The sequence below is a fragment of the Bubalus bubalis genome, chromosome 4 (assembly GCF_019923935.1).
Source record: "Bubalus bubalis isolate 160015118507 breed Murrah chromosome 4, NDDB_SH_1, whole genome shotgun sequence".
Lineage (NCBI taxonomy): Eukaryota > Metazoa > Chordata > Mammalia > Artiodactyla > Bovidae > Bubalus > Bubalus bubalis.
The window spans coordinates 63,668,290-63,732,743 of record NC_059160.1 but is presented as its reverse complement, the minus strand read 5'-3'; the positions used below and the strand labels follow the sequence as shown (position 1 = coordinate 63,732,743).

At 40.4% G+C, this 64,454-nt stretch overlaps 1 protein-coding gene and 1 non-coding gene across 2 annotated transcripts; one reads left to right on the top strand and one right to left on the bottom strand.

Moving 5' to 3' along the window:
- Positions 1-41,162: 41,162 nt before the first annotated feature.
- LOC102407967 (17-beta-hydroxysteroid dehydrogenase type 6) lies at positions 41,163-63,079 on the bottom strand. The gene is made up of 5 exons (XM_025283764.3): positions 62,927-63,079; positions 52,397-52,723; positions 49,536-49,794; positions 45,660-45,823; positions 41,163-41,924 (listed from the first exon to the last, which is right to left on the bottom strand). Exons 2-5 carry the CDS (start codon positions 52,707-52,709, stop codon positions 41,707-41,709), a joined length of 954 nt encoding a protein of 317 aa, XP_025139549.3. The 5' UTR covers positions 52,710-52,723; positions 62,927-63,079; the 3' UTR covers positions 41,163-41,706.
- Positions 59,229-59,302, top strand: TRNAG-CCC. Its single transcript has one exon. It is a non-coding gene; the product is annotated as a tRNA-Gly (tRNA).
- Positions 63,080-64,454: the final 1,375 nt, after the last annotated feature.

Sequence of the window (64,454 nt, the reverse complement as noted above, 5' to 3'; positions counted from 1 at the left end):
AAAGAGTAAACCTTTAACGTTCTCATGACAAGAGAAACAAATTCTGTAACTGTGTATGGGGATGGATGTTAACCAGATTTATCGTGGTGATCATGTCACAATATAAACAAATATGAAATCGTTACATTGTACACCTAAAACTAATCTAATGTATAATATATACATTATAATGTATAATCTAAGATATAATGTCAATTATATCTCAATTTTTAAAAAAGAATAACAAGTATAAAATGAGTTCTGCTGAAATATGGACATGGAGGTATTTTTAATCCTTCCCTAAGAATCATTTAAATTTATATAATTTTTATTAAAATAATATAAAAAATGAGTAGCAAGGTTAAGATTACCACAATATAAAAGAGTAACGTGAGGGGCAGTTAACAAAAAGACTTCATAAGAGTTGAGGTGACTGACTGAGAAATGCTGAGTGTGGTGAGAGTTCAGGAAGGATTCTACTGACATGTACAAATGCTATTTTTAAAATGGATAACCAACAGGGACCTATTGTATACCACAGAAACTCTGCTCGATATCCTGTAATAACCTAAATGGGAAAGTAATTTGAAAAAGAATAGATGCATGTATACGTATAAGTGAATCATTTTGTTGTACACCTGAAACTAACACAACATTGTTAATCAACACTACTCCAATATAAAAGTTAAAAAAAAAATTTACTTTCAGTGAGAATGGATTTTAGTAATACATGAGCATTAGGGAAAACAGGGTATGGGATAAAAACGTTATTTATTGCTCAAGCCAGGACAAACCTCCACCCTTGATCCTTAAGTTTTCTTACTGGTAAAATAGGAGTGTTATAGGTGCAAGGAATAATGAGGCCTTGAGCCTTGTAACAGCAGCAGCAGAGCCTTGTAATCTTCTATTATGAACTTTATGCCTTGAAGGCTTTCTTTACTGACAGGGAATTGATTAATTCTGGGAAGAGGTTTTGAGAGACCTATTTGAATTTTGATGGGAGATGCGCTGTAAATTTTGCCAACATCATTTGGAGATTTTACCTATAAGGATGGTAGTTGATTCAATAGAGACAAATGATGGATGTTTCCAGAATCAGCTCCAGTACTACCAGAAATAGAACAAGTAAAAGATGTCAAAATATCATTTAATTCACCTAATGGTTTACTTTGATGACTACTGTCAAATTCTAGAATTATTTCCTCCTTTTGGGAGAAAGAAATTCTGGTGTAATACTTCTAAGAAGTCTCAAATACAGAATGAATATCGGAATGGACAGGGACAGAGTTCCTAAGGAAAAAAAGGTGTGTCTCTCTCAAAGGGTCTAAACCAAGGTCTAAACCTATTCAGTTCAGAGACAGGCCCTCTTGAGGTTCATTAAAGATCTCCACTATTTGAACTGTTTTAGTTCTCTGTGGCAGTGGCTGCTTTACAGTAGTGGGACTGAGCATCAAGAATGTGGCTACAGTGTCAGTTAGGACTGTAAGAAATTCATCCCCAATCTGGAGAAATGTTTCTCAAAGAGCACCTGTAGTTCCTTGGAGCCCCATCCTTAAGAATTGGGAGGAAGTTGGAAAGTGCTTAAATTTGGAACAGCCTCTTTCCCAATATCCTGGATCTTTGCAAAAATAGCAGAAAATAGGAGGGTTTTGATTTCATTTAGGAGCCTTCATTTTCCAGAGTTGAAGATTAAGAATTTTGGCGGTCTTCCTTAGAGACAACTCATCTAGAGAGTGTAAGAGAGCTGCTTTACCAGATTAATGAAATCTGGAGTGGACATAGTTTCTGATTCCAAAGGGAAAGCTCCTGGTTTACCCCTTAATAAATATAGAATTAAAAACTACCTTGGAAAAAAGACCAGAATTTTCTTTAAAAACAATCTGAAGTTGATTAAAGTCGTGATGAACACGTTCATCAGTTTTTTGTGTGGAAGCCTGAATTTGGTTCCAATCAACAAGCTTTGGAAAAGCCCTGGGCTCAAGGCCTCAGACAAAAGCTGTCTGCATTGAAAAATAAACAAATGGAATCTGCGTGTGTGCATGCTGACACTTCAGTTGTGTCTGACTCTTTTCCACCCTGTGGACTGTAGCTCACCAGGCTCCTCTGTCCATGGGATTTTCCAGGCAAGAATACTGGAGTGGGTTGCCATGCCCTCATCCAGAGGATCTTCCCTACCCAGGGATCAAACCTGCATCTCTCCTGCAATGGCAGGTGGGTTTTTTTACCACTAACTCCACCTGGGAAGCCCCAAATAGAACCTAATTAGACTTAAAAAATTTGCACAGCAAAGAAAACATGAACAAAATGAAAAGACAACCTACTGAATGGGAGAAAATATTTCTTGATTATATGACCAATAAGAGGTTAACATCCAAAATATATAAACAGTTCATACAACTTAGCATCAAAAAAAGCCCAACCTGATTAAAAAATGAGAAAACCTGAATAGACAAAAAGCATACAGGTGACCAGCAAACACATGAGAAGATGGTCAACATCATTAATCATCAGAGAAAGACAAATTAAACCACAATGAGATATTACCTCACACCTGACAGAATGGCTCTTATCAAAAAAGACACAAGTAACAAATACTGGCAAGGATATGGAAAAAAGAGAACTCTTGTGCACTGATTATGGAAATACAAATCGGTGTAGCCACTGTGGAAAACAGAACAAACAAGTGGTTATCACTGAGGAGAGAAGTATATGCCTGCTCAGTCACTCAGTCATGTCTGACTCTTTGTGACGCTATGGACTGTAGCCTGCCAGGTTCCTCTGTCCATGGAATTCTACAGGCAAGAATACTGGAGTGGGTTGTCATTTCCTCCTCCTTGCATCAGGGAATCTTCCTGACTCAAGGATGGAACCTGCATCTCCTGCATTGCAGACAGATTCTTTGCCACTGAGCCACAGACTGAGGAAGCCCAGAGGGGAATATTTGTTAATGTTGTTCAGTTGCTAAGCATGTCTGACTCTGCTGCCCCATGAACTGCAGCACGCCAGGCTTCCTTGTCCTTCACTATCACCTGGAGTTTGCTCAAATTCATGTCCACTGGGTTGGTGATGCTATCTAACCAGCTCATCCTCTGTCACTTCCTTCTCCTCCTACCCTCAATCTTTCCCAACACCAGGGTCTTTTCTAATGAGTTGGCTCTTTGCATCAGGTAGCCAAAGTATTGGAACTTCAGCTTCAGCATCAGTCCTTTCAATGAATATTTCAGGGTTAATTTCCTTTAGGATTGACTGGTTTGGCCTCCTTGCAGTCCAAGGGACTCTCAAGAGTCCTCTCCAGTGGGAGAAGAAGAGGGTGGGATGATTTGAGAGAATAGCATTGAAACATATGCATTGCCACATGTGAAACAGATAACCGGTGTGAGTTTGATGTATGATGCAGGACACACAAAGCCGGTACTCTGTGACAACCTGGAGGGATAAGGTGCAGAGGTGGGAGGGAGGTGATACATGTATACCTATGGCCGATTCATACTGATGTATGGCAAAAACCATCACAATATTGTAAAGTAATTATCCTCCAATTAAAATAAAATAAATAAAAAATTTTTAAAAAAGTCTCCTCCAGCACCACAATTCAAAAGCATCAATTTTTGGTGCTCAGCTTTCTTTATGGTCCAACTCTCATATCCGTACATGACTACTGGAAAAACCATAGTTTTGACTATAAGGACCTTTTTCAGCAAAGTGACGTCTCTGTTTTTTAATACGCTGTCTAGGTTTGTCATAGCTTTCCTTACAAGAAGCAAGTGTCTTTCAATTTCATGGCAGCAGTTACCATCCACAGTGATTTTGGAATCCAAGGGAATAAAATCTTTCACTGCTTCCACTTTTTCCCCTTCTATTTGCCATGAAATGATGGAACCATATGCCATAATCTTAGCTTTTTGAATGTTGAGTTTTAAGCCAGCCTTTTCACTCTCATTTTTTCACTCTAATCAAGAGGTTCTTTAGTTCTTTAGAAAGGAATATAGCCAATATTTTATAATAACTATAAATGGACTATAACCTTTAAAAATTGTGAATTTAAAAAATTTTGCTATACTGTAACTTATATCAACTATACTATACATCAACTATATCTCAATAAAAAAAAGAAATTTATAAAAAATAAACTGTCTGCATTTTAAGGACCAAAGTAAGGTGGTCACCAGGCCTAGACTAGAACTATGAGGTCACTAAGGGTCATGGAGCACACACACAGACATGCGTGCGCACACACATACACACCTCGAATCAGGAAAGACCCTCTTCCTCCTATAATGTCCCTCCAACACCCTCTACTGGCCTCTACTGGCAATGCATAATTGCCAGTCCAGGTTCGATGCACGATACTGGATGCTTGGGGCTGGTGCACTGGGACGACCCAGAGGGATGGTATGGGGAAGGGAGGAGGGAGGAGGGTTCAGGGTGGGGAACACATGTATACCTGTGGCAGATTCATTTTGATATTTGGCAAAACTAATACAATTATGTAAAGTTTAAAAATAAAATAAAATTTAAAAAATTAAAAAAAAAAAGAAACTGCTTGTTGAACAGTCCAGTCCAAAGTCACAGAGCAGTTTCTGAAGAATGAATTTGGAGTTCAGCGACAATAAATTGGTAGTTGGTACAGACAATGTATTGTTCCAATACCAGTTAGTGAATATTCATTCTTTTCTAAGTTATTTAAAACATTATCCTTACATTTTCATATATTCATGGTTTTGTTCAGGGATTCTGTATCCTACAAAGCTATTTGCAAATCTCTGTATTAGTACCACACAATTGTTTTGTTTTTTTCTCTCCTTCTTCCCACTTTGGACAGTATTTTTCTAACAGTTCCAATGCCACCTTCTCCCTTTTGCGTGCCTTTATTACAGATTTCTGGATCACAGAATAAACTTTCCCAGAGTCTCAGGTCTTTACTGGCCTATATGGTCTTTTCTTCTATTTTCCCAGGAAGGAGAGGCTTAGGAAACAAGGCCAAACTGGCAAGAACAAGATGAAGCTAGAACATGATATTCTGTACCCCACACTTCTAGCCAGCACTATCTATGACCTTTGGAGAAATCTTTGTTTTTTTCCAGCTGCTCTGGGTCTTCATTGCAGCTTGCAAGCTTCTCTACTTGCTGAGCACAGGTCCTAGAGCACTGGCTAATAACACAGGTATAGTTGCCACAAGGCAGGTGGGATCTTAGTATGCTGACCAGGGATCAAACCCAAGTCTCCTGCATTAGAAGGCAGGTTCTTAACCTCTGGACCACCAGGGAAGTCTCAGTACCACATGGATTTATCACTATAGAAAAACGAGTTTTGACACTTGTTGAGGCAAATTTCCCCTCATTGTTGCTTTTCAATTATTTTTGTAATATTCCCAAGCATTTTTTCCAGGTGTTCTTTATTATCAACTTGCCAAATCCAGTTGGTTTACATTAAATTCACTTATTAACATGGATAGATTTACAATATCAGCCTTCCTAAATACTTAAAAATAAAATTCCTTCAAAAAAATTAGCCACTGTGGAAAACAGTATGGCTTAAAAAATTAAACAAAATTACCATATGATCCAGCAATTCCACTTCTAGGTATGTAGCCAAAAGAATTGAAATTCAGGGCTCAAACAGCTATTTGTACACTCATGTTCATAGCAACAAAGCGACCTAAATATTTACAGGTGGATGAAAGGATAAATAAATGTGATATATATATACAATTGAATATATTCAATCTTTAAGAAGGGATGAAACTCTGATATATGCTATAACATGGATAAACCTCAAAGACACTGTGTTTAAGTGAAATGAGCCAGTCACAAAAGGACAAAAATCATATGACTGCACTTACATGAGGTACCTAAAATATGCAAATTCATAGGGACAGAAAATAGAAAAGTGGTTACCAGGGTATGGAGGAAGGGGAAATGGGAAGTTCATACTTAACAGGTACAGAGTTTCAGGTGGGAAAAATGAAAAAGTTCTGGTGACAGATGGTAGTAATGGTTGCACAACAATATGAATGCAAAAGTTATGACCAACCTAGACAGCATATTAAAAAGCAGAGACATTACTTTGTCAACAAAGGTCCGTCTAGTCAAGGCTATGGTTTTTCCAGTGGTCATGTATGGATGTGACTATAAAGACTATAAAGAAAGCTGAGCGCCAAAGAATTGATGCTTTTGAACTGTGGTGTTGGAGAAGACTCTCGAGAGTCCCTTGGACTCCAAGGAGATCCAACCAGTCCATCCTAAAGGAGATCAGTCCTGGGTGTTCATTGGAAGGACTGATGCTGAAGCTGAAACTCCAATACTTTGGCCACCTAATGTGAAGAGCTGACTCATTGAAAAAGACCCTGATGCTGGGAAAGATTGAGGACAGGAGGAGAAGGGGACAACAGAGGATGAGATGGTTGGATGGCATCACTGACTCAATGGACATGGGTTTGTGTGGACTCTGGGAGTTGGTGATGGACAGGGAGGCCTGGTGTGCTGCGGTTCATAGGGTTGCAAAGAGTTGGACACGACTGAACAACTGAACTGAACTGAACTGAATGCTACTGAACTGTACATTTTCAATGATTCAAATGGTAGACCTTATGTTATATATATTTTACTACAATAATAATAAAATGTGCACTTTTTATTAATTATAAAATGATACACATGCAATATGAAAATATAGAAAACATGAAAAAAGCTATCCATAGTCCTATCAATTAGAGATGATATTTAAATTACTGATGTGTTTCCTTCTAGTTTTTAAATAATGTTTATACATACATGGTTGAGATTATGCTTACTATGCAGCTTTGTATCCTGCCTTTTTAACTGAAGCACTTTCCTTATGAATTAAACTTCTTCAAAATATCATTATAAGGAGTTCCAAAATGGTGGAACGAAGGAGTAGGTGGTCATGGAGTGCATCTCTCTCCACAGATGCATCAGGAATCTATCTACAGACACAACAGTTCTCACAGAACACTGGCTAATATTAGCCAGGGTCCTTGACCACCGGAAAGGGCCATATGGATCCATGCATAACTAGGTAGGACGAAAGTTAGAAGGGAGTAGAAGAGCAAGCAGGAAAGAACCTGAACCCCAGGGTCAGGTAGCTGAAGCAGAGAATGGATTATTGCATCTGGGGAAATCAGCTGGGACAGAAGGGAAGCATTTGAGGCTATTGGAGAAGGATGAAGCAGCTGATCTGTGACAGTCTGGATAGAGTAAGAACCACACAGACAATCTGTACCCCACAAACTGTACATACCCTGGGCTGGAACACATGTATACTAGTGTGCACAGGGGCGAAGCTAGAGCATGGGGATTGGAGAGCAAGCCTGGGGCAAGGACTGCTGTTGGCTGTAAGGAGATGACCCAAGGAAACAGGATGGAGGAAATCTGCAACAAGAAATGCCTTTGGAGGAAAACCGAACTGTCATGAAAGCAGGGCACTACTACTGAGTTATGTGCAAGGGTTGGAGCCCAAGAAGGACCAGCCAGGGCTGTCTCTTGTGTGCCTGCTGCCAGAGGCTAAAAAAGGCTCCTTGTAGAGCCACATCTCTTGCACCATGATCACCAGCTTCCCTGCACACCTGGCACCATTGGGCCCCCCACGATTCAAGCAGCCATGCCACTTCCATGCCCTATCCTCATTGGGGCAGACCCAAGTCCTTCAGGGCAGCCTCAGGAGCAGAGTCTTGTGGGTGGCCTACATTCAGGGGTGGGGCTAAAACCACAACTGAGTTCCAGCAGTGGAGTAGCTAAGGAAGAGGATTGAAAAGTTTTCCATCACCTGCACAAATTGAAGATTAAATCCACATGATTAACTAGGTACACTCTGTGTCTATGGAAAATGGGAAAGGACAGTGAGTGTTCCCACAGAGAAAACACTCTAGCTCTGGCAGCTGTGGACATTGGAGGCAAGCACACACAAGAGTATGACCAAATTAATGTCCAAGCTGTCCCCACAGGTCCCACAGTAGATCCAGAAACCAGCTCTCCCCAGCAATGGAAGGGCTCCAAGCAAGGCAGAGGTGGGCTGTGGCTCATGGTGGGGCAAGGACACTGACAGTTGGAACCCTAAGAAAACATTTATTATTATTATTATTATTATGATGATGTTTTGATTCATGCTGTTGTTGATTCTGGGTTTTTTCCCCCTGTTGTGGTGGTTACTTTTATTACTATTATTTCTGTTTAAGTTTACAGGATTTTTTCATCATACTTTTTATTATTTTATGTATTTCTACTTTTACTTTGGCTTTCTGCTGTTCTGTGTTTTTGTTATTGTTGTTGTTTTGATTCTTTTTGTTGTTGTAGTTGTTTAATACATATAGATCTTTTTTATATATAATTCTATTTTAACTTTGTCTTTCTGTTCTTTCTTTTTTAAATCATTTTTGTCTGTTTTGTTTTCTTGGCTTTATTTCTCAGTTGGCATTCTGCTTTGGTTTTGTTTTCCATTTGTGTTTTAGTTAGTTTTCTTTTTAATTGGCCAATTTCATTTTTGGTTTCTCTCTTTCATCTGGTTGCTCTTTTGTACTTTGTTTCCTTTGGTTCAGTTTTGGTTCTTGTGTGTGTGTGTGTGTGTGTGTGTGTTCCTTTGTCTTTGTTTCTGTTTATTTCTATTTGTCTCCTTTTTCTTTTACCATGTGCCTGGGTTTCATTTTTTCTTTTTTTGTTTTTTTTGTGTATTTGCTTTTGTGTATTTTTAAATCTCCTTTATTACCATGACAAAGAGCTTGTGGGGTCTTGGTTTGGTAACCAAAAGTTGGGCCTGAGCCTCTGGGGTGGGAGCACCGAGTCCAGGACACTAGACCACCAAAGATTCCTGGCCCCAGAGAATATTAATCAGTGAGAACTCCCACAAAGGCCTCCTTCCAAATCCAAGACCTGGTTCCATTAAACTGCCTGTAGCACCCAGCGCTGAATACCTCACCCAAACAATAAACAAGACAGGAACACAAACCCAGCAATCAGCAGACAGATTGGCTAAAGTCATACTAAGCCCACAAACACCCCAAACACATCACCTGACATGGCCCTGACATGTCACATGACATCACCTGACATGGAGGAAAAAAGTTACCTTCATCTACCAGGACACAGATGCAAATCCCCACCACCATGAACCCTACACAAGCCCCTGGACCAACCTCACCCACCAGGGACAGAGAACAGAAGCAAGAACTACAACCCAGTAGCCTGAGGACAGGAGACATCAAACACAGTAAATTAAACAAAATGTAAAGACAGAGAAATATCATACAGGTGAAGGATCAAGGTAAAAACCCATAAGACCAAATAAGTGGAGAGGAAATAGGCAAACTACCTGAAAAGAAATACAGAACAGTAGTAGTAAAGATCCAAAATCTTGAAGATAGATTGGAGAAGATGAAATAAACATCTAAAAAGGATCTAGAAGAAATGAAGAATAAACAAACAGTGATGAACAACATAATTACTGAAAGTAAAAAATACTTTATAAGGAATAAATAGCAGAATAACTGAGGTAGAAGAACAGATAAAAGAGTTGGAAGATAGAATGGTGGAAATAAATGCTGAAAAACCAAATAAAGAAAAAAGAATGAATAGAATTAAGGACAGTCTCAGAGACCTCTGGGACAATATTAAATGCACCAACATTCTAACTATAGGGGTCCCAGAAAAAGAAGAGAAAGAGAAAGGGTCTGAGAAAATATTTGGAGAGATTATAATCAAAAACTTCCCTAACATGGAAAAGGAAACAATCAATTACGTCCAGGAAGCACAAAGTTCCATACAGGATAAACCCAAGGAGAAACATGCCAAGACACATATTAATCAACCTAACAAAAATTAAGCACAAAGAAAAATATTAAAAGCAGCAAGGGAAAAAAGACAAATAACATACAAGGGAACCTCCATAAGGTTAACAGCTGATCTTTCAGCAGAAACTCTGCAAGTCAGAAGGGAGTGGCAGGATATATTCAAAGTAATGCAAGGGAAAAACCTACAACCAAGATTACTCTACCAGCAAGGATCTCATTCAGATTTGATGGAGAACTCAAAAGCTTTACAGACAGGCAAAAGTTAAGAGAACTCAGCATCACCAAACCAGCTTTACAACAAATGCTAAAGGAAGTTATTTAGGCAGGAAAAACAAGAGAAGAAAAAGATCTACAAAAACAAATGCAAAAAATTTAAGAAAATATTAATAGGAGCATATATATCAATAATTACTTTAAGTATAAATGGATTAAATGCACCAACCAAAAGACACAGATTGACTGAGTGGATACAAAAATAAGACCTGTATATATACTGTCTACAAGAGATCCACTTCAGGGGCTTCCCTGGTGGCTCAGTGGTTAAGAACCCACCTTGCAATGCAGTGGAGGTGGGTTTGATCCCTGGTCAGGGAACTAAAAATCCCACATGCCACACAGCAATTAAGCCCATGTGCTGTAACTACTGAGCTCATGTGCTCCAGAGCCCATGCACCACAACTAAAGAGTCCATGTGTTGCGATGGAAGATCCCACATTATGCAACAAAGATCTTGCACGCTGCAACTAAGAGCCAACACAGTCAAATAAATAAGTATTTTAAAAAGAGAGAGAGACCCACTTCAGACCTAAGGACACATATAGACTGAAAGTGAGGGGATGGACAAAGGTATTCCATGCAAATGGAAATCAAAAGAAAATTGGAGTAGCAATACTCATATCAGACAAAATAGATTTTAAAATAAAGACAATTACAAGAGACATGAGAGTCCCCTGGACAGCAAGGAGAACAAACCAGTCAATCTTAAAGAACATCAAACCTGAATATTCATTGGAAGGACTTATACTGAAGCTGAAGCTCCAGTACTTTGGCCACCTGATGCCAAGAGCAAACTCATTGGAAAAGACCTTAAAGCTGGGAAGGATTGAGGGCAGGAGGAGAAGGGGGCAACAGAGGATGAGATGGTTGGATGGCAAACTCAATGGAGATGAGTTTGAGCAAATTCTGGGAGATAGTGAAGGACAAGGAAGCCTGGTGTGCTGTAGTCCATGGAATCACAAAGAGACACAACTGTGTGACTGAACAACAACAACAACAAGAAACAATGAAGGACACTACATAATGATCAAGGGATCAATCTAAGAATGTGTGTGTGTGCTTAATTGCTCAGTCATATCTAACTCTTTGCAACCCCATGGATTGCAGCCCACCAGGATTCTCTGTCCCTGAGGAATATCCCTGGTTGCCATATCCTCCTCCAAGGGATCTTCCCAACCTAGGGATCAAATCCAGGTCTCCCATACTACAGGCAATTCTCTACCAACTGACACATCAAGGAAGCCCCAATTTAAGAATAAAATGTAACAATTATAAATATTTATGCACCCAACACAAAAGCACCTCAATATATAAGACAAATGCTAACATATATAAAAGGGGAAATCAACAGTAACACAATAATAGTGTGGGACTTTACCACCCCATTTACACCAATAGACAGATTATCCAAATAGAAAATTAATAAGGAAATGCAAGCCTTAAATCACACATTATACCAGATGGACCTAACTGATATTTATAGGACATTCCATTGAAAAGCAGCAGAATACACTTTTTTTTTTTTTAGTACATGGAACATTCTCAAGGACAGATCACATCTTGGGTCACAAATCAAGCCTCAGTAAATTTAAGAAAATTTAAATCACATTAAGCACCTTTTCTGATCACATCACCATGAGATTAGACATCAATTATAGTGGAAAAACTGTAAAAAACACAAACACATGGACACTAAATAATATACTTCTAAATAACCAAGTGATCACTGAAGAAGTCAAAGAGAAAATAAGAAAAAAGAACATAGAAACAAATGACAATGAAAACATGACAATCAAAAACCTATCATTTTGATATTTGGCAAAACTAATACAATTATGTAAAGTTTAAAAATAAAATAAAATTAAAAAAAAAAAAACCTATCAGTTCAGTCGCTCAGTTGTGTCCGACTTTTTGTGACCCCATGAATCGCAGCACATCAGGCTTCCCTGTCCATCACCAACTCCAGAAGTTCATTCAGACTCATGTCCATTGAGTCGGTGATGCCATCCAGCCATCTCATCCTCTGTCGTCCCCTTCTCCTCCTGCCCCCAATCCCTCCCAGCATCAGAGACTTTTCCAATGAGTCAACTCTTTGCATGAGGTGGCCAAAGTACTGGAGTTTCAGCTTTAGCATCATTCCTTCCAAAGAAATCCCAGGGCTGATCTCCTTCACAATGGACTGGTTGGATCTCCATGCAGTCCAAGGGACTCTCAAGAGTTCTCCAATACCACATTTCAAAAGCATCCATTCTTCGGCGCTCAGCTTTCTTCACAGTCCAACTGTCACATCCGTACATGACCACTGGAAAAACCATAGCCTTGACTAGACGGACCTTTGTTGGCAAAGTAATGTCTCTGCTCTTGAATATGCTATCTAGGTTGGTCATAACTTTCCTTCCAAGGAGTAAGCGTCTTTTAATTTCATGGCTGCAATCACCATCTGCAGTGATCTTGGAGCCCAGAAAAATAAAGTCTGACACTGTTTCCACTGTTTCCCCATCTATTTCCCATGAAGTGATGGGACCAGATGCCATGATCTTCGTTTTTCTAGATGTTGAGCTTTAAGCCAACTTTTTCACTTTCCTCTTTCACTTTCATCAAGAGGCTTTTTAGTTCCTCTTCACTTTCTGCCATAAGGGTGGTGTCACCTACATATCTGAGGTTATTGATATTTCTCCTGGCAATCTTGATTCCAGCTTGTGCTTCTTCCAGCCCAGCATTTCTCATGATGTACTCTGCATAGAAGTTAAATAAGCAGGGTGACAATATACAGCCTTGACATACTCTTTTTCCTATTTGGAACCAGTCTGTTGTTCCATGTCCAGTTCTAACTGTTGCTTCCTGACCTGCATAGAGGTTTCTCAAGAGGCAGGTCAGGTGATCTGGTATTCCCATCTCTTTCAGAATTGTCCACAGTTTATTGTGATCCACACAAAGGCTTTGGCATAGTCAATAAAGCAGAAATAGATGTTTTTCTGGAACTCTCTTGCTTTTTTGATGATCCAGCGGATGTTGGCAATTTGATCTCTGGTTCCTCTGCCTTTTCTAAAACCATCTAAATGTTTTCTAAAAACATCTGAATGTTCACGGTTCACATATTACTGAAGCCTGGCTTGGAGAATTTTGAGCATTACTTTACTAGCATATGAGATGAGTGCAATTGTGTGGTAGTTTGAGCATTCTTTGTCATTATCTTTCTTTGGGATTGGACTGAAAACTGACCTTTTCCAGTCCTGTGGCCACTGCTGAGTTTTCCAAATTTGCTGGCATTTTGAGTGCAGCACTTTCACAGCATCATCTTTCAGGATTTGAAATAGCTCAACTGAAATTCCATCACCTCCACTAGCTTTGTTCGTAGTGATGTTTCCTACGGCCCACTTGACTTCACATTCCAGGATATCTGGCTCTAGGTGAGTGATCATACCATCGTGATTATCTGGGTCGTGAAGATCTTTTTTGTACAGTTCTTCTGTGTATTCTTGCCACCTCTTCTTAATATCTTCTGCTTCTGTTAGATCCATACCATTCCTGTGCTTTATCAAGCCCATCTTTGTATGAAATGTTCCCTTGGTATCTCTCATTTTCTTGAAGAGATCTCTAGTCTTTCCCATTCTGTTGTTTTCCTCTATTTCTTTGCATTGATCGCTGAGGGAGGCTTTCTTATCTCTTCTTGCTATTCTTTGGAACTCTGCATTCAGATGCTTATATCTTTCCTTTTCTCCTTTGGTTTTTGCTTCTAATCTCTTCACAGCTATTTGTAAGGCCTCATCAGACAGTCATTTTGCTTTTTTGCATTTCTTTTCCATGGGATGGTCTTGATCCCTATCTTTTGTACAATGTCATGAACCTCCATCCATAGGTCATTAGGCACTCTATCAGATCTAGGCCCTTAAATCTATTTCTCACTTCCACTGTATAATCATAAGGGATTTGATTTATGTCATACCTGAATGGTCTAGTGGTTTTCCTACTTTCTTCAATTTCAGTCTGAATTTGGCAATAAGGAGTTCATGATCTGAGCCACAGTCAGCTCCCAGTCTTGTTTTTGCTGACTGTATAGAGCTTCTCCATCTTTGGCTGCAAAGAATATAATCAATCTGATTTTGGTGTTGACCATCTGGTGATGTCCATGTGTAGAGTCTTCTCTTGTGTTGTTGGAAGATGGTGTTTGCTATGACCAGTGCGTTCTCTTGGCAAAACTCTATTAGTCTTTGCCCTGCTTCATTCTGTATTCCAAGGCCAAATTTGCCTGTTACTCCAGGTGTTCCTTGACTTCCTACTTTTGCATTGCAGTCCCCTATAATGAAAAGGACATCTTTTTTGGGTGTTAGTTCTAAAAGCTCTTGTAGGTCTTCATAGAACCATTCAACTTCAGCTTCTGCATTACTAACTCAATGAAACTAAGCATTACTGGTTGGGGCATAAGCTTGGATTACTGTGATATTGAATGCTTTGCCTTGGAAATGAACAGAGATGATTCTGTCATTTTTGAGATTGCATCCAAGTACTGCATTTCAGACTCTTTGTTGACCATGATGGCTACTCCTTTTCTTCTGAGGGATTCCTGCCTGCAGTAGTAGATATAATGGTCATCTGAGTTAAATTTACCCATTCCAGTCCATTTTAGTTCGCTGATTCCTAGAATGTTGACGTTCACTCTTGCCATCTCCTGTTTGACCACTTCCAATTTGCCTTGATTCATGGACTTGACATTCCAGGTTCCTATGTAATATTGCTCTTTACAGCATTGGACCTTGTTTCTAACACCAGTCACATCCACAGCTGGGTATTGTTTTTGCTTTGGCTCCATCCCTTCATTCTTTCTGGAGTTATGTCTCCACTGATCTCCAGTAGCATATTGGGCACCTACTGACCTGGGGAGTTCCTCCTTCAGTATCCTATCATTTTGCCTTTTCATACTGTTCATGGAGTTCTCAAGGCAAGAATACTGAAGTGGTTTGCCATTCCCTTCTCCAGTGGACCACATTCTGTCAGACCTCTCCACCATGACCTGCCCATCTTGGGTGGCCCCACAGGGCATGGCTTAGTTTCATTGAGTTAGACAAGGCTATGGTCCCAGTGTGATTAGATTGACTAGTTTTCTGTGAGTATGGTTTCAGTGTGTCTGCCCTCTGATGCCCTCTTGCAACACCTACCATCTTACTTGGGTTTCTCTTACCTTGGACTTGGGGTATCTCTTCACGGCTGCTCCAGAAAAGCACAGCCGCTGCTTTTCAAAGCAAAACAAAACCTATGGGATGCAGCAAAATTAGTTCAAAGAGGGAAGTTCACAGCAATACAATCCTACATCAAGAAACAAGAAAAACATCAAATAAACAACCTAATTTTACACCAAAAACAGCTAGAAAAAGAAGAATAAAAAAACACAAAATTAGTCAAATAATAAATCATAAAGATCAGAGCAGAAATATATGAAAAATAAATGAAGAAAACAATAGCAAAGATCAATAAAACTAAAAGCTGGTTCTTTGAGAAGATAACATTGATAAACCATTAACCAGACCCATCAAAAAAAGGGGAGGGGGAGACTCAAATCAATAAAGTTAGACATAAAAAGGAGAAGTTACAACAGACATCACAGAAATACAAAGGATCATAAGAGACTACTACAAGAAATTATGCCAATAAAATGGACAACCAGGAAGAAATGGACAAATTCTTAGAAAATTTCACCAGTCCAAGACTGAAGACTGCCTGCAATGTGGGAGACCCAGGTTCTAAACCTGTGTCAGGAAGACCCCCCTGGAGAAGTAAATGGCAACCCACCCCAGTATTCTTGCTTGGCAGAGGATCCTGGCAGGCTATAGTCCATGTGGTCACAAGAGTTGAACATGACTTAGCTACTAAACCACCACCACCACCAAGACTGAACCAGGAAGAAGTCAAAAATGTGAACAGACCAATCGCAAACACTGAAATCAAAACTGATCAAAAATCTTCCAACAAACAAAAGTCCAGGGCCAGATGGTTTCATGGGCTAATTCTATCAAATGTTTAGAGAAGAACTAACACCTATTCTTCTCAAACTCTTCCAAAAAATTGCAGAGGGAGGAATACTTCCAAACTCATTCTACAAGGTCACCATTACCCTGATACCAAAATGAGACAAAAATATTACCAAAAAAAAGACAATTTCAGGCCAATATCACTGATGAACACAGATGCAAACATCCTCAACAAAACACTACAACAGAATTCAACAACACACCAAAAGAATCATACACCATGATCAAGTGGGGTTTATCCCAAGCATGCAAAAATTCTTCAATATATGCAAATCAATCAATGTGAGACACCATATTAACAAATTGAAAAATAAAAAGCATATGATAATCTCGATAGATGAAAAAAATTTTTTTGACAAAATTCAACACTCATTCATGATTTAAAAAAACCTCTCCAGAAAGTGGGCATAGAAAGAACCTACCTCAACAAAATAAAGGCCATATACAACAAGCTGACACCAAACATTATTCTCAACGGTGAAAAACTGAAAGCATTTCCTCTAACAAGACAAGGGTGCCCACTCTTGTCACTCATCAAAACATAGTTTTGGAAGTCCTAGCCACAACAATCAGAAAAGAAAAAGTAATAAAAGAATCTGGACTGGAAAAGAAGAAGTAAAACTGTCACTGTTTGCAGATAGCATGATACATGTGTGTGTGCATGCTCAGTCACTCAGTCATGTCTGACTCTTTACAATCCCCTGGTCTGTAGCCCACCAGGCTTCACTGTCCATGGGCTGTTCCAGGCAAGAATACTAGAGTGGGTTGCCCTTCCATTCTCTAGGGGATCTTCCCGACCCAGGGATTGAACCTGTGTCTCCTGCCACTCCTGCATTGGCAGGTGGAGTCTTTACCCCGAGCCACCTGGGAAGCCTGTACTATACGTGGAAAATACTAAAGATTTAGGATTTAGCCACCAGAAGATTACTAGTATTAATCAATGAATTTACTAAAATCGCAGGATAAAAAATTAATACACAGAAATCCCTAGCATTCCCATACACTAACAACCAAAATTCAGAAAGAGAAATGAAGGAAACAAGCCTATTCACCATTGCAAGAAAAAGAGTAAGTACCTAGGAATAAGCCTACTTAAGGATATAAAAGACCTATGTACAGAAAACTATAAGGCACTGATGAAAGAAATCAAAGATGGCACAAACAGATGGAGAGATAGGCTATATTCTTGGATTGGAAGAATCAATATTGTGAAAATGACTATACTACCCAAAGTAATCTAGATTCAATGCAATCCCTATCAAATTACCAATAGCATTTTTCACAGAACTAGAACAAAAAATTTTACAAATTTTTTAGAAACACAAAAGACCCAGAATAGCCAAAGCAATCTTGAAAAAGAAAAACAGAGCTGGAGGAATCGGCCTCCCTGACTTCAGACTATATTAAAAAGCTACAATCATCAAGGCAGTATGGTATTGGTACAAAAGTAGAAATACAGATCAAAGGAACAAGATAGAAAACCCAGAGATAAGCCCATGCACTTGTGGGCACCTTGTGTTTTACAAAGAAGTCAAGAATATACAATGGAGAGAAGGTAGCCTCTTCAGTATGTATTGCTGGGAAAAATGGACAGCTATGTGTAAAAGAATGAAATTATAACACTTCCTGACACTATACACAAAAATAAACTCAGAATGGGACCTAAACTTTGAACCATTTTGAGTTACCTTTTGCATACAGTATAAAGTAGGGTTCAGTTTCATTCTCTTGCATGTGGATATCCAATACTTCCTGCACCACTTCTTGAAAAGACTGTTCATTTCCTACTAAATTGTCTTGACATCGTTGTTGAAAATCAATTAACTATAAATGTAAGGGTTTATCTCAAGTCTCTAATTCTATTTCCTTGACCTATTTGTCTATCATTATGCTGATACCACACTGCAGCTCTGCATTAAGTTTTGAGATCAGGAAGTAGGAATCCTCCAGCTTTGTTCTTCCTTTTCAATATTGTGTTTGATATTCAGAGTCCTTTGACTTTCCATATGAATGTTTGGAGAAGTTTGTCAGTTTGTGCAAAGAATACAGCTTGTAATTTAAGGGGGAATGAATTGAAATTATAGATGAATTTGGGGGTTATTACTAGAAGATCCAACCAGTCCATCCTAAGGGAAATCAATCCTGAATGCTCATTGGAAGGACTGATGTTGAAGCTGAAACTCCAATACTTTGGCCACCTGATATGAAGAGCTGACTCATTTGAAAAGACGCTGATGCTGGGGAAGATTGAAGGCGAGAGAAGAAGGGGACAATAGAGGATGAGATGGTTGGATGGCATCACCAACTCAATGGACATGAGTTTGGTAAACTCTGGGATTTGGTGATGGACAGGGGGGCCTGGCATGCTGCAGTCTATGGGATCCCAAAGAGTTGGACACGATTGAGTGACTGAACTGAACTGAACTGAACTATCTTGAGAATTTTAAGTCTTCCCATTCATGAACATGTAATGTCTTTACATTTATTTAGATCTTCTTTAATTTCTTTCTACAATGTTTTGTAGTTTTTAGCGTGCAAGTTTTACACTTGCTTGATTAAACTTATTCCTAAGTATTTTATTCTGTTTGATACTATTGTCAATTGAGTTATTTTCTTAAATCAATTTTGTATTGTTCGTTTCTATTGTGAAGAAATACAATTGATTTTTGTATATTGATCTTGCATTCTGTAATCTTGTTGAACTTATTTATTAACTCTAATAGCTTACTTTCTTTTTTTAATTGAAGTATAGGTGATTTATAATATTGTGTTAGTTTCAGGTGCCCAGAACAGTGATTCAGTCTTTTTTTTTTTTTTTTTACTTTACAATATTGTATTGGTTTTGCCATACATCAACATGCATCCACCACGGGTGTACACGTGTTCCCAATCCTGAACCCCCCTCCCACCTCCCTCCCCATACCATCCCTCTGGGTCATCCCAGTACACCAGCCCCAAACTTCCTGTATCCTGCATCGAATCTGGGCTGGCGATTCGTTTCTTATGTGATATTATACATGTTTTAATGCCATTCTCCAGATTATATTCTGTTATACATTATCTTCTCTTCCTTTGGGAGACTAAGAGGGAGAGGAAGCTGTTTGAATGGTTTCATTTATAATTGAACTCTAGGGTTTCCCTGGTGGCTCATCTGATAAAGAATCTGCCTGCAATGTGGGAGACCTGGGTTCAATCCCTGGGTTGGGAAGGTCCCCTGGAGAAGGGAAAGGTTACCCACTCCTGTATTCTAGCCTGGAGAATTCCATGGACTCTATAGTCCATGGGGTTGCAAAGAGTTGGACATGACTAAGCAATGACTTTCACTTTCATAGATTATTACAAGATATTGGATAATAGGCAATAAAAACAAACAAATCTTTGCTCCTATCTATTTTACAAATAGTATTCAGTATCTGTTAATCCCACATTCCTGATTTGTCCTTCCCCTCACCCTTTCTGCTTTGGTAATCATAAGTTTGTTTTTTCTGTCTGAGAGTCTGTTTCTGTTCTGTATATGAAATCATTTGTATTATTTTTAAGATTCTACATATAAGTGTTATCATATAGTATTTATCTTTCTCTGACTTATTTCATTAAGCATTATATTCTCTGAGTCCATATTGCTGCAAATGGCAATATTTCATTCTTTTATGACTGAATAATATTCTATTGCATGTATATACCATGGGCTTCTCAGATAGTACTAGTGGTAAAGAGCCCACCTGCCAATGCAGGAGACTAAGAGATATGGGTTCGATCCCTGTGTCGGGAAGATCCCCTGGAGGAGGTCATGGCAACCCACTCCAGTATTCTTGCTTGAAGAATCCCATGAACAGAGGAACCTGAAAGGCTGGAGTCCACAGGGTCTCAAAGAGTCAGACATTATTGAAGTTACTTAGCATGCACACATACCTCAATAAAGCTAGGAGAGAAAAAGCTAGTGAGATATAAATGACAGAATGAAATGAACATTCATTGAAGACATACTACATGCCGCTGTAGTGAAATCTGTCTATATTCATGCACACATACATACACACATACACAATCTCATTAATCTTCATGTGGTTCCTGTCTCTTGCAGGCCCCACATTTTCCATTAAACCTGATCTCTCACCAGGGTTCCCCAGCATGAATGTTCTCTTTAGGGAAGGTACCTTCTGCCCCAACTCACACCTGCAGAGGTCTGCTCAAACACTTTGACTTACGTTATCCAATTTAACAAGTACCTATTGAACTGCTACCAAGTACAATGACACAGACATGTAGAAGATTGGGTCCCTTGCCTAAAAGAGCCATCAGTCTCATCTGAGAAACCAAGTAGATGCTAAAGAACTAGCTACTTAAGGGTGAAAAGTTATCTACAACTTAGAACATATAATTTGTTGTCCAAACCAATTCATTTTTGAGAATGTGAAAAGGCTATTAATAATTGTGCTGAGGTAATAGGAATAAAGAGGGCAAGAAGTAGAAATAAAGTGGGTATATGGATCCTATAAAGAGAACAGGTCTGCATTACTGAAGAACCCTTTGTTTGCTGAAGAGTAAGAGGGACATGGATTTGCCACATGGGACAGGAGAAGGACCAAACTAAATCAGTCTGCATGGTGGAGAAGTTGATATTTTCAGGGGAAAACTCAGAGCAATGGGATAAAGTCAAGAGGCTGGGTGCAGCTAAAAGAGCTTCAGGGAAAGAAGCCCCTGTAATGAAGGTAGCAGAGAATAGGTTTGAGGAAATCAAATCAAAGTCAATTATGCATTTTAAATTGCTTACTTTGAGGTATATAACTACCTTCTGGCTCCTCTCCCACAAAAATCCTCAGTAAAAGCTACATTTCTCACCGCTACTCTTTTGTAAGTAGACTCCGGGGAAAATTTGGAGAGATTCTGAGTTCTGCTTTGCAGTTTAAGTGGAGCAAAAACACAGACACTACCAGAGCTAGAGGACAGAGAACCACTACATCTGGTTAATCAACAAAAGCAACTCTTTTGTGTATATATCCTATACTGATAAACTTTAGCGACTTTATGCATTTTCATTCATCTTTAAACAAGTTTCATTCCTTGTACAGTTCCAAAGTGTATGATATAGACTATGGGTACCACAGGGAACAATCTAGGAAGGAAGGAGTTTGGATCAGAAAAGGCTTCTGAGAGGCTTAAGAAAGAAAAAGAAGGGAAGTCACTGCTGGGCATACACACTGAGGAAACCAGAAGGGAAAGAGACACGTGTACCCCAATGTTCATCGCAGCACTGTTTATAATAGCCAGGACATGGAAGCAACCTAGATGCCCATCAGCAGATGAATAGATAAGAAAGCTGTGGTACATATACACAATGGAGTATTACTCAGCCATTAAAAAGAATACATTTGAATCAGTTCTAATGAGGTGGATGAAACTGGAACCTATTATACAGAGTGAAGTAAGCCAGAAAGAAAAACACCAATACAGTATACTAACGCATATATATGGAATTTAGAAAGATGGTAACAATAACCCTGTGTACGAGACAGCAAAAGAGACACTGATGTATAGATCAGTCTTATGGACTCTGTGGGAGAGGGAGAGGGTGGGGAGATTTGGGAGAATGGCATTGAAACATGTATAATATCATGTATGAAACGAGTCGCCAGTCCAGGTTCGATGCACGATACTGGATGCTTGGGGCTTGTGCACTGGGACGACCCAGAGGGAGGGTATGGGGATGGAGGAGGGAGGAGGGTTCAGGATGGAGAGCACGGGTATGCCTGTGGCGGATTCATTTCGATGTTTGGCAAAACTAATACAATATTGTAAAGTTTAAAAATAAAATTAAAAAAAAAAAGAAAAAGAAGGGAAGACGATCCAAGAGGGATAGCATGAGCGCAGATGGTGATTAAAAAAATATGAGCTGGGTATTAACAGGGAGAGTGAGGAGGCCAGTCTCTTTGGAAAAAAATGTTATACTGAGGAGCAGGAACAATGCCAGAGAAGCTGAATAAAGGTTTCAGTATCTTTAGTCAGCAGAGTTAGAGAAGGGAAAAAGCACCAGCTGCAGCCTATTCACAAAAAGCCACAGTGCTGCCTTTCATCTTGATCTATACACTTTCAGTCATTTGACCTATTTTTTTTTTGGCTGCACTGGGTCTTTGTTGCTGCGTGTGGGCTTTCTCTAGTTGTGGCGAGTGGGGACTACTCTTAGCTGTGGTGTGCGGGCTTCTCATTGTGGTGGCTTCTCTTTTTGCGGTGTGTGGGTCTTAGGGCACATGAGCTTCAGACGCTGTGGCTGGCACTTGGGCTGAGTCACCCCATGGCACGTAGGAATCTTTCCGGAGCAGGGATCAAACCCATGTCCCCTGCATTGGCAGGTGGATTCTTAACCACTGGACCACCACAGAAGTCCCTGGTCTGTATTTTTAACAAAATATGGAACATATGAAACATAATCTACATGTAATTTAACCATATGTCACGAACATCTCCCATTCATTAAGCATCATCCTTCTACCATTTGATTTTTATTGGCTCTTTTTCACTCTTTCACAGATGAAGTATGCATGAAGTTTATGAGCAAGAGAACTGAGGTTATCACCAAAAAAATATTCTGAAAAGAAGGTTGGAGCAGTGGAAGCTAGATGTGGAAGGCCCATTCAGAGGCCAGTGTAATCTTCCAGAGCCTGTGGAAGCTCCTAGAGAGACTGTGAGAAATGCAAAAGGTGCTAGCTCTCAAGGGCAGCACAACAAATGCACACAAGAAGATGTACAGTGCAAAGCACCACAGGAGTGAAGCCAGAAACTAGCTCTGCAAGAACTCATAAGAGGATACGAGCGGGTCTGGCAGGGCCTCCCAAAGGAAGGGAGCAGGGATTGGCACATGGAACAAGGGGGCTCAGCAAGTACAGGCTGTCTTGAAAGAGCATGACATGCACTTAGGCCTCTTCCCTTCTGTCTGTTGTCTATTAGTCTTTATGTTCTGTTCTTCAAATGAGAGTAGAAATTTCTCTTCCCTACTCCTCTTTCCATTGGGAAATTCTGTTCTCACTTACTTTCCCTGACCCTCTCGGGAAAAGACCAGCCTGAAGAACCTCCAGCCACAGGGAGAATGACTCAGCATAACTTTTAACTGATTCCAAATCCTTGAAGATGATCTTTGACGACTTCACATTTCATTCACCACCCACTTCATGCTTAATCAGTTGTGGCTTGTAAGGCCTGTCTCTTTAAAACTTAACACACATACACCAGGTTCTTTGGCAGCAAATTTCTGCTTCACCGTCATGGTCTAGCTCATCTATCTGTGACATTCTCTGAGAAAATTTCCCCCAACTTCTTTTCTTTCTTCCCACCCCTCCAAAGTCATGGCTTCTTTCTCTGAGCCTGACAGTCCTAGTCCCAGTCATTGTCACACCCACACAATGTGATAGGCACCACACAAGGTGCCTGCTATAGTCTCAACAGTATGCTCTCCAAAAGCAGGAATCCTGCCTCCTGGCTTCTGTGGCCCCAGTACCTGGCCTAAAGGAACTCAGTATTGTTAAATGGACACCAACTTGAAAAAATAAAAGTGAAAGAAAAGTTTAGGGGACATCAGATTTCCTTGGGCATAGATTCAAGAGTCCTCAGCTCTGAGTAAATTTTTTACATAATCACATCAGAAATTTTTTATGGCACTATTTTCCATTCAACTGCCTCCATGTCCTACATGTTCCACATAAAACCACCATCTTATTACCACTTCCACCCACGCCAAAAACCTGCAGCAATCTCAATAAACAACTTTTCATATCAGCAAAGCTCTAAAGTGCCTGTCTCTGCTTTCTCGTTCAATGAATATTTATTAAGCAACTATTATATTCAGGGAACAATCTCTCTTGACATCCCCTGCAGCGCCCTTGAGACCCATTGCTTCCGACAAACAAAGGCGCTGTTATAAACATACATCCAGACACTGAATAATGATGGATGACGGTGCATCCAGCTTTCTTTCTGCAACTCATTCTTTGAAAGTCATTACATCCTGTACTTCCTGTGTCCCAGCTTTCCTTGTGCCTTTTAAATCTTTATAACTTGGAATATCAGCATGATACAAGCCATCTAGAAACAACTTTTTAAAGTAAGGCTATTAAAGTTTAGGGAAACTTTGTTGTACATGAAGCATATGTGTTTAGTCGTGTCTGACTCGTTTGCGATCCCATGGATTGTAGCCTGCCAGGCTCCTCTGTCCATTGGATTTTCCAGGCAAGCATCCTGGAGTGGTTTGCCATTTCCTCCTCCAGGAGATCTTCTCAACCCAGGGATTGAGCCCCTGTCTCCTGCATCTCCTGCATGGGCAGATTGTTTCTTCACTGCTACACTATGTTGCACGTATATTCTCCTTTCACCTACTATGGTTAGTGAGAAGTGGCTACAATACATGTATTGTACAGCGTACAGTGTATCCTCATGAGAGGGTAACAGGCAGGAAGGCCAGGGGTCTCCAAACAGAGGAAATAGGCTGCAAGTGTCTGACATTTTTTTATATCTCTCTTAAGTGGCAGGAGGAAACAAACTACTGTTATACTTTTTCCCCTTCTCTATACAAATTTAAAAAGAGGTCTCTCTGAAAATTCTGTGCTGCCTAATGACAGCTGGTTCCACCTGAACTTAACTTTTCTCAAAACTCGAGCTAACCAATGCATTTTTCTTATTTAAGCAATGCTAATGTACTATGTATCTACCCTTGACTCTGTCTTCAAGTTGGTTCTGCCTAAAGGCTCAGAACCAGTATGTTATACTGATACATTGCTCTCCTAATCTATGTTGATGAAACTATATATTTGTATGGAAACCTGCCTTTCTTCAAGATTCACGTCAGTGGTTTTATGACCCAGGATGACTCACCTGGTGCCAACATTATCTCAAAATGCATCTTGTGGGTGAGGGGCCTGGTGCCATTCTCTGAGTTTTGAGACATTTCCTTTCTTTATTAGCAGACTGCTAGAAGCTATATAACATCCAGCTAAAGACTAGCTGGTGGGGTACTCTTTCTCTCCCCTTCTGATGTCTATGTCAGAAGATTTCTCTATCTCTTATATACTTTAATAAAACCTTATTACCACGAAAGCTCTGAGCAATCAAGCCTCATCTCTGGCCCCGGATTGAATTCTTCTCCTCTGGAGGCCAAGAATCCCAGTGTCTTTTGTGTTTCAGAAACAGCCTTTCACTCAGACCAGCAGAATGGAAGAACTTGTCTGCTGTAACAAAGCACATCGCTCTCCCTCCTAAAACTAAACTACATTGAAATAGAAATTCAGTTTCTAACTCAGTAAAGAAGTTTACAAAGTTGGGTCTATGTAGAGAACAGAGCTGGTGTTGAAAGGTTGTTGGAGAAGGGACAGGCTACCCATGGAGTCGCAAAGAGTCTAACACAACTGAGGGACTTACACTTTCATTTTCTCTGTACTACACAGTAGGACCTTATTGTTTATCTATCCTATTTATGGTAGTTTGTATCTACTAATCCCAAACTCCTAATTTATATCTCCCTACCCTCCTTTCCCAAAGCCTTTGACTGTGTGGATCACAATAAACTGTGGACAATTCTGAAAGAGATGGGAATACCAGACCACCTGATCTGCCTCTTGAGAAACCTATATGCAGGTCAGGGAGCAGCAGCTAGAACTGGACATGGAACAACAGACTGGTTCCAAATAGGAAAAGGAGTATGTCAAGGCTGTATATTGTCACCCTGCTTATTTAACTTATATGCAGAGTACATCATGAGAAATGCTGGGCTGGAAGAAGCACAAGCTGGAATCAAGATTGCTGGGAGAAATATCAATAACCTCAGATATGCAGATGACACAACACTTATGGCAGAAAGTGAAGAGGAGCTAAAGAGCCTCTTGATGAAAGTGAAAGAGGAGAGTGAAGAGGTTGGCTTAAAGCTCAACATTAAAATGGCTGTCTGGGGAGGCCTTACAAATAGTTGTGAAAAGAAGAGAAGCGAAAAGCAAAGGAGAAAAGGAAAGATACAAGCATCTGAATGCAGAGTTCCAAAGAATAGCAAGAAGAGATAAGAAAGCCTTCCTCAGCGATCAATGCAAAGAAATAGAGGAAAACAACAGAATGGGAAAGACTAGAGATCTCTTCAAGAAAATCAGAGATACCAAAGGAACATTTCATGCAAAGATGGGCTCGAGAAAGGACAGAAATGGTATGGCTCTAACAGAAGCAGAAGATATTAAGAAGAGGTGGCAAGAATACACAGAAGAACTGTACAAAAAAGATCTTCATGACCCAGATAATCATGATGGTGTGATCACTCACCTAGAGCCAGATATCCTGGAATGTGAAGTCAAGTGGGCCTCAGGAAACATCACTACGAACAAAGCTAGTGGAGGTGATGGAATTCCAGTTGAGCTATTTCAAATCCTGAAAGATGATGCTATGAAAGTGCTGCACTCACTATGCCAGCACATTTGGAAAACTCAGCAGTGGCCACAGGACTGGAAAAGTTTTCAGTCCAATCCCAAGGAAAGGCAGTGCCAATGAATGCTCCAACTACCACACAATTGCACTCATCTCACACGCTAGTAAAGTAATGCTCAAAATTCTCCAAGACAGGCTTCAGCAGTACGTGAACCATGAACTTCCAGTTGTTCAAGCTGGTTTTAGGAAAGGCAGACGAACCAGAGACCAAATTGCCAACATCTGCTGGATCATGGAAAAAGCAAGAGAGTTCCAGAAAAACATCTATTTCTGCTTTATTGACTATGCCAAAGCCTTTGACTGTGTGGATCACAATACACTGTGGAAAATTCTTCAAGAGCTGGGAATACCAGACCACCTGACCTGCCTCTTGAGAAATTTGTATGCAGGTCAGGAAGCAACAGTTAGAACTGGACATGGAACAACAGACTGCTTCCAAATAGGAAAAGGAGTCCGTCAAGGCTGTATATTGTCACCCTGCTTATTTAACTTATATGCAGAGTACATCATGAGAAACGCTGGACTGGAAGAAGCACAAGCTGGAATCAAGATTGCCGGGAGAAATATCAATAACCTCAGATATGCAGATGACACTACCCTTATGGCAGAAAGTGAAGAGGAACTAAAAAACCTCTTGATGAAGGTGAAAGAGGAGACTGAAAAAGTTGGCTTAAAGCTCAACATTCCAGAAAACGAAGATCATGGCATCTGGTCCCATCACCTCATGGGAAATAGATAGGGAAACAGTGGAAATAGTGTCAGACTTTATTTTTGGGGGCTCCAAAATCACTGCAGATGGTGACTGCAGCCATGAAATTAGAAGACGCTTACTCCTTGGAAGAAAAGTTATGACCAACCTAGATAGCATATTGAAAAGCAGAGACATTACTTTGCCAACAAAGGTCCGTCTAGTCAAGGCTATGGTTTTTCCCGTGGTCATGTATGGATGTGAAAGTTGGACTGTGAAGAAAGCTGAGCACCGAAGAATTGATGCCTTTGAAGTGTGGTGTTGGAGAAGACTCTTGAGAGTCTCTTGGACTGCAAGGAGATCCAACCAGTCCATTGTGAAGGAGATCAGCCCTGGGATTTCTTTGGAAGGACTGATGCTAAAGCTAAAACTCCAGTCCTTTGGCCACCTCATGCGAAGAGTTGACTCATTGGAAAAGACTCAGATGCTGGGAGGGATTGGGGGCAGGAGGAGAAGGGGACGACAGAGGATGAGATGGCTGGATGGCATCACCGACTCAATGGACGTGAGTTTGAGTGAACTCCGGGAGTTGGTGATGGACAGGGAAGCCTGGCGTGCTGCAATTCATGGGGTTGCAAAGAGTCGGACACGACTGAGCAACAGAACTGAACTGAACTGACCCTCCTTTCCCCTTTGGCAACCATAGGTTTGTTTTCTATGTCAAGAATCTGTTTCTGTTTTGTAAATAAGTTCATTTGCATCATTTTTAGATTCCATATGTAAGTGGTATCATAATGGTATTTGTCTTTCTCTGACTCATTTCACTTTGTATGATAATCTCCAGGTCTATCCATGTTGCTCTAAATGGCTTTATTTCAGTCTTTTTATGGCTGAGTAATATTCTATTGTGTGCGTGTATATATATATATATATATATATATATATATATGCCACTTTTTCCTTATCTATTCCTCTGTCAATGGACATTTAGGTTGCTTCCATGTCTTGGCTATTGTAAATAGTGCTACTATAAACATTGAGGTGCATGTATCTTTTTTTAATACTTTCTTAGGTTTTTTTTTTTTTATTTTGTTTCTGTCTTTAAGCCAAATGAGATTTAAAAAAATATTTATTTATGTATGGCTGCACTGGGTCTTTATTGCTACTCTGGCTTCTCTCTAGTTATAGTGAGCAGGGGCTACTTTCTGTTTGAGGTCCTTGGGCTTCTGGTTGTAGTGGCTTCTCTTGCTGCTGAGCACAGGCTCTACTAGGCATGAAGGCTTCCAGCGGTTGTGCTGTGGGGGCTCTAGAACACAAGCTCAGTAGTTGAGGCTCATGGGTTTAGATACCCCATGGCATATTGAATCTTCTTGGACCAGGGATGAAACACATGTTCCCTTCATTGGAAAGCAAATTCTTAACCACTGGCAAGTCTGAGATACATGTATCTTTCTGAATTAGAGCCTTCTCCTGATATATGCCCAGGAATATGATTGCTAGATCATATGGCAACTCTATTTTTGTTTTTTTAAGGAACCTCCATGCTAGTCGCCATAGTGGCTGTATCAATTTACATTCCCGCCAACAGTGTAGAAGGGTTCCCTTTTCTCCACAGCCTCTTCAGAATTTGTTACTTGTAGACTTTCTGATGATGGCCATACTGACCAGTGTGAGGTGATACCTCATTGTAGTTTTGATTTGTATTTCTCTAATAATTATCCATGTTGAACATCTTTCATGTGCCTACTGGCCATCTGTTTGTCTTCTTCAGAGAAATGTTTCTCTAGGCTTTCTGACCATTTTAATTTGGGTTGTTTGGTTTATCTTGATATTGAGTTGAATGAGCTGTTTGTTTATTTTGGAAGTTAAATCCTTGTCAATTACATCATGTGTAAATATGTTCTCCCAGTTCATAGGTTGTATTTACATTTTGTTTATGATTTCCTTTGCTGTGCAAAAGTTTATAAGTTTCATTAGGTCCCATTTGTTTATTTTTGCTTTTATTCCTATTGCCCTGGGAGAGTTACCTAAGAAAACGTTGCTACAATTTATGTCAGAAAAAATTTTGCCGACATTTTCTTCTAGGGGTTTTATGGTATCATTTCTGGTTTTATATTTAAGTCTGTAAGCCATTTTGAGTTTTTGTATGTGTGTGTATGGTGTACGGGAGTGTTCCATCTTCATTGATTTATATGTGACTGTCCAACTTTCCCAACAATTGCTGAAGAGACTATCTTTTCTCCATTGTGTATTCTTGCCTCCTTTGTTGAAAATTAATTCACCATGGGTGTGTGGATTTATTTCTGGGCTCTCTATTTTGTTCCATTGATTCATATGTCAGTTTTTGTGCCAGGACCCTGCTGGTTTGATTATTATGGTTTTTTATTATTGTCTAAAGTCTGGGAGGGTTATGCCTCTGGCTTTGTTCTTTTTCCTCAAGATTATTTTGGCACTTCTGGGTCTTTTATGGTTCCATATGAATGTTCAAACTATTTGTGTTAGTTCTGTGAAAAATATCATGGGTAATTTGATAACGATCACATTAAATCTGTAGATTGCTTTGGGTAGCATGGCCATTTTAACAATATTAATTCTTCCAAAACAATTAGAATCATTTCACGCACAGCCCTACATAAATTTATATATGTATATGTACACACACAAATTTCATTTTACAGAGGTTTCATACTATTGTGGGAGTTCAGAACAGGCTTCCCCAAGATATGATACTTTGGCATGTGGATTATTTTGAATGAAAGGCAATGGAAGTCTGGAGCAAGAGAAACTATTGCCTCTCCCTTGTCTGAGGAGGCCTTACAAATACCTCAGAAAAGAAGGGAAATGAAAGGCAAAGGAGAAAAGGAAAGATATACCCATTTGAATGCAGAGTTCCAAAAAATAGCAAGGAGAGATAAGTAAAGCCTTCCTCAGTGATCAATGCAAAGAAATACAAGAAAACAATAGAATGGGAAAGACTAGAAATCTCTTCAAGAAAATCAGAGATACTGAGGAAACATTTCATGCAAAGATGGGCACAATAAAGGACAGAAATGGTATGGGCCTAACAGAAGCAGAAGATAGTAAGAAGAAATGGCAAGAATATGCAGAAGGTGAAGTGAAGTCACTCAGTCGTGTCCGACTCTTTGCGACCCTGTGGACTGTAGCTCACCAAGCTCCTCCGTCCATGGGATTCTCCAGGCAAGAATACTGGAGTGGGTTGCCATTTCTTTCTCCAGGGGATCTTCCCGACCCAGGGATCAAACCCAGGTCTCCCACATTGCAGGCAGACGCTTTAACCTCTGAGCCACCAGGGAAGCCCAAGAATATGCAGTAGAACTATACAAAAAAGATCTTAATGACCCAGATAACCACGATGGTGTGATCACTCACCTAGAGCCAGACATCCTGGAATGTGAAGTCAAGTGGGCCTTACAAATCATCACTATGAACAAAGCTAGTGGAAGTGATGGAATTCCAGTTGAGCTATTTCAAATCCTAAAAGATGATGCTGTGAAAGTGCTACACTCAATATGCCAACAAATTTGGAAAACTCACCAGTGGTCACAGGACTGGAAAAGGTCAGTTTTTATTCCAATCCCAAAGATGGGCAATGCCAAAGAATGTCCAAACTACTGCACAATTGTATTCATCTCACATGCTAACAAAGTAATGCTCAAAATTCTTCAAGCCAGGCTTCAACAGTACATGAACCATGAACTTCCAGATGTTCAAGCTGGATTTAGAAAAGGCAGAGGAACCGGAGATCAAATTGCCAACATCATTGGATCACAGAAAAAAGCAAGAGAGTTCCAGAAAAACATCTATTTCTGTTTTATTTACACGCCAACAACTTTGACTGTGTGGATCACAATAAACTGTGGACAATTCTGAAAGAGATGGGAATACCAGACCACCTGACCTGCCTCTGAGAAATCTGTATGCAGGTCAGGAAGCAACAGTTAGAACCGGACATGGAACAACAGACTGGTTCCAAATTAGGAAAGGAGTACGTCAAGGCTGTATATTCTCACCCTGCTTATTTAACTTATATGCAGAGTACATCATGCAAAATGCGGGGCTGGATGTAGCACAAGTTGGAATCAAAATTGCCAGGAGAAATATCGATAACTTCAGATACACAGATGACACTACCCTTAGGGCAGAAAGTGAAGAGAAACTAAAGAGTCTCTTGATGAAAATGAAAGAGGAGAGTGAAAAAGCTGGCTTAAAACTCAACATTCAAAAAACTAAGATCATAGCATCCGGTCCCATCACTTCATGGGAAATAGGTGGGGAAACAATGGAAACAGTGCCAGACTTCATTTTCTTGGGCTCCAAAATCACTGCAGATAGTGACTGCAGCCATGAAATTAAAAGACGCTTGCTCCTTGGAAGAAGGGCTATGACCAACATAGACGGCATATTAAAAAACAGAAACAATGGTTTGCCAACAAAGGTCCGCTATAATTTTTCCAGTAGTCATGTATGGATGTGAGATTTGGACTATAAAGAAAACTGAGCACAGAAGAATTGATGCTTTTGAACTGTGGAGAAATGTTGGAGAAGGTGTTGGAGAAGACTCTTGAGAGTCCCTTGGACAGCAAGGAGATCCAACTAGTCCATCCTAAAGGAAATCAGTCCTGAATATTCATTGGAAGGACTGATGTTGAAGCTGAAACTCCAATACTTTGGCTACTTGATATGAGAACTGACTCATTTGAAAAGACCCTGATGCTGGGAAAGATTGAAGGCAGGAGGATAAGGGGATGACAGAGGATGAGATGGTTGGATGACATCACCGACTCAATGGACTTGAGTTTGAGCAAGCTCCAGAAGTTGGTGATGGACAGGGAAGCCTGGAGTGCTGCAGTCCATGGGGTCGCAAGGAGTCAGACATGACTGAGCAACTGAACTGAACTGAACTGAACTCACTTCCTAGAAGAATTTAAACTGGGGAACTTTTTCCAGAAAAATTATTACCAGATACAACTTGTTTTTAATCTTTTGCCCATACCACATGGCATACAGGACCTTTGTTCCCCAACCGGGGATGGAACCCAAGTCCCCCTGCAATAGAAGCTCAGAGTCTTAATCACTGGACCACCAGGGAAGTCCCTATCAGATATAGCTTTTATCTAAGTAACCCCATATATATGGCAGAGCAAACCTTTAATTACTAACATTGGCTGCTCTTGTGTACTATTAATAACTCTCTTGTCCTTGGAAGCCCCAAGGCCCTATCCCATTCCTTAGCTCAGGATGGCATACATATCTCATTTTACCTTTCTGTCTCTGAACCTCTCATGTCTGTAGGGTTCTCATACATATAAAATTAAATTCTATTTTCTTCAGTTAATATGTCTCATGTCATTTTAATTATTTGACCAGTAAAAAGATCCAAAGAAGGGAAAGGTAAGGCAACTTTTCCTCTTCCCAACACTATACATGCGACCCTGTATTTTTGACTTAATAATGTATGTGTCTCAGACACAGACTTTTATGTAGATACGAAGTTAATGATTAAGAGATTTTGCTGAAGTCATTTACAGGAAGATCACTGTTTTGTTTACCCTGTCCACAAGATCTAAATCAATGTTCAGAGGCTTCCAGCATTACTCAATAGTGTAGTCCGTAGGGGAAAACTCCTAACCATGCATAGAGAGGTCTTACTCTTTTGTGTCAGGTCAACAATTTAAATTCTGACTCTTGCTGCTAGAATTGCTAACTTCTCAAGAAAATCTCCCTCCAAAAGCATCAGAAAAAAAAAGCCTTTACTTTTCACATAATTTTATATTTCCTATATTTGTTTCATTCAGCAAGTATTTATTTAATAACTACTGGGTTATTAAATAACTTAGGCAAGGTCCTAGAGATTAACATTTTATTGACATATTTACTGATGTTTTCCTTCCCAGGGACTAAGCTATTTTATAATGCTGGTGCCTTCTAAATGTTCTACTCCTCAATCAGTTGACAAGATAGAAAAGTCTGTCTGTTAATGATCTACTTGAACAAATTTTTAAAAACAGTCTTTGGCCTCACTAAAATTTCCAACAATATCCACTAAAATGAGAATATATAAAAGTAGATTAAAATAACTACCCTCTTTTGAAAAAAAAGTTTATTATTTACATTCAACATTTTTTTTGTAACTGTACTACACACAAGGCATGGGGGCTTCCCAGGTGGTGCAGGTAAAGAACCCACCTGCCCAATGCAGGAGATGTAGGAGACCCAGGTTCGGTTCCTGGCTTGGGAAGATTCCCTGGAGAAGGGAATGGCAACCCATTCCAGTATCGTTGCCTGGAGAAACCCATGGACAAAGGAGCCTAGTGGCCTACAGTCCATAGGGATTGTAAAGAGTCGAAAGTGACTAAAGGGACTTAGTTGGCCAGCCAGCCACACACAAAGCATAGGAAAAGGTATTTAAAGAGGTTGTTCCTATAGTTTGAGATTACATAGACTGTTAGTTCTTTTTAATTACTAAATATTTGAGTACTACAAAACAGTATATATGTTAATTAACATCTGCACCTGTGTTCAGTTCAGTCAGTTCAGTTCAGTCGTTCAGTCGTGTTCAACTCTTTGCAACCCCATGGACTGCAGCATGCCAGGCTTCCTTGTCCATCACCGATCCCGGAGCCTACTCAAACTCATGTCCATTGAGTCAGTGATGCCATCCAACCATCTCGTCCTCTGTTGTCCCCTTCTCCCACCTTCAATCTTTCCCAGCATAAGGGTCTTTTCAAATGAGTCAGTTCTTTGCATCAGGTGGCCAAGCATTGGAGCTTCAGCATCAGTCCTTCCCTTATGGGAAATCAGGATTGATTTCCTTTAGGATGGACTAGTTGGATCTCCTTGATGTCCAAGAGACTCTCAAGAGTCTTCTCCAACATCACAGTTCAAAAGTATCAATTCTTCGGCACTCAGCTTTCTTTATAGTCCACTCTCACATCCATACGTGACTACTGGAAAACCATAGCTTTGAGTAGAAGGACATTTGTGGGCAAGGTAATGTCTCTGCTTTTTAATATTCTATCTAGGTTGGTCATAGCTTTTCTTCCAAGGAGTAAGCGTCTTTTAATTTCCTGGCTGCAATTACCATCTACAGTGATTTTGGACCCCAAGAAAATAAAGTCTGTCACTGTTTGCATTGCTTACCCATCTATTTGCCATGAAGTGATGAGACCAGATGCCATGAACTTAGTTTTATGAATGTTGAGTTTTAAGCCAACTTTTTCACTTTCCTCTTTCACTTTCATCAAGAGACTCTTTAGTTCCTCTTCACTTTCTGCCATAAGGGTGGTGTCATCTGCATATCTGAGGTTATTGATATTTCTCCCAGCTATCTTGATTCCAGCTTGTGCTTCTTCCAGCCCAGCGTTTCTCATGATGTACTCTGCATATAAGTTAAATAAGCAGGGTGACAATATACAGCCTTGATGTACTCCTTTACTGATTTGGAACCAGTCTGTTGTTCCATGTCTGGTTCTAACTGTTGCTTCCTGAACTGCATATAGATACACCTGTAATGCTCAAAATTCTCCAAGCCAGGCTTCAGCAGTACGTGAACTGTGAACTTCCTGATGTTCAAGCTGGTTTTAGGAAAGGCAGAGGAACCAGAGATCAAATTGCCAACATCCGCTGGATCATCAAAAAAGCAAGAGAGTTCCAGAAAACATCTATTTCTGCTTTATTGACTATGCCAAAGCCTTTGACTGTGTGGATCACAATACACTGTGGAAAATTCTTCAAGAGTTGGAAATACCAGACCACCTGACCTGCCTCTTGAGAAATTTGTATGCAGGTCAGGAAGCAACAGTTAGAACTGGACACGGAACAACAGACTGCTTCCAAATAGGAAAAGGAGTACGTCAAGGCTGTATATTGTCACCCTGCTTATTTAACTTCTATGCAGAGTACATCATGAGAAATGCTGGACTGGAAGAAGCACAAGCTGGAATCAAGATTGCCGGGAGAAATATCAATCACCTCAGACATGCAGATGACACTACCCTTATGGCAGAAAGTGAAGAGGAACTCAAAAGCCTCTTGATGAAAGTGAAAGTGGAGACTGAAAAAGTTGGCTTAAAGCTCAACATTCAGAAAACGAAGATCATGGCATCCGGTCCCATCACCTCATGGGAAATAGATGGGAAAACAGTGGAAACAGTGTCAGACTTTATTTTTCTGGGCTCCAAAATCACTGCAGATGGTGACTGCAGCCATGAAATTAAAAGATGCTTACTCCTTGGAAGAAAAGTTATGACCAACCTAGACAGCATATTCAAAAGCAGAGACATTACTTTGCCAACAAAGGTTCGTCTAGTCAAGGCTATGGTTTTTCCTGTGGTCATGTATGGATGTGAGAGTTGGACTGTGAAGAAGGCTGAGTGCCGAAGAATTGATGCTTTTGAAGTGTGGTGTTGGAGAAGACTCTTTAGAGTCCCTTGGACTGCAAGGAGATCCAACCAGTCCATTCTGAAGGAGATCAGCCCTGGGATTTCTTTGGAAGGAATGATGCTAAAGCTGAAACTCCAGTCCTTTGGCCACCTCATGCAAAGAGTTGACTCATTGGAAAAGTCTCTGATGCTGGGAGGGATTGGGGGCAGGAGGAGAAGGGGACGACAGAGGATGAGATGGCTGGATGACATCACTGACTCGATGGACGTGAGTCTGGGTGAACTCCGGGAGTTGGTGATGGACAGGGAGGCCTGGTGTGCTGCAATTCATGGGGTCGCAAAGAGTCGGACATGACTGAGCGACTGAACTGAACTGTGTATCGAACAGCAAACTTGGGAAATATAGTATTATTTCAATTGACATGCCCAATATAGTCTTCCTCAAACCTCAAAGGTAATTACCATCATGAATTTGGTGTTTTTATCCTAATAAAATCTTTAGTACTTTTCCTATATAGATACATATCCATAAATAGTATATAACACTTTCTGCTGGTTTTAACACTTTAAACAAAAGATATCATACCAGTATTCATATCTTCTGCAACTTATTTTTTTTCATTTTTTATCTTATTAAGTTTTACCCACATTAATACACATAGTTTAACTTTATTCATGTTAAGCATCAGATGGATAGACAGATAGGGAAATACTGAGACAGAGACAGATAGACTGACCATTTTATGAACATACTACAGTTTATCCATTCTCCTGTGAATGGACAGATAAACTGTCTCCAGTTTATCCTGATTCAAACAATAGAGCAGTTAAGATTCTCATACTAATCTTTTGTGTACATTATATTAATGCTATGCATCTGAGAGTGCAAATCCATTTCAACTTCATCAAATATTTTCCAAATTGCTCACCAATGATTTTACAAATTAACCCTTGCACCAGAAGTGTAGGGTCTCCCCTTGATCTACAATTTCACTCTTTGTATTGGCTGGCTTTTTAATTTTTTGCAGTATGATGAATGTGAAATTGTATCTCGCAATGATTTTACTTTGCTTTTCTCCAATTGCTGATTAAAATGAGCATATTTTGAGTGTTTATTAGCCATGCAGATTTTCTTTTCCTTTGTCCATTTTTCTACCAAGATTTCTTTTGTTTATTAATTTCAAGGAGTTCTATTTCTTAACAATAAGACTTTGTGGTTACCTCTGATGCAACTATACCTCCCAACTGGCATCTTGTCTTTTGACCTATGTAAGGTATGTATTTTTTAATATTATTTATTTATTTGGCTTCATAATAAATGCGGTTGCCATCTATGGTCTTAGCTGCCACATGCTGGCTCTCTGTTGTGGCACGTGGGGTTAGTTGCCCCATGGCATGTGGGATCTTAGTCCCCAGACCAGGGATTGAACTCACATCCCCGTATTGCAAGGCAGATTCCCAACCACTGGACCACTAGGGAAGTCCCAAGGTACATATTTGATGTAGCTGTGCTGTGCTCAGTCACCTAGTCACTCAGTTGTGTCTGATTCTGCAACCCTGTGGACTGTAACTTTCCAGGCTCCTCTGTCCTTGGGATTCTCCGGGCAAGAATACTGGAGTGGGTTGCCACATCAGTGGATCTGGATGCCCTCCTCCAGGGGATCTTCCCGACCCAGGGATGGAACTCGCATCTCTTATGTCTCCTGATTGGTAGGCAAGTTCTTTACCACTAGTGCCACCTGGGAAGAATTTTAACTATAGTCAGACTTGATACTCTTCCTTTTATGATTGAGTTTTTGTGTGTGTATCTTATATAAAAGCCTTTCCTATCCTAAAGACATAATGTATTCTCAAGGTTTTGACAGTTTTAAATTTTGGCTTTTCACATTTAGGTATTGGTTCCTCTGGAATTCATTTTTGTATGTGGGGTGGGGTAGGGATCTAATTTTAATATATTCTTTAAGAAAAAACTGTTGTTTTATCACCGTTACTGATCGTTTCCCCACCACCTCATTACGATACTGCTGTCATACCAAGTTTCCACATGTGCGTCAGCTCCTCACTCTATTCTTAACATCTATTTGTCCGTCTTTACTTTGTGCACATTATTACAGTTTTATAGTAAATCTTAATGCTTGGGAAGGCAAGTTTTCCTCAACTTGTTCACCAAAATTCTCGTGGTTCTGCATGCCTTTCTGCTCTTCCAATTAAATTTAAAAACAAGTTTCCCAATTTGAATAAAATGCTGCTGGAATTTTGACTGGACTGGAAGCACATTGAACTCATAAATTATTTGGGAGGAAGTTGATACATCTATACATTTTCCTGATGTTCAAAAATTCCTGTTCCTGAATATTGTATCTTTTTACACTTACAAAGACTTTCTTTAATGTCTTAAAATAAAATTTTATAATTTTCTATGTGAAGATATTATATATCTTTTGTTAAATTTATTCCTAGGTACCTTATATTTTTGTTGTTGCTATTACAAATGGTAACATTTTAAGTCTCTATATGATGTCTGAGATTTCTTCAAAATAATTCAGGTTGGACTTTAGAATCATGTTAATGTTTTATGGATTCACAAAATAAAATTATGTCGATAAGGATGCAGGAGTGGGGGACGATACCAAATTAAATACTAACAGGAAAAGAATGAGCCAAATTATACTTCAAATGAATAATGAAAACGTGAAAGTGCAAGTCACTCAGTCGGGTCCAACTGTTCGCAACCCCATGGACTATACGGTCCATGGAATTCTCCTGGCTACAATACTGGAGTGGGTAGCCAGATCCCTTCTCCAAAAGATCTTTCCAACCCAGGGATCGAACCCAGGTCTCCCGCATTGCAGGAGGATTCTTTACTAGCTGAGCCACCAGGGAAACCCCAAATGAATAATAAAAGACATTGAATGGGAAGGAAAAATAACCCAATATTTAGAAGCTCTAAATATGTTTTCAGTTTAAAGACAAAAAGAACCACAAGTAAATATTGAACTCCAACAAGTAGATTGCTTTTTTTAAGTGCTATGGGTATAGGAGTTATAAAAATATGAAACATATTGTGACATAAATGGTCTATAACTAATTGAATAAAATAAGAATCCATGAATCCATTCTTACAATAAATAAAAAATAAAGGGAATGGAAATTTCAACTTGTAAACATAGATGAAAGGATAGAGCTAAAAATCACCATTTGCAACCATCATAGTAAGAACTGATTTTAAAAGAATTATAAATAATTCTAAAATGAGTGAGTAAAAGTTTGATGAGGAATGGGGCATTTATATAATGTTGAAATATCCTGACAAATTACTTTTTTTTCAATATAAGCATTTCTTTTAATGGAAAATACAATGTAAAAACTATGCCAAAACTCAGAAGGTGTTTGGTGATAACTTTCTGTGTTTCTGAAATATCAAGATCATGATCTTTTTGATCATTATTTTTTTAATTTTATTTATTTTTTAACTTTACAATATTGTATTGGTTTTGCCATATTATTTTTACTTTTACTATTTTGTACGAGTATTAGGTGTTTATATTTGCTGTGAAATCTCCAAGCTGTATGATATTTTAAAAAATTTTTATTAGTGTACAAAAATTACAAAATTACATAGGAAAAAAATTAGCTTTATAATGGAGAAACATGGCAGACTACTTTAACCAAGGGTTCAAACTTAACATCACCAGTACTGAAATAGACTTACATCTGTGCCTACCAATGGGATGCACTGAGAGGGACACAGTGATGCCCTTCTATGTCATTTCTGCTAAAATGCATAACCTGGATCTGATCATGAGAATGGATCACATAATCCAAACTGGGGGACACTTTGCATAACTGGCCTGTACTCTTCCCTGGTGGCTCAGACAGTAAAGAATCCACCTGCAATGCAGGAGACCTGGGTTCAGTCCCTGGGTTGGGAAGATCCCCTGGAGAAGGGCATGGCAACCAACTCCGGTACTGTTGCCTAGAGAATCCCCATGGGCAGAGGAGCCTGGCAGGCTACAATCCATGGGGTAACAAAGAGTCGAACATGACTGAGTGACTAAGCACACACACAGCACATACTCTTCAAAGGGCTTTCCTGGTAGCTCAGCTGGTCAAGAATCCACCTGCAATGCAGAGACCCTGGTTCGATTCCTAAGTCAGGAAGATCCCCTGGAGAAGGGATAGGCTACCCACCCCAGTATTATTGGTCTTCCCTGGTGGCCCAGATAGTAAAGAATCTGCCTACAATGTGGGAGACCTAGGTTCAATCCAGTCCATGGGGTCACAGTGTCAGACATGACTGAGCAACTAAGCACAGCACAGCATACTCTTCAAAACTGTCAGAATTGTAAAAGATTTTTTAAAATTGTTACTGGAGTATAGTTGATCCACAACATTATTTTAGTTTCAGGTATACAGCAAAGTGAATCTGTTATACATATACATATATCCACTGTTTTTTAGATTCTGTTCCCATATGGGACATTACAGAGTATTGAGTAGAGCTCCCTGTGCTATATTCCTATTAGTTATCTATTTTATGTGTAGTAGTGTGTATGTGTCAACCTCATTCTTCTCATTTATCCCTCCCTCCCTTACCCCCTTGTAACCTTAAGATTATTCTCTACAGCTGTAACTCTATTTCTGTTTTGTAGGTAAATTCATTTGTACCCTTTTTTTTAGATTCCACATATAAACAATATCATATTTGTCTTTCTCTGTCTGACTTACTTCACTCAATATGATAATCTCTAGGTTCATCAGTGTTGCTGCAAATGGCATTATTTCACTCTTTTTACAGCTGAGTAATATTCCATTATATATATATATGTGTGTGTGTGTACCATTTATGGCTAAGTAATACATGCAAAATCCTACTGTATAGCACAGGGAACTACATTCAATATCCTGTGATAAACCATAATGGAAAAGAATATGAAAAAGAAAGTATGTGTATATATATATATGTATAACTGAGTCACTTTGCTGTACAGCAGTAATTAATACATTGTAATACAATTATACTTCAATAAAAAATAAATTTAAGAAAAAAGAAAGAAGTATGGAGATAAAGAAAATGGTCAGGAAAGTGGTGTGAAAAGCTAAATTCTCATTTATCCTAACAGGAAGTTAATAAAAAATGTCTAAAATTAATAAATCAAGAAATTAACGGTATGAAAGTGAAAGTGAAGTCGCTCAGTCGTGTGTGACTGTAGCAGCCCCATGGACTGCAGCCTACCAGGTTCCTCCATCCATGGGATTTTCCAGGCAAGAGTACTGGAGTGGGGTGCCATTGCCTTCTCTGAATGGTATGAAGTATATTATTAAAAAATACAGTGATATATACCAGAAGAAATAGCTGAAAGTCGAAAGCACTCATCTCTGAGGAGCAGCAATGCAGGTGGGAAACAATTATATTTTCATTTTTAAGCTTTTGAGTAATAACTGAATTTTTAACTAAGCATATATTATTTTAAATTTAACTATATTAAATTAATAACTACATTACTTTTAAATATTAAAAAATTAATAATCAGTTCTTTTTTTAATATAAATTTATTGACTTTAATTGGAGGCTTATTACCTTACAATATTGTATTGGTTTTGACATAAAGGAGAAACATATCCAAAAACAGCTGGCTAATAGGAAGAAGATGGAATTAAACATTTATTAAAAGTACCAAAGTACAGACCCATTTCAAGTAAGAATTAACAGACCCACATTTCTCAATAGTCCCTAAGCAACAGTCGATCACAGCACAGAACAGCTATTCACTTACATAAAGAAATAACATCAAAACAAGCTAAACTGTTTTTAGTCTACTCTAACAGGGCAAGGAAGATTGATGCATTTTGGAAACATTGTCATGCAAAAATGGCTAAATAGTAGCGATTTAGCACCTAAAGGGAGTAAGCTTTGGATATCTATAACATCAACATGTTGGTTCTCGGATGGTGTCAGATAAATGAGTTTAAGCAAGAAAGTTGATTGCTAGAAAAATTATAGATTACGCATTAGGATTAGAGAGAACCATCAATTTCAGATTTTTGTCTTCATTTCAAGGGCCATCAAACCATTTTTCTTTAGACTGCCTGGGCTGGTTTGGGCCAAGATCTAGTCAATATGTAGTCTGCCAGGGATGTAGGTAAATAAGATAGAGGGACAAAGAAAAACTGAGCATCCCAGCCAGCTGAGTATCGAGTGCGGGGATGCACAGATGTCAGAGCGTGTTCCATGCAGTCGGTGACCAGGTTTAGGTTTGTGCTACAACTCAGCAGCCCTTGTTTCATGAGATCGTGATCTGTAAACAAAATGAAAAATGGTGGTTAGCAATCATTGTTTAGGGATTCCCTGGTGGCTCAGACGGTAAAGAGTCTGCCTACAATTCCTGAGACCTGGGTTCGATCCTTGAGTTGCGCAGATCCCCGGAGAAGGAAATGGCAACCCACTCCAGTATTCTTGTCTGGAAAATCCCATGGACAGAGGAACCTGGCAGGCTACAGTCCGTGGGGTCACAAAGAGTCGGACACAACTGAGCAACTTCACTTTCACTTTCAACTTATTGTTTATATTTCTAAGATCCTGTTGCACGAGGTCACAGAGATGTAACTACATTTCAGTTCCACAAGAATTAGGCCTATCAGACCTATGCTTCCCAGTATAACAGCCACTAGCCACATGTAGCTAATGAGCACATAAAACATAGCTAGTATGACTGAAAACTGAATTTTAAAATTTAATTAATTTTAAAGCTCAATTCTGTTATTGGAAAATTTTAAATATGTTTGGAACAATATAGATATGTGAATCTACTTTTCAATTGGAAATTTTTTAGCCTCTTTATTGAGATAATTCACATTTGTAAAAATCATCCATTTCAAGTATACAAATCAGGGCTTCCCTGATGGTCCAGTGGTTAAGAATTCAGTTTGCTTGGATCCCTGGTCCAGGCAGATCCCACATGCCACAGGTAACTAAGCCTGGCCACCACAAGCACTGAGCCTGTGCTCTGGAGCTGGCAAGGCACAACTACTGAAGCCTGTGCGCCTACAGTCCATGCTCTGCAACAGAAGAAACCATGGCAATGAGAAGCCCACAGCACCCCAACCAGAAAGTAGCCCCTGCTCACCACTAAAGAGAAAGCCCATGCACAGCAAAGAAGACCCAGTACAACCAAAATAAATAAGTAGATAAAAATTTTTTTAAATCAAGTATACAAATCAGGGAGTTCCCTGGTTATCAGTGGTTAGGATTCAGTGCTTTCACTGCTGTAACTTGGCTTCAGTCCCTGGTTAGGGAATTGACATCCCACAAGCCAAGTGACATAATCAAATAATAATAATAAATAAAAATAAAATAAAATATACAAATCAATGACTTTTAGTTTATCCAGAATTATGCAACCATCACCACAGTCTAAGTTTTAAATATTTTCATCATCCCAAAAAGAAACCTTATACCCATTAGCAATCACTCTCCCATTTCCTGACAACCCACACTTGCCCTAGGCAAGTCTGTCTCTACAGATTGCCTTTTATGGATATTTCATATAAATAGAATTACAGATCATGGTCTTTTGTGATTGGCTCCTTTCAGGGAGCAAAGTGTTCTCACAGTTCATCCATGTTGTAGCATGTATCAGTACTTCATTTTTTTTATTGCCAAGTAATATTCCATTGTATGGCTATATCACATTTTGTTTATCCATTCAACAGTTGATGGACATTTGAGTTGTTTCCACTCTGGGGCTATTATAAATAATGCTTCTGGCAACTATCAGTTGTATTAATCCAAATATAGAAGTACTTCCTAGGGAAATTTAGTATCCCAGTTGAGATGTGGAGAAGGCAATGGCACCCCACTCCAGTACTCTTGCCTGGAAAATCCCATGGACAGAGGAGCCTGGTGGGCTGCAGTCCATGAGGTCACTAAGAGTCGGACACGACTGAAGCGACTTAGCAGCAGCAGCAGCAGCAGTTGAGATGTGCTGTAAATGTAAACTACACATCAATTTTCAAAGACTAATAGGGAAAAAATATAAAATATCTTATCAATAACCTTTATATTGATAATAAATGTTAAACGATAGTATTTTGGATATATATGTGGGATTAAGTGCCAAAGAATTGATGCTTTTGAACTGTGGTGTTGGAGAAGACTCTTGAGAGTCCCTTGGACTGCAAGGAGATCCAACCAGTCCATTCTAAAGGAGATCAGCCCTGGGTGTTCTTTGGAAGGAATGATGCTAAAGCTGAAACTCCAGTACTTTGGCTACCTCATGCGAAGAGTTGACTCATTGGAAAAGACTCTGATGCTGGGAGGGACTGGGGGCAGGAGGAGAAGGGGACGACAGAGGATGAGATGGCTGGATGGCATCACCAACTCGATGGACATGAGTTTGAGTGAACTCCAGGAGATGGTGATGGACAGGGAGGCCTGGCGTGCTGCGATTCATGGGGTCTCAGAGTCGGACGCAACTGAGCAACTGAACTGAACTGAACTGAAAGTAAAATGTATTAAAATTAATTTAACCTGTTTTTTTTTCTTTTTAAAAAGTATCTACTGGGAAATATGAGATTATATATATGGTTCTCATATATCTATTGGATAGCACTGATCTAAATTATTCTGATCTAGGGACAAATAAATGAACAATTTCAACTCCTTTAAATCATTAAATACATATATACCTCCTTTTACATAAAGCCACTTCTTAGTAAATTCTCTTGTCCTTTGATTTCTATTGTCAAATATATGTACCCACAAGGGGAGACAAATTCTCTAATAGTTTAAAACTTTAGGTAGAGAAGAGCTCAGAAGAGTAGCTGGCCGCCTGACTTGTTAGGAATTGTAGTTCCCTAGCTTTGTATTCTGAGAGGCTCAGGAAGTTTTCTATCAGTCTTTCCTTGATCCAATTTCTCTCCCCTCTGTGGATAGTCACCCCCCTAAGCCTAATGTACCCAGAAGACAGGGCTGGAGGTCAGGAGTCTTCCATGTGCACATTCCCCTTCTACTTTCTCTGTACTGAGCTATCACCCAAAGTCAAGGCCAGGGCTACTGCTACCTGCCATGGGGCCTTTTTGTGAATGGGAAAAGAGAGCTGCTCCCTTTGGCCTTGGCAAGCTGCTAAATTCTTTATGTGAAAAAAAAAGTACCCCTTCCCCAGGAGCAATTCCCTGGTGGCTCTGATGGTAAAGCGTCTGCCCGCAATGTGGGAGACCCGGGTTCGATCCCTGGGTTGGGAAGATCCCCTGGAGAAGAATATGGCAACCCACTCCAGTACTCTTGCCTAGAAAATTCCATGGATGGAGGAGCCTAGTGGGCTACAGTCCATGGGGTCACAAAGAGTCGGACACAACTTCACGACTTCCCCAGGAAGGTGCACCCCACACTAGTGTGCATGACTTTCTTCTACTTAGAGGACTTCTTTAAGCCCTCCCTCTTCCCCCAAAACTGATCCTCCTCCATGCCATGAAATTGAACCTTCTCACTCCTGCAAGACTCCCACGGCCTGCACATGAGGTCCAACCTCTGGGAATGGCCGACAGTGCCCTGCAAATCCTGTCCTAATCCACTTACCTCGCCCCAACTATATGCACCCTCCCTCCTCTCATAATAAAATGTGGAGTTTGTGGCTAGGCTGTTACCCAAAGAGTAGATAATACTGAATGCTCAACTAAGCAGGCCTCCCACACTAGCCCCTTCAAACTGTGAAGGGGCACCCCCTCACAAAATCCAGAGGCTCCATGTTTCCAACCACATAATACCTCCCTGGTGCTCAGGTGTCCAGGCCCATATGTGACACGGCAGGGCAAGCTCTGGCCTGAGGCTGCTTGTATGGCCTCTTCTTCAGCCACAACAGCCATCACCACACCAACTATGAAGGCACTGGGACCTTCCTGAATCTTCCCTCTTGTCTTGGGAAGGCTTTATTGAAGGTGATTTATTCTTAGAAGATCTCCTAATCTCTCTCTACCAACCGCCTTTGCCCTTTTCATGCAAGATTATCCATCATGCCATTAAAAGAAAAGCTCACAGGCATCAAAAAACTTCTGTCCATAGGTCTCCTTAATATGCGTAGGTGCTTCTTTCCAGGTTTGTTTCATTATCTCTGAGAACTTCTGACAATCTGTCATTGCTGTTCTGAAGTAGCCAGGTTCAACCATACTGACTTTCACCCCAAAATGTTGAAGCTCACGCCTAGGGGAAAAAAAACCCTCAAGTTAACTCCTCTGATTGAAAGATACCACAATTTCAATGTTTTCAGGGAGAAAACAAAACAAAATAGTTATAAAAACACCTTTACTGAATATTTTAAAAGATAAAGAAATGGAGGGGAACAAAATAAAATTTTACACATCCCTAGGTGCAATAATTGGGATATGATTATACGAACTACCATAACCGTTCAACTCCACATCCATTTATTTAACAGAGTTGTTCACTTTCAACCATGTGCTATACACTGGAAAAATGAAGAATACAAGGAATAATAAGGAAAATTAATGTTTTTATGGTATCTACTGGGCTAAGTGTTTTGCATGCACAATCTCAGTAAATTAAGACTCTGCTCACCACCCCTGAAAAACCCACAGTGAGTGAATCTGATAAATAAGCAAATAATTGCAATACAAGTCAAAAGAATTATAAAGGCAAGGTATTCAGGGGGCTACATAAGTAGAAAAGAGGATGTAGATTTTCTGAGGGAGTCAAAGAAGGCTTCAATAAGGAAAAAATGTTTCAGTTGAGCCTCCAAGGATAAAGAGGAAATTTCCAACTGAAGAAAGAGTAGAGTGGAATACCATACTGATGGAATTGCACACACGGAAGCAAGGGGCTGTGAAAAATTACCGTGTGTTCAAAGACTGCAAGAGACCATTAGTGGAATATGATGTGGGCATTAAACTGACAAGTCACTGGTCACTCCAGAATATTCGGGTTAGTTCAAAAAACATTTTCGAAAGTATTCATCAGGGGGCCGTGTATATATCAGGCACTATGCAAAGTGCTGCCTTCACCACGTGAAGTAAGACGGCATTGTGCACCCTGTGAGGTATTCTTTCAGTACTCCGGGAGTGATGAGGGCTGCTCCCTGCTCTAGAGGTTGGAGCGCCTTGCTAGAGAAGATGAAGCCCAAGCTAATGTCAAGGAGAAAAGTTTGGAGCAGTGTTTCATAAGAATATAAAACACAAAGCATCGTGATCCTCTAAAGGAATGAATGGTTCCCAAAGTGTGGACCCCAGATCAATAGCATCAGCATCTGGGAACTTGCTAGAATGCAGATTACTGAGCCCAAGTCTAAATTTACTAAATCAGAAACTCTGGGGGTAAGAACCAACAATCTGTCCAAAGTAGCCTTCCAGATGACTCTGAGGCATGCTAAAAGTTAAGAACCACTGCTCTAAAGGAAAACCCTCCCTTATCAAACCAAAGCCTAAAACCTTTCAAGTTAAAGCTTCAGAAAATGATTCTCCAGGTACCTGTGTGTATTGGAGCAGAAGGAGGGGCTAGGCAAGCCAGGGGTGCTTTGGCCCTTTGCATTTCACTTCCCCTTGCAGCTTTCTCATACATTCCCCACACACCACATCTGCATCTCCTTTAAAACTCTAACTCAAATGAGGGACAAAACTTCCTTTTTCTGTTTATCCTTAGCATAATTAAGGCAAACCGGAATTTCCTACAGGAACTAAATAATGATTTAAAGGTTGGAAGGGCATGTCTTTGCTCTTGGCCTGGGAGTCCAAGAGGCATGAGCGGTGGTAAATCAGCAGGCAGTGGCCCCATGGAGGTGGCCAAAATGTTGGATAGGCAGGAAGCCAGGAAAGATGCCTGCCATATAGTAACAACTCATGTAATGTCCTTGGTTATTTCCCTACTCCTTTCCTAAGCAGATAATATGATATGCACATTGTATTAGATATATACCAGTCATGGCATGTGGTAAGTTAAATAATGACTCCCAAGCATATCAGGTCCTAATCCCTGAAACCTGTAAATGTTACCTTATGTGGCAAAGACTTTGCAAGTTTGATTGGGTTAAGGATCTTAAGCTAGGGAGACTGTGCCAGGTGATCTGGGTGCATCCTAAATGCAATCACAACTGTCCTTATAAGAGAGGCATAGGTAGATCCAAAGACCAACAGAGGAAGAGAAGGCAAAGTGACCATAAAGGCAGAGGTTGATGTGGCCACAAGCCAAGGAATTCCAGCAGCCACCAGAAGCAGGAGGCAAGTAACAGATTCTCTCCTAGAGCCTTCAGAAGAACATGGCCCTGCCAACAACTGACTTTGGCCCAGTGATGCTGATTTCAGACTTCTGGACTCCAGAACTGTGAGAGAATAAATGTGTGCTGTTGTAAGACAGGGAGAAGGCAATGGCACCCCACTCCAGTACTCTTGCCTGGAAAATCCCAGGGATGGAGGAGCCTGGTGGGCTGCAGTCCATGGGGTCGCTAAGAGTCAGACACGACTGAGCAACTTCACTTTCACTTTTCACTTTCATGCCCTGGAGAAGGAAATGGCAACCCACTCCGGTGTTCTGGCCTGGAGAATCCCAGGGATGGGGGAGCCTGGTGGGCTGCAGTCCATGGGGTCGCACAGAGTCGGACACGACTGAAGTGACTTAGCAGTAGCAGTTGTAAGACACCGTGCACCATAAATTACTTGTGGAAACTTATTACAACTGCCATAGGAAGTTAATTCATGATGTTTGTAATATTCATAGCTTGTTTCTAAGAGAAACTGCCCCTAGAGTCAGCCTGTGCTAAAGGAGAGTCTGTGCAGCACTATTCTGTACCGTGTGACTGCATCCTCATGTCTACAGCTGGCATGACCAGGAAGGGTCCTTAATGGGAGAAGAGCCCTTCTTAGGACTGGACAGTGACTCAGCCTGTTATTACCAAGATGGCCATGGCAAATTACTGAACCTTTGTGCCTCAGTTTCCCTAGACATATAATCAGGATAAAAATAATTTCTTCCTCACTGGGTTGCTATGAAAATTAAATGATTTATTAGATGTAAAATACTCACAGCAGTGCCTAACAGATAGTAAGTGCAAAAAAAATCACATCATGCAGTGTCATACAGAATACCCAAAAAAATGATCTCAGGCCCAACAGGATTCTCTGTCTCAGAAATTAAAATATGAAGGAAGCTATAAAAAGAAAGAACCGCTGATAGAGGAGCAGGAAGCTGAAGTGAGGTATTTTAAAAAGCCAGGAGGTAGAGGCAGGGCCATTAGAGGGTTGTGGCAAACTAAAGTTATAAGAAAAAAAAGAAACCATTAGATAAAGAGAAGATATACAGAATAAAGGGATGAAATAAGTTAACTGCAAGCAGATGAGCACCAGAAAGGGTTGCTGTGAAGAGATAAGGACAGGAGGAAAGAGGACAGTCATCCTCTCTTCAGAAAGAAAATTTTACCAAGGATATATCTTGAGAGTTAAAATGTGGTGTGGTGACAGGAGACAAAGATTTCGGTCAAAACACGGCTCTGCTAAATCATCGTTGTTGCAGGTGAACTTTGAATAGATACCAAATCTGAGCCTCAGCTTTCTGTATGAAACAGACTAGCAATAATATCTAGTAAACAATAATATTTGATTATTATCTAATATCTAGTAAACATATCAGATTTTGGAAGTGATGAAATAAAATAACGTACGTGAAAGTGCCTAGTGACTAGGAGGTAGTGGTGACTAAGACATATCTAAGTGCTCAGTGGTTGCTTTTGATTGTTTGGGGGTTTCTTTGCCACTTTATTTTTTTAATTGAGGGATAATTGCTTTACAGAATTTTGTGGTTTTCTGTCATCCATCGAAAAGAATCAGCCGTGTCCCCTCCTTCCCACACCTCCCTCCCATCTCCCTCCCCATCCCACTCTCCTAGATTATTTTTAACTTTAGAGTCTCACCTCAGAATATCTGAGAAGGCTTCCACTCCATACTTGGAACAACTGTAGACTGCTCCAAAGAAAGCAATTCTTCCCAGAATGCTGGAGACATTGACAATTCTCCCCTGTGCTCTCCTGATCAGGGGAAGCATGCTCAGGGTCACCTCTATCACACCAATGAGGTTCACCCTAAGGGTATCCCTGTAGGTCTCAATCTTTATCCACTCAGCATAGCCATGTGAGTGAAAAATGCCTGCATTGTTGACCAGACCCCAGAGCCCTAAAACAATAAAAATCAAAGCAGGAGTTTAGTTTCAGACAAAAATGACAGACTTCTACCTTGATCAATCTTTCTGTTGAAAACAGCTAAAAATGCTAGACAAAATATACTTTTTCAATCTTAAACAAATGAAAACATGTATTTTCAATCTTAAACACATCTATCAGTAAGAAAATAAAAGAAGGTCAAGCCAAAAACAAAGAGAAGGCAGGAATCCAGGGAGGATAAACAGAACCTTAATGATAGCTTTTGATTTGAGGGAACTTGCCAAACAGTGTGAATTGAACTTCAGTATTTATAGCATCAAAAAATATACACAATTAGAAGATATGAAGTCCAAGGCCCACTAAGGTAGGGAGTCTAGTAAAAAGACACTTTCTGGATTAAATGGCTATATTATCACTTTAAGGGTGAAACAGAAAGTACTTCCAAAGGACTGAATGTATAACTTCCTGTCTTGAGCTCTGGGATTGGAGGGAGAAGAGAAGAATCAGTCTCAAGGACCAAAATGAAAAGCAGATTTGGTGAAGATGAGACAATAAGAGTTCTCCTTTAGATTTTGGTGAGTTTGAGCTTCCAGTAGAATTTCCAGTTGAGAAAACCAGCAAGTAGTTGGAAATTCAGGTGTGATGAACAAGAAATAATTTAGAAATCAAGGGCATAAAGGTAATAGATTAAACTATGTGTAAATGAGATCCATTCAACACTTGTTGAGCCCTTAACATGTATCAGACAATGTGTTAGAAACTGGGAATACAGTGATGGTTAAGAGATATCCATGTCCTTGAGCACACTCGCTAACAGGTGGGAAAACATTAACAATAATAATAACAATACAGTAGAAATAAACCAGTATATACAGCACAGAGGCTATAACTAACCATAACTTCTGACTCTGGAGTCAAGAACATCCTCAGGTAGGAGTAATATTTTAAAATCAGTTTTCTAATTTAAAGTAAATTAAAAAAAATAAACATTCTTCAATCCAAAAAAAAAATTGTATTACTATTTTAGAACTCATTGGATGAATAGATACCTAGGAGGTCCAATTATCAGGACCTAAAGAATCATAAAACAAGTAGAGAAAGAAGAAGGGGATCAAAGAGGATTTGGATAATATCCAGAGAAAATGAACTTTAGAAAAGTGGATTTATCCATAATTGCCAAAAAATTTAAAACAACCAAGATGTCCTTCAGTAAGCAAATGGATAAACAAACTGCAGTACATATAGTGGAATATTATTCAGTAATAAAATTAAATGAGTACTCAGTTCAGTTCAGTTCAGTCGCTCAGTTGTGTCTGACTCTTTGCAACCCCATGAATCGCAGCACGTAGGCCTCCCTGTCCATCACCAACTCCCGGAGTTCACCCAGACCCACGTCCATCGAGTCAGTGATGCCATCCAGCCATCTCATCCTCTGTCGTCCCCTTCTCCTCCTGCCCCCAATCCCTCCCAGCATCTGAGTCTTTTCCAATGAGTCAACTCTTCGCATGAGGTGGCCAAAGTACTGGAGTTTCAGCTTTAGCATCATTCCCTCCAAAGAAATCCCAGGGCTGATCTCCTTCAGAATGGACTGGTTGGCACGGAGGGACCTTAAGTGCACATTGTTAAATGAAAGAAGCCAGTCTAAAAAGCTACATCCAATATGATTCCAATTGCATGACATCTGAGAAAAGGCAAAACTATGGAAAGAGTGGGGACAACAGAGGACGAGATGGTTGGATGGCATTGCTGAGTTTGAACAAGCTCCAGGAGATGGTGAAGGACAGGGAAGCCTGGTGTGCTGAAATCCATGGGGTCGCAAAGAGTTAGACACAAATGAGTAACTGCACAACAAGATGGAAAGAGTAAAAGGCTGCACAGTTGCCAGGATTTGGGAGGAGGTGGGGAGAGCAGAGGAGATGAATAGGTGGAGCCAAAGGATTTTTAGGGCACTGAAAGTATTCTGCATCATATTATAACGGTAAATACAGGATATTTTACATTTGGCAAAACCTATAGAACCATACAACACAAAGTGGATCCTAATGTAAACTATAGACTTTCATTAATGCTAATGTATCAATATCAGTTTATCAATGTAATAAATGTACCACACCAATGCAAGATGTTACTAATAGGAGAAACTATAAGAGGGGGGTTGCATGTGGGAACTCTGTGCTTTCCAACTTTTCTGTAAATCTATCACTGCTCTAAGGAATACAGCCTATTAATTAGAAAAAATAAAATGAAAACTTGTTTTAAAAAAAGAATAGACGATCAAAGGCTGGCTTCAAGGAAGGGAAGAAGAAGCAGATCCTTAAGAACCCCTTGAAAATTCTTCAAACATAAAGAATTGTGAAGAAAAGGATTGTGGTTGTAAATACTTCATTTGCAAGGTGAGATAATAGCCTTGAAATCTGAAATCTACTGGGTTCGTTTTTCAATACAAACATTGTTAAGGAAAAAAACACACTGCCAAAGATCACAACTGTCTTTCAAATGACAAAGCCAGTCTTTCAAGCCCTGCTTTTGAGATTATATATGTGTAATATATATGCACATAAAATGTTAACATCTTCACGCCTGAGTAAATGAAAGGAGAAAAAACTTGCCCATACCTCTGTCCCCAACACGCTCCTTCACCCACTCAGTGGCCACAGCGATGCTCTCTGTCTTGGTGACGTCCAGAATCACTGTCTGCAGCCTGTCTGATGTCTGGTTCCTCAGCTGCTCGGCCCCCTGCTCCGTCAGACACCCAGCCAGGACCCTCAAGCCTCGCAGGTCCAGCTGCCTGGCCAGCTGGTTCCCAAAGCCCGAGTCACAGCCCGTGATGAAGACAAACTTGTCCCGGAGGTGGCTCACCACCTGCCTCTCTCGGTACCAGCGCAGGAGGTAGTACAGGCCCACGAGGACTGCCAGGTACAGCCACATGGTGAGAGGACCTCCTTCAAAAGAAAAAGAACAGCTTTAATTTTATTCCTTCCTTTTTTCTTTAACCAGTATTTACTATGTGCCAACCACTGCACTATGTGCTAGGACTCTGTACTAACTAACACATGGTCCTACCCTCTAGCCACAGTCTAGAGAGGGGAGTCAGGGAAGTAACCAAACAACTGCATTGCAATGTGGTAGGTGCCAAACAGAAGTATACACAGTCTGATGGAGCTATAAAGGAGAGTGACCCACTACCTGCTAAGTTAGACCTAGCTTCACAGAGGCGATGATTTTTGAAATACTTCTAATAAAATAGTTAAAGAGTTCAAAAAGTGGATACGGATGAAATGACATTCCAGGCAGCAATAATGTGTACATGAATGGAGGGGTGAGCAGCATAAAACTTCCTGATACCTACAAGCAGTTCAGGTGATGTAGAAAGCATATGGAAGAAATGGAAGGTGAAGTGGTGAAGGGTCAGACCAGGAGGGGTACTGTAAACTACACTAAGGAATCTGGATGTATGTTATAGGCAACAAGGGTGTGCCATTAGAAGGTATTAAACTGAAGGCTGAGATGGCCAGATTTAGCTTTAAAAAGATCTGTCTCACAGTGGGAATGAAGGATGGTTTAAACAGGGGTGTGATGAAGGCAAAGAGATTAGTTAAGAGATCCAACAGTTTGGTGAGACATTGCAGCCAAAGCAGTTTGGAAATATAGAACAATCATATGCATTGTTGAAATGAATGTTCAGAGATGCCTACACTTCTATACATAGTTCTAGAGAAATATCCACCTTTTGGGGGCAATCTGTAGTTTCTGGCTGAACTAACATATGACTCATAAAGTCATGTGCATGCTCAGTCACTCAGTCGTTTCCGACTCTATGCAATCCCATGGACTGAAGCCACCAAGCTCTTCTGTCCATGGGATTTCCCAGGCAGGAGTGGGTTGCCATTTCCTTCTCCAGGGAATCTTCCCAGCCCAAGGATCAAACTCAAATCTCCTGAATCTCCTGTGTCTCCTGCCTTGGCAGGTGGATTCTTTAACACAGAGCCACCTGGGAAATCATAGATAGAGGTCAAAGATGGGTGTAGGGGCTTCCCTGGTGGTCTAGTGGTTGAGAATCACTTTGTAGTGTAGAAGATACCAGTTGGATCCCTGGCCTGAGAAGACCCCACGTGCCATGGGGCAACTAAGCATGAGCACCACAACTTATAAGCCTGTGTTCTAGAACCTGAGAACCGCAAGTACTGAGCCCATGTGAAGCCTGCATGCCTGGAGCCCATGCTCCACAAGAAGAGAAGCCACCATAGGTAGAAACCCATGTGCCATAACCAGAGAGTAAGCCCCCACTCACCGCAACTAGAGAAAGCCCAAGTGCAGCAACGAAGACCCAGATCAGCCATAAGTAAAGTTTTTTTTTTTTTAATAGATGGGTTTGGACCCACTAGGACATCACAAGGCTTACACAATGCCTACCTTAGCTTGGCTTTAAGGTCTCCCCAGTGCTCTGGTCCCAGATTTCTTTCTTAGCCTCCTCTTTGACCACCCTCTTGTACACCCTACTCTTTAGCTGTAATAAGCACCTTTCAATAACCCACACAGTGCAGGCTTTTCATGCCCCAATATACAATTCTGTCTATAATTCTTTCCCAGCTCTCATCCATTTGACAAATAATACTCATCTGTTAAGACTCCACTGAATCATTTTCATTCAATGACATCAATTCAACATCCACTACGAGTCAGACACAATGTTAAGCACTGATACACAAAAGTGAACAAAACAAGATTCCATTATGCATTGAATTCATGGTCTAAGTGTAAAGACTGACAAGAACACAGTGCGATATACAGTCATCCCTTGGTATCCATAAGGGGTTGGTCCCAGGACCCTTCACAAATACCAAAATCTGAGGATGTTCTGTCCCTTATGTAAAATGACATAGCATTTGCATATAACCTATGAATATCCTCTTTAAATCATCTCTAGATTACTTATCATACCTAATATAATGTAAATGATATGGAAATACGTGAAAATACAATGTAAATGCCTGTAATTAGTTGTAAATGTGGTGTAAATGCTATTTAAATAGTTGCTGGCATGAAGCAAATTCAAGTTTAGCTTTTTTGGAACTTTCCGGAAATTTTTTTCCTAATATTTTTAATCTGTGGTTGGTTGAATCTGCAGGTGCAAAACCAGTAGATATGGAGGGCCAACCATAATAGAAGTGAGGGCCAGATGCTGTTGGAGCATTCAGGAGAGGCTTCCAAGCCAGTCCAAGAACTGAGAGGTTTCCTAATGAGAATAAAATATAACTTGAGATCAAAAACATAATAAAATTATAGTAAGACCAGCTAACACTTACAAAGCACGTGCTGTAGTACATATAGGTCCTGTTATAAGCATTTCATATATATTAAGTCATTGACTTTTCATAACAGCCCATTAAGGTAAGTCCTATCAATATCCCTGTGTGTCAGTTCAGATGCCAAGACAGAAACAGACATGCAAGGCACTCACTGGGGGGAAATACCTGAAAAGACTAAAGGTAAAAAGCACAGGAGTGGGTGCCAATACAGGTCTGAAACAAGAAAGAGAAGGAAAGAAGGATTTAAAAAGAAGAAACTTAAACTGCAGTTCAGCCCTGAGAAAGTCTCAGCTAGGCCAACGAGGGTCCTTGAACAAAGACTGCCCAGTAGAGTTCTACATTGGGCTGAACTGGTTGGAACTTTCAGTTCCACTTCCTGACCTCCAGGAAGAGGAGAGGGGTTGGAGATTGAGTTTAATCAGTAATGGCCAATGATTTAAGGGGCGTCCCTGATAGCTCCGCTAGTAAAAAATTGGCCTGCAATGCAGGAGACCCTGGTTCGATTCCTAGGTTGGGAAGTTCCCTTGGAGAAGGGCATGGTAACCCACTTCAGTATTTTTGCCTGGAGAATCCCATGGACAGAGGAACCTGGTGGGCTGCAGTCCATGGAGTCACAAAGAGTCAGACACGACTGAGTGACTAAGCATGCAATGATTTAAATCAATTATGCCTATGTAATGAAGTCTCCACCAAAACCAAAAAGGATAGGGTTCAGAGAGCTTCCAGATGAACATTCGGAGATTCAGGGAAGGTGGCTTGGAGAGGGCACAGAAGTTCTGTGTCGTTTCCCCATGATGGTGGTTTAGTCACTAAGTCATGTCCAACTCTTGTGACCCCATGGACTGTAGCCTGACAGGTTCTTCTGTCCATGGGGTTCTTGACAAGAATACTGGAGTTGGTTGCCATTTCCTTCTCCAGGGGATCTTCCTGACCCAGGGATTGAACCCGAGTCTCTTGCATTGCAGGCAGATTATTTACCAAGTGAGCTACAAGGGAAGCCCAGACCTTGCCCTAAGCATGTCTTCCGTCTAGCTGCTCCTGAGTTATATCCTTTTATAATAAACCAGTCATCAGATAAGTAAAATGTCCCTCTGTAAGTTCTGTTAGCCACTATAGCAAATTAATCAAACCCAAGGATGGGGTTGCTGGATCTTTCAATCTACCGCCCATCAGAAGCACTGGTGATAATCTGGTGTCTGAAGTGAGGGGTGAAGAGAGTAGTAGGCTTGTAGGACTGAACCCTTAACCTGTGGAATCTAATGTTGTCTCCTTGTCGTTAGCGTCAGAACTGAGTTGAACTGTGAAACACCTAGCTGGTGTTGGAGAGAATCATTTTTTTATAATTAGGTCCAGAACTGTTGAGGTGAATAGAACTCGAGGAGCCAGTGAAGGGGAGAAAACAGTGGATAAAGACATTGATTTGTCCCTCCCTGCTCTTCTCTTTCTCTCCTTTTCCCTCCTCCCCCTGCCTCCGTATTCTCTCCCCTCCCCCAGGTTTTTTGTTCTCTCCAGTATGAGTCCTGTGTTCTCTAGCCAACTGCCTCTGTTCTGCCCAGTTGTCATTCTCTGGTGCACTGTACTAACAGAGCTTCATCCTGCCTGTTTATTGACTAAAAGGGTAATTTCCTGATGCCATTCAAAGATGAGAATCCATGTCCCCCGTGAGGAGGAAGCTTGGAACCCACAGCCTTTCTACATATTACTATTCAATCACCACATGTAAGACTAAACTTGAAAGAGAGATATGCCAGGCCAGGCAGAATCCCAAAACGTTAGCCAAAATTGAATGTGAATCAAAAGCCTTGAGGTGTTTTGACTATTTCAAATATCTATATCCCTTGGCCTGACCATTTTCTGAGGCTCTGTCCTGTCTTTCTAATTTCCTTAAGTACTCTTCAGCCAGATGTTGAGCCAGATAGTCAATATATCCAAGAGAGAACACATCATATTTTCTCCTAAAACTGTTTCTCCTCCAGGATTCCCAATTTCTATTTGTATTATTTTTAGTCTTAAGGCTCTGACACTTTCTCCTCATTGCCCCATGCATTCCCTCTAGAGATGAGGCAGTAGAGTCTAGCTCTCTAGTACCTGGAGCACCTGTCCCCTACCCTTCACTCCCATGGTCATATCCATTGTTCAAGCCTTCAACATTCAATACCCCTTGCTTGACCTATCGTAGAAGCCTTCTCACCATCCCCACAGTGTTAGTCCCTTCTCACCTCCACACAGTGCTGTCTGATAATTTTCCTCAAGCACAGCTCTGTTGATGTCCCTACTTGAAAAGCATGTACTGTGCTTAGTCACTCAGTCGTGTCCCACTCTTTGCAACCCCATGGGCTGTAGCCCGCCAGGCTCCTCTGTCCATGGGAATTCTCCAGGCAAGAATGCTAGAATGAGTTGCCATGCCCTTCTCCAGGGGATCTTCCCAACCCAGGAATTGAACTGGGATCTCCTTCATTGCAGGCAGATTCTTTATCAGCTGAGCTACTAGGGAAGCCCCACAGAAGAAACATATTCCAACATAATAAAGACCATATATGACAAGCCCACAGGCTTCCCAGGTGGGAAAACATAGGGAAACATGAGGAAAAATTCCTTGATGTTGACCTTGGCAATAATTTTTTTGGCTGTGAAACCAAAAGCAATAAAAGCAAAAATATGTGGGACTACATCAAACTAAAAAGTTTCTACACAGCCAAAGAAACAATCAACAAAATGAAAAGGCAACCTATAGAATGAGAGAAATATCTTCAAACTGTATATCTGATAAGGAGTTAACATCCAAAATATAGAAGGGACTCATAAAACTCAATAGCAAAATAAATCCAATTACGAAAGGGCTCCAGGAGTTGGTGATGGACAGGGAGGCCTGGCGTGCTGTGGTTCATGGGATCGCAAAGAATTGGACACGACTGAGTGACTGAACTGAGAGAGGACCTGCGTAGACATTTTTCCAAAGAAGTCATATAAACAGCCAACAGATACATGAAAAGAAGCTCAATATCACTAATCATCAGGAAAATGCAAATCAAAATCAGAATGATCACTTCATGTCTGTTAGAATGGCTGCTATCAAAAAGACAAGAGTTAACAAGTGTTTCCAAGGATAGGGGAAAAAAATCCACCTATGTCAACAGTCCCAAGGTTGAACAACTAGAACAACCTGAAGAGGTTGGGAGAAAGAAAGAGAAAGCCTAGGAGAAGTCTCAGGGCAGTACTGAAGGCAAGGCTCGCTTAGCAGGTGTCTTCACTGAGCCACCTCCTTGGACTGAAGACTCTCAAATGGAAACACGACTCTGTAGGTGTTACTTCTGAGCCTTTTCTTTACCAACAGCGAAGTCATTGGCCCATTCTGTCTTGGCAACTTCATCCTAAGACTATCTACAATGAACTGTAGAGCTCATCTGGCCATCCCCCAGCCTGAGATTTCCTTACTGCTCTCCCCACTTAGTAGAGTGAGCTTTTCTCTAAGGGAACGGTGTTTGTTTTTGTGGATGGGGCCATGTAAGCATGAAAGGAAAGGGAAAATATAGCAGAAGAGGAAAGAAAGGTAGAAAAAGGTGTGGGGAAGTAGAGGGTTCCAGGGGCTCCACGAGAAAGTAGAGATAGCTTAATCTCTGCCTAAGCACCCACCAGGATGTCCCTTCTTTGTCTCTCCCGCCATCATTAGTCTTCGGAGCCCATCCTCACCAGCCCAGGTCTTGTTCAGTGACAGGGCCCCAAGAAGGAAGCAGGAAGGTTTGGGGCCCCATGAACTGACCTCTCTGGATGCCTTGGAATCTGGGGTGAACTCAAGGTCACTAGCCACTGGTATGGATATTAGAAATATTAATATTGACTACTACCCCTGATTGGTTTCTCTAAAACCTGAAAATCCCAACAAAAACTAGCCATAATACTGTGTCATCTATCTCTCAGTACAGCAACCATAAAAACCTGACACAGGTGTGAAAATGAAAGGAAAAACCCAGGGAAAGTCCTAGGGAGGTTGGCAATCCTCAAGGTTAGGCTCGCTGCTAAACTGGGCTCCCCACCCAGTCACTGTACTTGGTGTGTGCCAAAGACTCTCACATCCAAACCTGGAGGTGTTTCAGGCTTCTGTAACTTTCCTCCTCAGCAACTATGCAGAGCAAGGGCTTCCCTGGTGGTCCAGTGGTTAAGATTCTGGCATTCCCAATGCAGAGGGCTCAGGTTCAATCCCTGGTCAGGGAACTAGATCCCACAGACCATAACTAAGAGCCCTGACACTACAATTAAAGACCTCATATACTACAATGAAGACCCAGTGCAGCTGAATTAAAAATATATACAGTGCAGAACACATTCCATTTCTCAGAACACTTTTTTTGGAGTCTGTTATACCAATGAGACCCTTGGCTAATACTCTGCCTACCTTTCCTTTTATTCCTTTCCAATCTGCATGAGTTCCCCTGACCTCAACCCTGATTTTGTGGATAGCATAGAAATATGAGCATGTATTCTGAAGTCAGATTACTTGGGTTCAAATCAGGCTTTACCATTTATTTGTGTAGCCTTGGGCAAGTGAATTAACCTCTCTACCTGTGTTGTTATCGTGCATGCTCAGACATGTCTGACTCTTTGCGACCCCATGGACTGTAGCCCGCCTTCCTTCTCCGTCCTGTGAGACTTTTCCAGGCAAGAACACTGGAGTGGGTTGTTATTTCCTCCTCCAGGGGATCTTCCTGACCCAGGAATCGAACCCCGGTCTGCTGCAACTCCTGCATTGCAGGCAGATTCTTTCCCCACTGCACCATTGGGGAAGCCCTCTACCTGTGTGCTCGTCTTCAAAATGGGAAAAGGACCCTTCAGTGATTTGTTGGGAGAGTTTAAGTGAGTTAACACATGTAAAGCACTATGTAATTTCTAGATATTATTAGGATTACTTTGGTGGTTGTTGTTTTATTATTGCCATTCTAGACTTTTATCCCTGAACCCTGCCTCTTCCTCCAGGTCTTCTCAGAATCACTTTTTCACAGTGTGTGCAACTCCAAGCATTGCAACATCCTTAGTCTTTTCTATATGCTTTTTATCACTACACTGGGCCATACTAGTTCACCTGACTTTCTTCAGTCTCAAGCAGAGGACCTGTCTCTCTGAAATATAGCACAAGGCAAAATAAGGAATAGCCTTTATTCTGTTCTTTTAAATCTTCAGACGTGGGTTTATCTATAAGGTTCAATCAGTCTAGTCACTGATCCTAAGAGTGAGTCTATCAACAACACACGGATTCATGGACTGATCCATTGTGACGTTCTTTGTTCTCACACTGGGCATACAAACTAGGTATTACTTGTAAAACAAAGAATGTTGCCCACTATCCAGTTCTACAAGGATCAAGTCATTAGCCTCTGCAGTCACTGACTGGCAGTACACTCCGAAAAGAATTCAGGATGAAGAATGTGATAAGGCATTTTATACTTTGAAAAAACAGATGCCTTAGTTCAAGATATCTCAGGTGGAAAAAAATTTAATGAACCCAGGTTTTTGCATCTTCTCATACAGAAAAAAAAGCACTAAGATCATTAACTGAGGACTTCCTTGGTGGTCCAGTGGTTAAGAATCTGCCTGCCAATGCCGGGGATACAGGTTTGATTTCTGGTCTGGGAAGATCCCACATGCCACAGGGGCAGCTAAACCCATGCGCCACAACTACTGAAGCCCACACATTCTAGGGCCTGAGAGCCCGTTCACCTTAGAATCCCTGCTCTGCAACGAGAAGCCACTACATTGAGAAGCCCATGCACCGTAACTAGAGAGCAGCCCCTGCTTGCCACAACTAGAGAAAGCCCACATGCAGCAATGAAGACTCAGTGCAGTTCAAATAAATACATAAATAAAATTTTAAATCTTTAATTCAGATATCTGATCCTGGTGGTACAGTGGATAAGAATCTGCCTACTAATGTAGGGGACATGGGTTCGATCTCTGGTCCAGGAAGTTTCCAGGTACAGCAGAGCAACTAAGCCTGTGCACCACAACTACTGAGCCTGCACTCTAGAGCCTGTGCTCCACAGTGAGAGAAGCCACCACAATCAGAAGCCTGAGCACCACAGTGAAGAGTAACTCCTGCTCACCATAACTTAGAGAAAAAAGAAAAAAAGCTTGAGCAAAGTAACAAAGACCCAGAACAGCCAAAAATAAAAACTTTTTAAAAGGAGTTCACAAGGACAATCAAACATTGCTATTGAACAAGTAAATATATTCAATTTGGAAAAAGCAATTTATCATTATCTACCAAAGATAATGATCCATCTTCCCTATACCCAAAGATTCCAGTTTAGGTATATAACAACAAAATATGTACACCATAAACATTACTTGTGATAGCCAAAAGCTGGAAACAACCCACACATGCACAAACAGTAGAATGGATAAATAAGTTGAGATATGTTCATGCAATGGAATGCTATACAGTGAAAAAAACAAACTATAGCTACACACAGTTACATGAATGAGTCTCACAAACATAACACTGTGACACAAAAGAACACATACTACATGATTCCATCTACACACAGTTTTAAAATACAAAACTAATCTATGCTGGGACTTCCTTGATGGTGCAGTGGCTAAAATTCCACACTCCCAGTGCAGGGGCCAAGGGTCAATCCTTGGTCAAGGAACTAGATCCCGATGCCACAACTAAGACCTGAAGAAACCAAATAAATAAAAATAAATATTTTTTAAAGCTATAAAATTTTTTTAAAATTAATCTATGTTGATATTAATACAAATCATATTACTGGTTACTTTGGGGGAGGAGGTAGGGTTCAACAAATGAGAACGGTATTAATGGATTATCTACCATGCTCATAATGTTCTATTACTTGACCTGTGTGGCTGTAACAGAAATGCAAATTTTGTGAAAATTCATTGAACTGTCACCTGTGTGTTTTCCACTCAAATTAGAAAAATTAAAATACCACCTTGGGGCTGGTGCACTGGGATGACCCAGAGGGATGGTATGGGGAGGGAGGTGGGAGGGGGTTTCAGGATGGGGAACACGTGTATACCCGTGGTGGATTCATGTTGATGTATGGCAAAACCAATACAATATTTTAAAGTAAAAAAAATAAATAAATAAAATAAAGGCTGAATAAAAAAAAAAAAAACCACCTTGATTAAAAAGAGAAGAAAAGAAACAGTCTGAAGAAAATCACTTCTGCATTTGTCATAAAATTCTTATCAAGAACACTATGCATCTATACACTGTGTAAGATCCCACATGATAAATCCTGTCATGCATTTAGTACCAGGAAAGATTTTGTCTTTTCTAAGTAAATAGTATACTACTGATTCTTTTTAAATTATCTAATTTTTCCATATTATCTTAGTACAGGCCAAATTTAATGTTCAGTCATAGTAATTCTATTAGTCCTCATAAATAGCATTTTCTTCTTCTTCTCTCTTCTCTTTCAACACGTTGATTTTCTTTCTCTTTTTATGTTTCCATTTGCATTTTAATAACTTTTTTTGTGTATGTGTCTTTTATTATAGATTACCTCAAACTCTTTTTGAAGATGCTACATTTGTCCAAGAATAAAATCTAATAGATTCGCCAACCTCAGTCTCATCCCAAAAGCTGACTCAATCCCTCAGCCAAGTGGGAAAAAAATTAGCAAATACTCCAGTAGTTGATGCCATGTACTGGCATATATATACACATATATCTATGTATAATATAATAGAATGTATATATACACATATACATAAATCATACTTCATTTCATATCAGTATATGAGATTCCACAAAGAGAAAGGACATATGTTACCTGAGAAATTTTTATTTGTGAATATACATCACATTTCACCTACCTTTGGAATTTCACTACTTCTCTGTTCTCCACAGGATTAGAAATGTAACGAGAGAAGGAATCATGGGACTATTGAACCCTTGTTTACTGGTCACATGGGTTAAAAAAGAGAAAGAAAAAAAATTTCACCACTCCCACTGCAAAGAGCTTGCTCATAGTAGGAAACGGGGGTAGGGTTAGGGCAGGACAGAACTAGATCACAGAGCTTCAGCAACACAACTCTCAGGGCTTAATTACATAAAGCTGCTTTTGCTTATCCAAAAGTTCATGAACTTACTCCACAGCTCCCAGCATTAACTAAAAAAGAGCTGGTTTTCCACACTGTCAAGATTCCCAGTTTACAGAGCATATCCAAGGGGTCTTATATGTAAGTATAAAATCACTGTCAACTTCTAAACAATATTTAAACTGCAAAAGAATAAAGATCAAAAAAGCAGAGAAAATCATCAGTTCAATTCAGTCACTCAGTTGTGTCCTACTCTTTGCGACCCCATGGAGTGCAGCATGCCGGCTTCCCTATCCATCACCAACACCCAGAGCTTGCTCAAACTCATGTCCATTGAGTCGGTGATGCCATCCAACCATCTCATCCTCTGTTGTCCCCTTTTCTTCCTGCCTTCAATCTTTACCAACACTAGGGTCTTTTCCAATGAGTCCGTTCTTCACATCAGGTAGCCAAAATGTTAGAGTTTCAGCTTCAGCATCAGAGAAAGCCATGGTGATGAATGTTCTTTCAGAAATCAAAGTTGAAAGGTCTTTTAAGAAAATTATAGACCACAATCAAGATCTTTCTCCAAACAGATTTTATTTCCAACCCAAAACACACACACACACACACACACACACACACTCACACCATTTGTTCAGGAAGAGTTTTCAGAGGACTTCATGAACCCCACTGAGCAAGGTCCCTTTCCTTTCCTGCACGCTGCCCATCCCAACCTTCTGCACCTCTTTCACAACACCACTCTCTCGTGGTCAGAGTTCAGGGTGCTTCACTTGCTTGTGCCCTGCCTACGTTCTCAACAGTGCCAGCCTTGTTCAGCTGCAGAATCAGACCTGTTACAGTCAAAAAAAAAAAAATTAAAAACAGAAAGCTCCCATTCTCTAATTTGGAGCCTCTGCTGGAGTCAGGGAATGCGGAAGCAGAGCCTGCTCTTAGACTGCCCACCTGAGATCAGTTTCTGCGAACTGGGGCTCTGGGCCTTAAGGCTGTCAGACACGTTTCCAAAAGACCTGCCGCTGCTTTATGATCTAATACATTCTAGCAAATCAGTCAAACCCAAGGAGGGAGTCGTGGAAACCTTCAACTTAAAGCCAGTCCGTCAGAAGCACAGGTAACAACCTGGGCTTGCGATTGGCATCTGAGGTCGGGGGGAGTCTTGTGGGATGAACCTTGACTCTATGGAATCTGACACTACCTCTGGGTGCATGCATGTTCAGTGACTTCTTTGCAATGCTGTGGACTGTAGCCCACCAGGCTCCTCTTTCCATGGGATTCTCCAGGCAAGAATACCTGTGGCGGGTTC

Bases quoted from the DNA above. Each gene is read 5' to 3' on its own strand.
- LOC102407967 (XM_025283764.3), bottom strand. From the start codon at position 52,709: ATGTGGCTGTACCTGGCAGTCCTCGTGGGCCTGTACTACCTCCTGCGC. The intron at 45,824-49,535 runs GTGAGACTCTAA...TTTTTCCCCTAG, and splicing joins GCCTTCTCAGATATTCTGAG to GCGTGAGCTTCAACATTTTG. The intron at 41,925-45,659 runs GTGAGCTTTTCT...TTTTGTTTACAG, and splicing joins ACAGAAGTTTTTTGATGCCT to ATCACGATCTCATGAAACAA.